This window comes from Lissotriton helveticus, chromosome 6 (assembly GCF_964261635.1).
Source record: "Lissotriton helveticus chromosome 6, aLisHel1.1, whole genome shotgun sequence".
NCBI lineage: Eukaryota > Metazoa > Chordata > Amphibia > Caudata > Salamandridae > Lissotriton > Lissotriton helveticus.
Genome location: NC_136067.1, coordinates 1,692,475,856 through 1,692,547,944, shown reverse-complemented (window position 1 = coordinate 1,692,547,944; position 72,089 = coordinate 1,692,475,856).

The window sequence follows — 72,089 nt, the reverse complement described above, 5'->3', positions numbered from 1 at the left end:
GCTAATTACTATCCTTGAAAAGGAGACTCAGAGCACGCACTTTAAAAATGATGCTTGTATGTAATACTTTTAAAGAATGGTAAACCCAATATACCCTTGTAGGCTTGGGAAGTAAATTGAATCAAAGTGAAAGTGTCTACAAGGGATTTCACTGCCTGTCTAACATTGTTTAGGTGATTTTAACAAAAATCAAGAGTCAGTTAAGGTAATCAGACTCAAATGTGTCCAACTGGATAAACACAAGTAATTCAATTACAGTAGATAGAAAAGGGGAAAAAGGGGGAAGAAAAAAGAAGAGAGTACACAAAACACAGAGAGTGTTTAGGTTTAAAAATAAATTTTATATGATTTTGATCAACAGTTAAAAAATTGAGAAGGGTACAGTTTAAACACAGTTGATACCAGCAACAGTAGTTATGACAAAGATGTACATCTGAATTTAGGCATACAGTGTATAACTAAAATATCACCTCCAGAAATTTAGTAAGCAGATATTATCTTCAAAGTCAATAATTATTGCTTAAAGAAGGTGACTTTTTCATGGAGTTAACGAGATTGTCGACGTTTCGGTCTCTTCGTTTCAATCTATGAGACCATCTTCAGGACAGTCGATTTTATGCAGGATATAGAACCCTAGACAAATATAACAATATGTTTATCACATCACATATCGGTATAATAAAATTAATTAAAACACTAAGTTAACACTAGACCAAACCAAGACACACAGGGGACAGAGAAAGAGAGAGGGGGAGAAAGATACTTAATTTGGGTGTATTTATTTGTGCATCATATTGGGCCCGTGCCTCACATTAATTAGCAGTAATCACATTATTTTGGATTTAACAAAATCATATGGACAACAACTGTCAAACTTATTGGTGACTTACTTCTGTGAACAACACAAGGGGCAAAAAGTCCAATCCTTGACAAAATGTGACGGTATGTACAAGTAGCAGATCTGTCACTGTCAACATAAGTGGAGGAGAAAACTGCATTTATTACATGTTTCTACTGTGTCTTAAATGGAAAGGGACATCATTTTCAGCTTCATACCTCATTTAATTGAGTGGACAATCGCAGAAGGGTAAAGCCAACATCAGGTCTTCTTCTATCCTTAGAAGGTATGTAATAATGTCGCCTCTGAAACTGAAAGTGTTATTTTTGCACTACACACCGTACCTTATATTTTTTCTCCGTGGTGTTTTAATATCTCTTCCTGTTTTTCCATCAACAAGTACAGGACGGCTTTTACCATGTGCGATGGGAAAAACATTAACTCAGGCTTACCATTAGCAATCCGCAATTCCGCATCCACCAGGCAGGCAGTGGACAGTGTCTCTGGTCACCAAGATTGATCGACGGAGCGTCAGATGGAATGGAGGAGTACCGCGAATGGCTGGATGCAAGCAACTTCCCAAATTGAATAGGACAACTACAACATACAGTTACAGTATCCTCTTCACTTCTCCTTTTCTTTTAAATAATGTTATTGTTGTGAACTTCTATGAGTGCGACTCTGTGTGTTTGCTCTCTGCTTCAAATTCATCCCTACAGCTATTTGATGAGTTTCTTTGCTATTTCTAAAACTAATTTAATGTACTAATAAGTGTTTATTCTCTCTGAGGGCAGATAGGTAAGTGAAATTGCGTAATTACTGCAGCCCTGTACTGTCAAATTGTTCCTTCATAGTTAGTAAGTTGTAGTAAGTACTACTTTTCAGTAACCTAACCGTCCATTTAGCGAACAACGTCATGCATGCAGTGCTCTCCCTTTATGTCTTTTCGTATCCAAAGATTTGTTTTTCTTCTTTTGTTGTTTGTCCATGCTGTGGTTTTTTTTCCTCTCTCCACAAAACTTTCCCAAAAAACCCCCATTCCCATCCAATTTTCAAATCCTAACCCTCTTCCCCTGGGCTGTGTGGTTTTCATTGAGGTGTGACTAAATGACAACAATAATTCCACACACTTGCTGGGGAGGATAAGGTCAAAGCAACAGAAAATCAATTTCAAGGCTGGTGAAGGAATCCGAGGATATATTCTTATTCTTATTCTGCTTGACACACACCCATGAGTATTTGCAAATCAAATCAAATTTCATGTGCCATCAAGTGGATTGATCATCAACAACATCCTTATCTTATGCGTGACGAATGCTTACACTGCTGTGTCTTTCACATTCCGTACTATTTCTTGTAGTAGCCATACTCCACGCAACTAGTACTTATAAATACTTTAGCATTGCTTAGGCTACAATGTATGGCACTGTTCTTGTGTACTGTACTATCTATTGTACTGTTCTAATGCTTCGCTCAGGCCACTCAATGTTTCATTTCCTTCTTTTTCATATGCTACTCCTGCCAGTGTGTACCACTACTACTATCACCACAACAATGACATTTCATCCGTCCAGGATTCCATAGCCAACCTTAATCGCCATTTGCCATGCAGCCAGCCCTGTGCCTAGCCCTATTCTCAAACACGAATCACAGGTAAGATAAGCATTTTGGGGATGGAAGAATAATGGAGTAGGATGAGAGGAGAGACTGACGATAGTACTAGTAAAGTAGTAGGACATTTGAATTCACTAAGTCTGTCAGTGGCAGTTTTGTAAAAATTTGGGCGATTAGACAATTTGAATCAACCAGCCAGTTAAGTTTCAGGAAAACAAACGTACAGTTAACCCCCCCCCGCCTCCCCCACAAAACAGTAAAAAAACGCGGATGCTATGTTTAAGTTGAAATAAATATTTATTTGAGCCCTAACAAAAATAAACTATCCCATAAGAAGACCCGAACCGACCCACCCCCTCCCTAACCCCAACCAATGTCCATGAAATCAATGTCCCCAGTCCAAAAACCCCAACGCCCAATTGCCACCCCCCAAAAGTCTTTAAAAAAGGGGCAATGGACAGTCTCTCTACTTCCGCCGGTGGTGTCCTTTGGCCAGGTGGTCACGCTGCTCTCTCCGGAGGTCCTTGAGCAGGGCTTCCCTGCTCAAGGTTGGACACTCGCAGGGTCAATCGGTGCACATGAGCCTTGCACTTGCAGGTACTGTGGGGGGCAGCTGTTGTTTTTGCTGTTCGGCGGCGGCGGATGGCTGCAGGACCACGGCTCCGTACCGCTGGAGGTTTGCGCTGACTGTATAACCCAGGGGCAGCGGAGGAGGATGCAGCTGTCGTAGATGTTGTTAACTGCGACTGCGAGTCATACTCCTCCTCCTGGGCCACCAGCCGCTGATATTCGGCGACAATTGCCTCCAGCTTCCGTTGCCGGGCCCATCTAGCCAACTCCTTCCTTGTCAGTTTAGAATGAGTATCTATATGAAGAAAGAAAAACATACTGTAACCAATGCTCTTTAAGATTAACACAAAATAATTCAGCAGAAAGTTGTGTCACAGTAGCACTAGCAACTTGCAAGCACAGCACATAACATTTGTGGCATGTATCTATCTAACCTCCTACTTCGTCGGCCTCTGCTCTAACATTAGTGAGAGTTTCAGAAATTCTACCAGCACTATATGGACTCACTACATTAGACTCAGACAGTACACCAGTCTTCCTCTTCTCTCTCGTTTAGCGAAATTGGTACGTAAACTTGTGGAAGCCGGCATAATGCCAGTGCAGTCAACTTGCACCCGAGAAAAACAGACTTAAGCCATGATGACACAGACTTGTGTTACTGTTACCAGTCCAGTACATGCAAGTGGTGAAGCTCTTACTTTTCTATTACGGGTGGAACTGGCCATACTCTGTTACAAGGGCTACTGCTTAATTAATTTTACTTTCACCCTGCCCTGCCCCTGACTACTACAAAAGGAAAATGAAGAAGATAAATATTATGATCATCTATACCTACACAGGATATTTGCTTACATATGGGATGACTTTAGGTGCTTTGTTTTTGATTGAGTGAACACCGATAGGCCACACATGAATGACAGAGTTCTAAAGAAAATATTAGCAGAGGTAGTGAGTGGTCCCCGTAATCGCCGGATATATGCTGTGCTTGCAAACTACTGTTACTAGTCATGGTAGTATTCTGAAAAATTACAACTTCTTTACTCGGCTTTGCTACTCTGGCACGGACGTGCGGTGTTACATGCTCTTCAAAGTAACACCCTTCATCCATTGACCGTCTACTCCGTCTACATACCCCTATGCTGTCTATGAGGAAGATACCATCCAGGCATCCATCCATTCAAAGTAAATGTCAATCATTCTTCTTAATGTCTGACTCTCAACTGGACAAACCTTACTTTTTCTCCCCGAAAAACACCCTTTTTATTTTATTTTCTAAACCGCCAGCCATGCATCCGTGCTTGAGTTGCATTTGAATTTGAACCAAAGGCTATATTGCGCACACATACAGTTTCTGTTTCACCCACCCAGGCAGTCCTCTTTTCTTTCTCCTTTCACCCATCCTTGCTTCAGCCTTCAACCGGCCATCCATCAGATTCCCAGCCACCTCGGGCAGCATTCAAAAACACGTATCATTCTTTGCCAGTCATTAATTTTAACTTGCTCGTCCTTCCTTACACCCTTATTTCCCTTTTCGTTCATCCCATCCATCAAGTTCATCTCTGATCTGACTTGGCTTCTCGATAAAACTTTCACAGCTGAGTTGAAGTCAAATTTAGAGGAGGCCATTGGTTACTTGTCAACTCCCGCCGCTAATGCTATTGCTAATGAGAAGTCAAGGGTGACTGTCTTCTACCTGGTTGACAAAAACTTAGTTCTAAATTTGTAAGTCTTCTTAACAGTAAAGTGTACTTGTACTGTACAACATATACACCCCTGTAGAGAGCCCACTCTGCAATCTCAATAAGTAAGGAATATAGTGACATATGTAGGTAGGCGTTTGCGATTCTCAAACGCCATAATTCGGCGAATTTCAGCGTTTGCGAATCGCAAACGGTGCTTTGGTATGTCAATCAATCAATCAATCACAGACATTTATAGAGCGCACTACTTACCCGGAGGGTCTCAAGGCGCTTGGGGGGGGGCGTGCTGCTACTGCTCGAAAAGCCAGGTCTTGAGCTTCTTCCTGAAGGAGAGGTGGTCTTGAGTCATGCGCAGGTCGGTCGGGAGGGAGTTCCAGGTCTTGGCGGCCAGGTAGGAGAAGGACCTTCCTCCTGTTGTCCTTCTTCGGATGCGGGGGACGGCGGCGAGGGCGTGACTGGCTGATCGGAGGTGGCGTTTGGGAGCGTAGAAGTTGATGCGGTTGTTGAGGTAGATCGGGCCTTGATCGTGTAAGGCTTTGTGTGCGTGGGTGAGGAGACGGAAGGTGATTCTTTTGTTGACGGGGAGCCAATGCAGGTCTCTCAGGTGTCCGGAGATGTGGCTGTGTCGTGGGATGTCGAGGATGAGTCTGGCAGAGTCGTTCTGGATCCGCTGGAGTCTCTTCTGGAGCTTCGCGGTGGTTCCGGCGTAGAGGGCGTTGCCGTAGTCCAGTCGGCTGGTGACGAGGGCCTGGGTGACCGTCTTCCTGGTCTCGGTGGGGATCCACCGGAAGATCTTCCGTAGCATGCGCAGGATGTTGAAGCATGACGAGGAGACGGCGTTGACTTGTCTGGTCATGGTGAGGGAGGAGTCCAAGATGAAGCCCAGGTTGCGTGCGTGGTCTGTCGGTTTGGGTGCGTTGCCCAGGGCGGGGGCCCACCAGGAGTCGTCCCAGGCGGAGGGCGAGGACCCCAGGATGAGGACTTCCGTCTTGTCTGAGTTCAGTTTCAGGCGGCTGGTCGTCATCCACTTGGCTACGTCTTTCATCCCTTCGTGAAGGTTGGCTCTGGCGGCGGCGGGGTCGTTGGTCAGGGAGAGGATCAGCTGGGTGTCGTCAGCGTAGGAGATGATGTTGAGGTTGTGTTGGCGTGCGATGGCCGCGAGGGGGCTCATGTAGACGTTGAAGAGGGTGGGGCTCAGCGAGGATCCTTGAGGGACGCCGCAGATGACTTCGGTGGCCTCTGACTTGTACGGTGGTAGGCGGACTCTCTGAGTTCTTCCGTCGAGGAAGGAGATGATCCATTCCAGAGCCTTCTCCTGGATTCCGACGTTGCTGAGGCGCTGCACTAGGGTGCGGTGGCAGACAGTGTCGAATGCAGCGGAGAGGTCTAGGAGGATGAGGGCCGCTGTTTCTCCGTTGTCCATCAGGGCTCGGATGTCATCGGTGGCAGCGATGAGGGCGGTCTCGGTGCTGTGGTTGGCTCGGAAGCCAGACTGTGAGGGGTCGAGGGATCCATTCGTCTCGAGGAAGGCGGCCAGCTGTTTGTTGACGGTCTTCTCGATGACTTTGGCTGGGAACGGGAGGAGCGAGATGGGGCGGTAATTCTTGAGTTCGGTGGGGTCCGCTGTAGGTTTCTTTAGCAGGGCGTTGAGTTCGGCGTGCTTCCAGCACTCTGGGAAGGTGGCGGTGTCGAAGGAGGTGTTGATGATGTCCCGCAGGTGGGGTGCGATGACAGCGTTGGCCTTGTTGAAGACGTGGTGAGGGCAGGGGTCGGTTGGAGATCCGGAGTGGATGGAGTTCATCATGCGGACGGTGTCTTCGGTGCTGATCGGAGTCCAGGCGTGGATGGTGGTGGTGGGCGGTGGTTCGGTCGTGGCGTGCGTCGGTTGAGCGCCGAAGCTGTTGTGAATGTCCGCGATCTTGTTGTGGAAGTAGGAGGCGAGGGAGTTGCAGAGGTCTTGTGATGGGGTGCACATTAGCAAAATAAGGAATCGCAAAAATTGCGATTCCTTATTTTGCTCAAGCATTTTGATTCAAGCAAGCCGGGCCGAAGACGGCTGTAATGCCAGAAACCGGTCCCCGGAAGCTTGTTTCCTTCCCAGTGTAAGAATTGGCTTTTGTAGTCTGGTCTGCCCTGTTCCCATGATGCACTGGGCCAGGGACAGACTAATTTGCATACAGCCAGGTTCTGAAACTGGGATGGTGCAATGAGCTAAAAAACGGTGTTGGATGTAGCCCTGATCTTTTGACTGGGTGAGAGTACTCTTCTTAATTCAGAGACTCTGTCCATCACCACCCCTTGTTGTAAATAATTTTGTCCACCCTAAGCGTGGAAGGGTATACTCAGATGTGAGTCCCTTGCTCATTGCACCATCAGGATTCAAGCAAGCCGGGCCGAAGACGGCTGAAATGCCAGAAACCGGTCCCCGGAAGCTTGTTTCCTTCCCAGTGTAAGAATTGGCTTTTGTAGTCTGGTCTGCCCTGTTCCCATGATGCACTGGGCCAGGGACAGACTAATTTGCATACAGCCAGGTTCTGAAACTGGGATGGTGCAATGAGCTAAAAAACGGTGTTGGATCTAGCCCTGATCTTTTGACTGGGTGAGAGTACTCTGCTTAATTCAGAGACTCTGTCCATCACCACCCCTTGTTGTAAATAATTTTGTCCACCCTAAGCGTGGAAGGGTATACTCAGATGTGAGTCCCTTGCTCATTGCACCATCAGGATTCAAGCAAGTCGGGCCGAAGACGGCTGAAATGCCAGAAACCGGTCCCCGGAAGCTTGTTTCCTTCCCAGTGTAAGAATTGGCTTTTGTAGTCTGGTCTGCCCTGTTCCCATGATGCACTGGGCCAGGGACAGACTAATTTGCATACAGCCAGGTTCTGAAACTGGGATGGTGCAATGAGCTAAAAAACGGTGTTGGATCTAGCCCTGATCTTTTGACTGGGTGAGAGTACTCTGCTTAATTCAGAGACTCTGTCCATCACCACCCCTTGTTGTAAATAATTTTGTCCACCCTAAGCGTGGAAGGGTATACTCAGATGTGAGTCCCTTGCTCATTGCACCATCAGGATTCAAGCAAGCCGGGCCGAAGACGGCTGAAATGCCAGAAACCGGTCCCCGGAAGCTTGTTTCCTTCCCAGTGTAAGAATTGGCTTTTGTAGTCTGGTCTGCCCTGTTCCCATGATGCACTGGGCCAGGGACAGACTAATTTGCATACAGCCAGGTTCTGAAACTGGGATGGTGCAATGAGCTAAAAAACGGTGTTGGATCTAGCCCTGATCTTTTGACTGGGTGAGAGTACTCTGCTTAATTCAGAGACTCTGTCCATCACCACCCCTTGTTGTAAATAATTTTGTCCACCCTAAGCGTGGAAGGGTATACTCAGATGTGAGTCCCTTGCTCATTGCACCATCAGGATTCAAGCAAGCCGGGCCGAAGACGGCTGAAATGCCAGAAACCGGTCCCCGGAAGCTTGTTTCCTTCCCAGTGTAAGAATTGGCTTTTGTAGTCTGGTCTGCCCTGTTCCCATGATGCACTGGGCCAGGGACAGACTAATTTGCATACAGCCAGGTTCTGAAACTGGGATGGTGCAATGAGCTAAAAAACGGTGTTGGATCTAGCCCTGATCTTTTGACTGGGTGAGAGTACTCTGCTTAATTCAGAGACTCTGTCCATCACCACCCCTTGTTGTAAATAATTTTGTCCACCCTAAGCGTGGAAGGGTATACTCAGATGTGAGTCCCTTGCTCATTGCACCATCAGGATTCAAGCAAGCCGGGCCGAAGACGGCTGAAATGCCAGAAACCGGTCCCCGGAAGCTTGTTTCCTTCCCAGTGTAAGAATTGGCTTTTGTAGTCTGGTCTGCCCTGTTCCCATGATGCACTGGGCCAGGGACAGACTAATTTGCATACAGCCAGGTTCTGAAACTGGGATGGTGCAATGAGCTAAAAAACGGTGTTGGATCTAGCCCTGATCTTTTGACTGGGTGAGAGTACTCTGCTTAATTCAGAGACTCTGTCCATCACCACCCCTTGTTGTAAATAATTTTGTCCACCCTAAGCGTGGAAGGGTATACTCAGTTGTGAGTCCCTTGCTCATTGCACCATCAGGATTCAAGCAAGCCGGGCCGAAGACGGCTGAAATGCCAGAAACCGGTCCCCGGAAGCTTGTTTCCTTCCCAGTGTAAGAATTGGCTTTTGTAGTCTGGTCTGCCCTGTTCCCATGATGCACTGGGCCAGGGACAGACTAATTTGCATACAGCCAGGTTCTGAAACTGGGATGGTGCAATGAGCTAAAAAACGGTGTTGGATCTAGCCCTGATCTTTTGACTGGGTGAGAGTACTCTGCTTAATTCAGAGACTCTGTCCATCACCACCCCTTGTTGTAAATAATTTTGTCCACCCTAAGCGTGGAAGGGTATACTCAGATGTGAGTCCCTTGCTCATTGCACCATCAGGATTCAAGCAAGCCGGGCCGAAGACGGCTGAAATGCCAGAAACCGGTCCCCGGAAGCTTGTTTCCTTCCCAGTGTAAGAATTGGCTTTTGTAGTCTGGTCTGCCCTGTTCCCATGATGCACTGGGCCAAGGACAGACTAATTTGCGTACAGCCAGGTTCTGAAACTGGGATGGTGCAATGAGCTAAAAAACGGTGTTGGATCTAGCCCTGATCTTTTGACTGGGTGAGAGTACTCTGCTTAATTCAGAGACTCTGTCCATCACCACCCCTTGTTGTAAATAATTTTGTCCACCCTAAGCGTGGAAGGGTATACTCAGATGTGAGTCCCTTGCTCATTGCACCATCAGGATTCAAGCAAGCCGGGCCGAAGACGGCTGAAATGCCAGAAACCGGTCCCCGGAAGCTTGTTTCCTTCCCAGTGTAAGAATTGGCTTTTGTAGTCTGGTCTGCCCTGTTCCCATGATGCACTGGGCCAGGGACAGACTAATTTGCATACAGCCAGGTTCTGAAACTGGGATGGTGCAATGAGCTAAAAAACGGTGTTGGATCTAGCCCTGATCTTTTGACTGGGTGAGAGTACTCTGCTTAATTCAGAGACTCTGTCCATCACCACCCCTTGTTGTAAATAATTTTGTCCACCCTAAGCCTGGAAGGGTATACTCAGATGTGAGTCCCTTGCTCATTGCACCATCAGGATTCAAGCAAGCCGGGCCGAAGACGGCTGAAATGCCAGAAACCGGTCCCCGGAAGCTTGTTTCCTTCCCAGTGTAAGAATTGGCTTTTGTAGTCTGGTCTGCCCTGTTCCCATGATGCACTGGGCCAGGGACAGACTAATTTGCATACAGCCAGGTTCTGAAACTGGGATGGTGCAATGAGCTAAAAAACGGTGTTGGATGTAGCCCTGATCTTTTGACTGGGTGAGAGTACTCTGCTTAATTCAGAGACTCTGTCCATCACCACCCCTTGTTGTAAATAATTTTGTCCACCCTAAGCGTGGAAGGGTATACTCAGATGTGAGTCCCTTGCTCATTGCACCATCAGGATTCAAGCAAGCCGGGCCGAAGACGGCTGAAATGCCAGAAACCGGTCCCCGGAAGCTTGTTTCCTTCCCAGTGTAAGAATTGGCTTTTGTAGTCTGGTCTGCCCTGTTCCCATGATGCACTGGGCCAGGGACAGACTAATTTGCATACAGCCAGGTTCTGAAACTGGGATGGTGCAATGAGCTAAAAAACGGTGTTGGATCTAGCCCTGATCTTTTGACTGGGTGAGAGTACTCTGCTTAATTCAGAGACTCTGTCCATCACCACCCCTTGTTGTAAATAATTTTGTCCACCCTAAGCGTGGAAGGGTATACTCAGATGTGAGTCCCTTGCTCATTGCACCATCAGGATTCAAGCAAGCCGGGCCGAAGACGGCTGAAATGCCAGAAACCGGTCCCCGGAAGCTTGTTTCCTTCCCAGTGTAAGAATTGGCTTTTGTAGTCTGGTCTGCCCTGTTCCCATGATGCACTGGGCCAGGGACAGACTAATTTGCATACAGCCAGGTTCTGAAACTGGGATGGTGCAATGAGCTAAAAAACGGTGTTGGATCTAGCCCTGATCTTTTGACTGGGTGAGAGTACTCTGCTTAATTCAGAGACTCTGTCCATCACCACCCCTTGTTGTAAATAATTTTGTCCACCCTAAGCGTGGAAGGGTATACTCAGATGTGAGTCCCTTGCTCATTGCACCATCAGGATTCAAGCAAGCCGGGCCGAAGACGGCTGAAATGCCAGAAACCGGTCCCCGGAAGCTTGTTTCCTTCCCAGTGTAAGAATTGGCTTTTGTAGTCTGGTCTGCCCTGTTCCCGTGATGCACTGGGCCAGGGACAGACTAATTTGCATACAGCCAGGTTCTGAAACTGGGATGGTGCAATGAGCTAAAAAACGGTGTTGGATCTATCCCTGATCTTTTGACTGGGTGAGAGTACTCTGCTTAATTCAGAGACTCTGTCCATCACCACCCCTTGTTGTAAATTACATGTACTTAGAGGCACATCCCAGGGGTGCAACAGATGTCCTTTGGACACCCTGGCACCCTTAGAATTGCGATTCTCAAATTGCGATTTTCTCAATTTGAGAATGTTTCCCCATTCATTCCTATGGGCCTCTTAGCCCATAGGAATGAAATAATTGCGATTAAGGAACATTCCTTAATCGCAATTAAGGAATGTTAGAGATTCACAAAAAAATTGTACATTTGTACCTACATTCCATATTGCTATTCTCAAATAGCGATTTCTTAAAAATCGCTATTTGGGAATCGCAAAATGGAAATTACCTACATATGCCCCATAATAGCTTACCACTGCCCACCACTACTGTGGCATCCCCCACAGCAGTTCCAGCTGGTTGTGGCTCCGCATCCGCCCTTGGAGTGACCAGTTCCGCGCTGGCCCCGGCACTGGTGGTTGGCTGTGCTGATGGTGTTATGCCTAGAAAATACATTTAATATTTTTGGATGCCATATACACCACTCCCTTTTTTGTCTAGGAATGAAAAAATGTTTCTAGTACTATATAAACAAATTTAATAATTTGTGACTCTCTAGTCTAAACTAAAAATTTCCCTTTCTTCAGGGAAGGGTGTTTTTTATTTATGCTTAGCCATAACATGTGAGGCTACACTTTTTGGCACAACTGATGAATGCTTGCTTTTTAACACACACCATTTTTCTAATAACAGACAGAAGCTTCCCTTCTGTGAACAAGAGCAAGATAAATGATCATATGAATGTTAGTCGGAGTCGTCAACGATTCATCCCCACCAAGACTTTAAGTTCCAACCAGGTGAGGGCTCTCCCACAATTAATGTGTGAAATCAGCCACTTTTCAGTCGTTCACCGTGTATCCTATATGAATGAAGTTGATTTAAATAAATATTTTTATATAATGCACAATTTAAATTTTTACAGAGTACACACAGAGCTAGTTGTTTTACTTTTAATAACGCTTAGAAACTTACATAGACTATGTGGTTTTTGGTCATGAGTGAGTGAGCGAAAGGGTTTGCAATTTGCAAGCATGAGTCCGTGACTCTGAGAGGTCGGGACTCTGACTCTGTAGCCTTATGTTCTGAGTTGTATAATCATTGAGGATCATCGCTGCATTCGGGAGCTAAATAATGACTCTGACACACTAGCTAGTCAGTAAGGGGGTTCAACTTCTGTTATGACTGAGGTATGTGGAAAGTCTAACTGCGCCTATTATCACCAATACCCTATTTCTTGTCCATAGTTCTGTACGTGCAGAATAGTCCCTGCAACAGTAGTAGTATGTCCTCCTATCCAATCAAAAAGTAAACAAATATCTTATTCTTGGTGGCCATTGATATTTTATTGTTGGGAATTGTCAAAGCATAAACATTTAGAAGACTTCAATTGACATTATGGACAACCCAGAGGACTGCATTCAGTGCCTAGAGCTATTGCTGAATAGGAGTTTTGTTTAACACCTTTTTCCAACTGTGCAAGCTTAGCTAGCTACACAGACAGGCTAATAATAATCTAGTAGTAGCACACAGTGTCATAGTAGAGGCAGGATAAGAATTTAGAAACAGTCTACTAGAAGATCAAAGATGATTTAGGAAAAAATAGAATTATGAGGAACGTTTGGAATAAATAGGTGCTGTAAAAGATAGGGAAGTATAATTATTAATATTAACAGGAAAACGTACTGGGGCCAGCAGAGGAGCCCTCGGCGGACCTATCCTGGCCTTCCTATTCCTGATCCACCTGTGCCGCTACCTCCTCTGTCCTCTTGCCCCTGGGGGGAACTGATGCACAACTTGAAAGAATGACACAAACATGGATGATTGTTATCAACGAAATCAAACATTTCAAAGAAACAATAACACATTTTTTCGGGGAAATAGACAACAATTGCACTACATTTATTGACCTATCTTATGTTGTCTACTAGGATATTAGTATTGCTGGATTCGCAGACCATCTACTTGGAAAGTTATGTAACTCACTAAACCAACTACAAAAAGGTTCTGCTCGGACTGGCAGGCAACACTCCGCAGCACGCGAAGTGACAGATACAGTCCGTCATGATTGCAGACCACTAAAAAGTTTCCTACTAAATAACCAGTCATAATATACTCAAACTATCAATCCACCACCACTATCTCTTCTTAGTGGCAGGAGTACAAAGGAAGGACTGGGCTTGAGTCTCTAGTGTCTAGCATTACGCAGTTCTGTAAAGTACACTCATACATAATCACTCAGGCCAAATGAGCACAAATTGGAAACCAGTAAGCATAGTAGCACCGCCAGTGAGCAGGTGAGCACCTGCAATCACAGAAGCTTTTGAAACATAATTTACCTGCAATGTAATCTCTAGTGTCTAGCATTACGCACTTCTGTAAAGTACACTCATACATAATCACCCAGGCCAAATGAGCACAAAATTGAAAACAAGTAAGCATAGTAGCACCGCCAGTGAGCAGGTGAGCACCTGCAATCACAGAAGCTTTTGAAACATAATTTACCTGCAATCTAATCTGCAGCATTCTTGCTCATCGGATAAAACAAATATTTGCAATATAATAACATAGAGCATGAGAAAACAAAGTAGTGATTAACTAGCTACTACTACTCACCAAGTCCAGGGATCTCGAGCCAAGCAGTCGAGCAGGTCTTGTTCCCGGTCCAGGATGTCGGACCACCGGTGCGTCGCCTGGTTGTAGGTGCGCCGGACCCCAGACTCCCGATACATGGCCCGGCACACCTTCCACCATAGATGGCGACGCTCCAGGAGCCCATACCCGGTACCGGGCCTGCCGCGATGGTCTTGGGGAGGTGGCGCTGGACAAAGAAAACCAGGGCGGCCACCTCCACCGCGCTGAAGATCTCCCGGGCAGTTACTGTCTCCCCCCCTTAAGCTCCCTTTGCCATGGTCCTGGACAGTTAAAGGAAAATAAAATAGGAAAGAGTAGGGAAAGTAAGTAAAAGAAAAGAGAGATAAAAAAAGTAGTTTTAAAGTAACCAAAAGTAGAAAAAAACACAAAATATAGATGTACAAAAATAAAGAGATAGATAATGAGTAAAAAAGATTTTAAAAAAGTTCAAACAAACAAAGGATTACAAAGATTATAGGAGGATTGAAAAAGAATGCCCAGAACCATAGCAATGAATGAAAAACAAGATGGCTGCGCCCATTGCGACCACGTGGGTAAATTCACGCGATATTTCCCCCTCGAGCACGCAAAAACGGACACGAACACGCAATTACGCAAAACGCGAGCATGCAAGTAGCGCCCAGAAACAGAAATACGCAACGCGAACAAGATGGCCACGCCCATGTACGACTGCATGGGTAACTTCGTAGTAGCTGCGCTAAAAAAAAACAGCGAACACGCAAAAATAGAAAAATCCTCAAGTTCGCAATAAATTCACAGATTTTGCGGTCCGCAAATTCGCTTTTGCGTGAATTCGCGTATCGCGAATTCGCAAATTTCACCCATACTTAATACAGACGCTCCCGACCACATCCTGGACCTGGACCAAACTACAACACTACCTGGGGTTCGATCTCCTGTACTCTCCATACACTCTGCTCCCTAACAATCCCTGGCTTCCAATGACGACAGGAACACTGGCTAAGCAGACTTTGGCTACGTGCCAGCTCCATAGACTGGGCGACCTCTTTATGGGCGCCACGCTGCTAATAGTAACCTCTCTGTCAAATGGGCGTGATGTGTCACATATGGACAGATTTCTTTCACACAAACTTTACAATATCATTCGCTCCACACTCCCATCTTCTTCCACGGAGCCGTTGGACTTTCCATCACTCATGATGGTCATTATGGCCCCAAGAAGTGACCACTTTATTTCCCGACTATATCACTCATCGCTATTGCTGGGACCTGCTGTGGGAGGGAGTGCCCAGGTGGCTTGGGAGAGGGATCTCAATTAGCCACTACCGGATGCTACCTAGCTCTACTGTTTTTAACAGATACATTTTGCATCCAACAATCACCGACATAAATTACTACACTTAAAATACTTACACATGGCATACACTACCCATCACTTCATAGCCTTTTTTGAGCTCTCCCTGTGTGAGCACTAGGGCTGCAAGCTACCTGGAATTAGTTATATGTACTGCTGCATTTTTTTAACCTGTTGTACTTCGTTTTTAAAGCATTTTATATATCGTACTGACAATTCTGTTTGGGGGCATTTTATTCTTGTAGTGTAATTGGGAATTTATTTGAGGCACTCTAACACCCCTCCTCACGCTATTTCAGTTTTCTTTCGCCTCGCCTAGCCGCTTTGGTCGACTGTAGGCGGCGGCGGGCGCCATCTTGGGTGTGGGCTGGGGCTGCGCTCTAGTCGCGCTGGCCTCCCACCCTCCTCACGGCCAATAAATGAGCACTATGTTCAGACGGCGCAGCGGGCTGGCGCAGCAGGCGCGCGCCGAAGCCGCGCCAAAGCCAAGCCCGTCTGCGCCCGTCAGCGGCCGGACACGGCCCAGGGCCATAACCCCTGGTCCTCGATTGTTGTACTCATCCCATTATTTAAAAGAGCTGAATCCTGGTAAGACACATCAGGATTGCACTACTGCCTCTCTTACTACTGTGATGGGCACTCGCCCCCCCTCGTGTCCAGGTTGTAGCTACCAACTCCCCCTATCTCATTTACTAGCCAATCTAGATCTTAATTATGTCCCTCAACATGCTCCGGATACCACTCCTCTGCATGGCTGTCGAGCTGCGCTCATTAATACGCGCTCACTCCCATGTCATAGTCTCCAGATTAATGAGTTTATTCTTGCCCATGACCTGGATCTATTATTTGCCACTGAGACCTGGGCAGATGCCGGGTCAGGGCCGGACTTTTGCGACGCTACCCCGGATGGATATAGCGTCGCCAGACACGACAGGCCTATAGGAAGAGGTGGTGGCCTTGCAATTATTTACAAGGACAAATATCGTACCACACTCGACCCCATAAACTCTGCCAATTGTGAATCAGCTGCTTTTGCTATTAGCATTAGCCCTAAGCAAGCTCTAAAGGGTATAATACTATACCGACCCCCTGGCCCCCGTAACCCTTTTCTCTCCACTTTCTCTGACCTGAATGATAACGTTATAGGTTCAGAAAAATATACGATACTGGGAGATTTTAACTTCCATTTGGAAGAGCAGGACAACTCTGATACTATTCAACTCATTACCGACCTTTCTAACCTAGGACTGCACCAATTAGTTAAGGGCATTACACATCAAGCTGGACACACCCTTGATGGTCTGTTCACTAATGATCCTGACATTTCTGTGCTGGACATTATTCCCATCACGTGGTCAGACCACAGGGCTATTATATTCCAGCTAGATATAAGGACCGCATACCCTTCACTTCCCAGGCCCAGAACTAGGGTGGGAACTCGTGCTTGGAAAAACGCAGACATCCCTCAGATGCTAGATTCCCTGGTCTCCTCCTGTCCTCAGGAAGGAAATACTCCTGCACTATCAGTCTCAGATTTCCAGGATTGGATCCGTAGTGCCGCCGATCTAGTGGCCCCAGAAAAACTCACGAGACCTAACAGAGCATCTCCTTCGGCTGCCTGGTATAATGAAGATCTTAGACTTCATCGCCAACACTGTAGGAATCTAGAAAGGCCTACTGCCCCATAGCCAGACAAACTTATAAAGAGGCCCTTATGATTTATAAAAAGGCGGTTATGGCTCGAAAAACGTTTTTTTTCTCGGCGCAAATTGAGACTGCTGCCAACTCTGCCAGAGAGCTGTTCTCTGTTGTCACGACTCTGTCCACCCCCCCTCTGGCCCTGGAGTCGAGCCCTCACAGACCTTCTGCAATGAATTATCCACTTTCTTTACCACAGAGGTGGCAGATATATATGCCTCATTTGAAGGGGATATCAAAACTGAACACAGAGGTGGTACTGTGGAAGAAGTACTTTTCCATCACAACCATGATTCCTTTTCATGCTTCTCACCTGCCTCACATGATGATGTTATCAAACTCATTTCTACCATCAAATCGGGCTCCCCTCTGGACCCGTGCCCTCCTTCTGTGATGTTAAAACTCACAGAAGTGATCTCACGCCCCCTCATGGAGATCTGCAACACCGCATTTCAGACAGGCCAATTTCCCAGTATATGGAAGAAGGCTGTTATAAAACCCCTTTTAAAAAAACCTTCCCTAGACCCTACAGCTGTCGCCAGTTATAGGCCCATTGCGTGTCTGCCCTTTCCTGCCAAAGTATGCGAATTCCTGATGAATAGACAGCTCTCAGAGTTCGTCGAGACCCACCAACTTCTCGACGAAACGCAATTTGGTTTTAGGAAAGGGCATGGAACAGAGACCGCCTTGATAAAGGCCTCTGATGAGATCAGGGCGATCATGGATCAGGGAGGGGCGGCTGTCCTCATCCTTTTGGATTTGTCAGCGGCCTTTGACACGGTCGACCATGTCACTCTAGTCGACCGTGTCACAGCCCTGGGGATAAACGGTTCGGCCAGGGATCTCATTTCATCTTTCCTGGCAAACCGTACCCAGACAGTGAGGCTGGGAGATTTTTATTCACCTATCTCTGCACTCCCTTGTGGAGTCCCACAAGGCTCCTCGCTAAGTCCTATGCTATTCAACATCTATGTAGCGGACTTAGCGAGGGTAATAAAGGCCTATGGGGTACGGCTCACATCTTACGCAGATGATACCCAGCTGGTCCTGGGTATCCACAGGGATGGCCTTGCTGTGGCAGCCAACTTCCAGAGAGCTATGCTTGAGGTCAGTACCTGGATGGCCTCGAATTGTCTTAGGCTCAACTCGGACAAGACCGAGATTATGACCTTCGGAAAACTCTCCCCTGAATGGTCCTCTAGTTGGTGGCCGGAAAAGCTCGGCCATCCACCTGTCCCAGTGGAAAAAGCCAGAAATCTGGGAGTGATTTTTGACAGCAAGCTGGCTTTTGACCTCCACACTAACAAGGTTGTCTCGTCATCATTCTTTATTTTGAAAAAAATAAAGAAATTACTACCTTATCTCCCCCCCTCAGCTGGGAAGACTCTGGTCTCCACCTTAGTCGTCTCAAAAATAGATTATGGGAACGCTCTCTTTCTTCACACCCAGAAGCGTGTCATAACTAAGCTGCAATCCATCCAGAATGCGGCTGCCAGGATCCTCCTAAACATTCCTCGCCGCAAATCCACCACTCTTGGCATTCGTCAGCTCCACTGGCTGAGAGTTGAGAGCCGCATAAAATTTAAGGCCCTCTGTATTGCATATAAGGCAGTACTTGGCATAGGACCCAGGTTCCTGACCGAAGCTTTTCAGCTTTATACTCCCAGAAGGCAATTAACATCGGCCAACACCAGTCTCCTCCCTGTGCCACGTACAAGAAAGGCCACCTGGGGAGACAGGCGTTTTCTTGTGGCCACTCCAAAACTCTGGAATCTTTTGCCACTTGCCATCAAAACTGCCCCGAACCTGATGAGCTTCCGCAGGCTCTTAAAAACATGGTTGTTTAACCAGTAAGAGGATGGCTGACTCCAGTAGCTCCACAGCGCCGAGACACCCCAGGGTATTTGTTGCGCTATAAAAATTACGTAAATAAATAAATAAAATAAATAAAATCAACTCCACCATATACCACTGCTGCTCTAGATATGCAACGGAACATGCCGCCTTCTCACATCTGCAGCTCCTTATATGGAGAAAAAAAAATGTGACTCCTAAATTAAATTGAGTTAGTCACTAAATTGTTCAAACATAATAATTTGTTTATGCAAGAGAAAGAGAATTATTCTCTACTTACCAGAGAAGAAGACATAAAAACTTATTTTGTAGAGAAACGTATCTCCTTTATATACTTTTAGTTCATGAAATATCAAGTTAGATAGTAAATACAATCAATGATTGCTCTAAAGAAAGGGAAAGGGTGCTCGTGCGCAAAGTGAATAAGAAGAGGGAAGTTTCAAAGAAAAGTTTGTTAAGATCATTATTCAATTGTGTTATACAAATTACAGTAGCTGGAGTATTATTAAGAACAGTAAACTAGTGTACGTAGGCCTATCTTCAAAACAGCTTTATCTTATTCTTCCATGTCCACTTCGAGGAATGATGCTGGAATGATGCTAGTCTACTCAAAATGCACCATCAAAACAAAGGAGGACTAACAAATTATAATCAAGGCCATGGGATAAGTGGTGTCGACGTTTCAACCCGACTTAGGGATAGAGGGTAAATTCAGACCTCAGCATGGGGGTCTTCTTCAGGATAAAGGGATATGTGTAAGGCAACATTACTAAAATGAAAGGTTCAATTAGTCTTACTATCCCTGGGGTGGAATGCTCTAGAAAAAACTAAAAAGAAAATTATGAGCTAAAGTGACCATAAGTAGCATCCAAAGTGGTAAAACAGGCCAGTCCACTCCTCACATTAATTTGTCTTCTGTAACATTAGTATACAACTATTGCGTTCTGTCCTCATTAAATGCAATGAATGCAGAGAACGTAACGAAGCGTGAGTGTAAAAAATAAAGAAACTTAACACTGCATGGGTGTGGAGTACTCTGTGTCACTAGATTGTTCCTTATATAGAGGATATATCAAGCTGATGACCGGGTTTATAATTCCAACCGGAAAACCAAGTCAATCGCCATGATTATCTAAATGAGTATGAATAAAAGGAAATCTACTAGAATCCAATAGAACCGAACTACCTCTTAAGGAGGCCACATTCACCCTTCGTTCACGCTGGAAGAAACAATAGAACTTACTGTCTAACTGCTTGTCACTGACAGAAGCAGTGTTATCTGGACGGCATCTGTCCGAGACTAATGAGCGTGCAAGGATGGCTGAAAGTTAAACACCTCTGTGTGCATAAATCACGTGCACGTGGAGGGAACTGACAGGGATAGTAAGACTAATTGAACATTTCATTTTATTGAGGTTGCCTTACACATATCCCTCTGTCCTGATGAAGACCTGCATGCAGAGGTCGGAATTTACCCTCCACGTATAAGTTGGGTCAAAATGTTGACTCCATTTATCCCATGGCCTGGATTATGTTTAGTTAGTCCTCCTTTGTTGTGGATGGTGCAATTTGAGGAAACTAGCATCCTTCCTTGAAGAGGACATGGAAGAATCAGATAAAGCTGTTTTGAAGACAGTCCTAGGTGCACTGGTTTACTGTTCTTAATAATACTCCAGCCAGTGTAATTTGCATAATTGAATTATGATTTTCATATACTTTTCTTTGAAAAGTCCCTCTTCTTATTCACTTTGCACACAAGCACCCGTTCTCTGCACCCGTCTTTAGAGCAACCGTTTCTTTGATGTTTGTATGTGGAGAAGTGTGGCTCACTGGTTAGAGCGGCAGACTCTGAAGCAGAGATCGAGCCCGGGACCAGGGACCAGGGTTCAAGTCCCGACGCGGCAGGGTCTTGAGCTCAATGTCCGCGGACTTGATAATTCTTGCCTCGGCGCCTACTCTAATCATGGGTCCCACGCTGCAACTCTGGGCAATAGCTTGCTTAATCTCCACAACGGCCCCTACAACACTGGGATGCCTGGCTTCACCTTGGGGGTGCCCAGGAGGGGCTTCTCATAGGGAGAGCCAGGAAGGGTTCCACAGTGTTATACAGCGCCGGGACGCCCCGTTGGGGCAGCTGTGGGCTTTACAAAATACACTACATTTACATTTACATATGTCCTATCTACTTTGATATTTCGTTGAATAAGAGAATATAAATGAGATCTTTCACTCTACAAAATACGTTTTTGTGTCTTTTCCTCTGGTGTGTACAGAATAATTCTGTTTTCTCTTGCATAAACAAATCATGTTTAAACAATTTAGTGACTAACTCAATTTAATTTAGAAGTCATATTTTTTTCTCAAAGAAGGAATGTCAGAACCACCTTGTGTCTTTACCATGTTGTACCCAGGTCCTTTGGCGTTTCATAGGTTACCCCATTAGTTTGTAATGGTGACTTCTCACATCTGGCATGGAACTGTGCCTCAGTACTAGTATATTGGACTGATGTATTTCTGCAACTATCATGGATGATTGAATTTGAACTTGTCCCAACCCCACTGTTGGTGTTGTTGGGCTATGTTAAGCAAAAAAGGCTCTGGAAGAAGACGACATTTTCAGTGAGGAATACGAATTTCTAAATAAAGACAACCCAGTAATCCCTTCTCTTTATGGAGTGACAAAGACACACAAAGACATTAACAATCCACCTTTGTGCCCCATGATCTCCTCCATTAACTCGAGTACAGAACCCATGTCAAAATATGTGGATGCTTTCTTGTGTCATTTAACTTTTACCTATCAATCGTACATTAAGGACACAGGAGACATTATTAATAAGACAGAGAACATGCCTTTTGAACCAAACAGAGAATTCATAGTAACACTAGATATAGAGGCACTCTATACCAACATACCCCAACAAAGAGTCATAGAAGCGGTGGCATCGTTACCCAGTAGAACTGCAGGGGAAAGACCGGATATATATTTTTTTAGAGTGTCTCGAACTAGTGTTATGTAACAACTATTTTGAGTTTAATAATGACCTGCACCAGCAAATAAAGGGAACCGCATGGGAGCTTCATGCGCTCCCAGCATTGCTAACATCTTTATGGGGAAGTTTGAGCAAAAACACATTTTCAATGAAGTTGCACCATATTTTGAAAATGTAAAAGTATGGCGCAGATTTATAGATGACATTTATCTGATATGGGCGGGGGAAGAACAGACTCTCCTTGATTTTGTATCTTGGCTGAACTTGAGTGATGCAAACCTTAATTTCACAGCGAATTACAGTAATCAGTAAGTGGAATTTTTAGATATAGTCATCTCAGGCGGTAATGGCTCCTTAGAAGTCAGCTTCTATAGGAAGCCTACAGCTAAGAACACAATTCTGAAACATGACAGCTTCCACCCTAACTGCCAAAAGGACTCTATCCCTTTTGGAGAGTTTTGGAGAGTCAGACATAATTGCTCTAACATCTCAGAATATAATATCCATGGAGGGCACTTAAAACTAAGATTGATAGACAGAGGGTATCCAAAATGGTTGGTAAGGACAGCTTTCAAGAGAGCTAGATTTTATAATCGGGAGGCACTGCTATCAGGATCACAACATAAGAAAACAGCTAAATTAGTATGTGTGATTAACCATTCTTCACTTAACTTTAAAGTCAAAAAGATATTGGAGAAAAACTGGAATATTCTCAATGCCACTGAGGATCATGACATCTTGGAGAAACCCATACTAGCGTATCACAGAAATGCCAATTTAAAAGATAAGCTAGTTCACACTAGGGATTATCCATCTAAGACCCTTGGAGACAGGTCATAAAAGGCAAATATAGATGCGGTACGAGCACAGCCTGTGACACAGCGATTGTTACAGACCAATGGGAATATCAAGGTCGGTCTTGTAAGCTACAGGATATGACAAATTGCAGGAGCTACAATGTAATTTATCTCATCATTACATGCCCCTGCAAGCAAGCGTATGTTGGAGTAACAGGCAAAGAGTTCAGAGTATGTTACTCTGTACACAAGTCTGCTATTAGGAACAAACAATGTACAACACCCATGGTACAATATTGTCATGAACATGCGCACACAGCGAAAGATCTGCGCTGGCTGATCCTGGGAAAAGGAAAAACCAAGCCAGGGTACAATGAGACAGACACACGCAAAGGCAGAGAAACATACTGGATATTTACCCTTAATACTGTCAAGGAGGGACTTAATGAGTAAATAGTCTGGAAAATTACTTGAGTGGACACTGTATCCTGGTATTTACAGAGCATTCTACAGCTATTACTTCTAGCACTAGACCGCACTATCTGTACCTACAGCGGCCTTTGCATCTATTTCTCAATCCTATAAACTTACCTGCGAAGATATAAGACTCTTAGCAATCATGGAAATGTTTGCAAAATTAATCAGTAGGAGATTTGCACACTACCCATTTCCATCACATGGTGAGTCATGAGATATAGCTTAGAAGCATAGAAGGATATTAATGGCCTTCACATATATAGTACTTAGGCAGAAGTAACAACATACAAGACAACATGGATGATTTCTAGTTAGGTCATCCCGAGCGGGATCCATAAATACCTTCCAGGACCTCTACACAATATATTTACTAATATATTGCATAAATGGCATAAAAACACATTTTAAACAAGCTTCTTTGGACACTTTGGATATAACATGTTATGGTATAGTAATCTTTATAATTAGGCCATGTACAAAAATACTTATGAGTACTAGTATATATATCAGGAACCAACTTAACATGACACACGATAACCATTGTATCTTTTGCATGCCTACGTCACAATCTTTATAAATAGCCTTCAAACAATGAATGCAGTTAATTCCCTTTCAAAACACAAACCTTTCTGACCCCCAGACTATGATTTAGATATTTATCAATAAGCACACCTCTGTGACTTGTGTACGCTTATTTTATAATCATTATGAATACTTTCCAACCTAAGCATATAGACTACTGCTTTTCTCCAATCAGTTTTTCTAACAAGTAGATTATGCATTAGGCTTTTAGCGTCATTAACACATATCGTCAAGTAGGCAAATATAATTTAAATACATATACTGCCTTTATAACCATCATTATAATTGGAAACCTTACAAAACAATCAAGTAAGTAGCCATACAAAGATGGCGCTACCTTTAGGATAGAAACAAATATAGTGATCTAATTTAGATCACGTGGACGGTGTACGCCACGTATTTCTAACGGCTTTGCCTCCATGTCTCAGCGTCCGTTTGCATAGCAGGACGGGAAGGATCCGAGCCGTTGGCGGGAAGCACGCGCATCTACACCGAGGTAAGGGAGGGTGGAAAGGCCTAAGGCATCGTTAATAGGGGAAGAAAAGGGACTCTATTTAGTATTTTGCTATTTTCTCAAATGCGAGCCACATCGCTTTGCATACATGTATATGTATATATATATATATATATATATAAGACGCGCCTATGCCGGGTGTAAGAGCCGCTTTGAATTGGTCTTTTGAGAGGGCATTTTCAAGTTTCACCACATTGGTCATATTTGCATTAGAAGGGCATCGAATATGAATATAATCCGGACCAATGCAGGCATTAGGATTTTTGACTAAATCTTTCACAAAAACGACTATCGTGCATTGGAGACATTTTATTAAAGTTTAACATCAGTTAATCAATGTAAAGCTAATCCCAACCACGTATTATACATTCTCATATAATTTTTCTTCCTTTTGAAGATATTGATTTTAAAAATATCCATGAGCAGATACTGAAAGTAATAAAGACTCTGCCATGTTGGAGTGTGGTATAACAAACTAACACCCCTGGAACCAGTCATCTTTCTTGTCACTTACCCTAACGTAGTAGAGGTAATAGCAATAAGATAAGTAGTAAATATAAACATACATTATGACTTCCTTACTGCGGTGACAAATAACCAGATCGCCGCTGACGGGACGACGAAGTTCCATCCTGGCTTGAAAGGTTTCTCTTGAATAACGTACCGGCCCAGATTTGTGATCATGAATACAGTTTAACTATTCTAGGTCAGAATGCATATACGTTATTTAGACTCCTTGGACCTAGCATGAGGTCCCCACATCTCACCATGAGAAGGAGGGATATAAGGTGCAAATCCATCTATCACCTTTTTTTGGCATGTCGTATATCAACTACATTTTTCTTTAAAGTTAATTAACAGTGGGGTGTTTTTTACTGCTTTTTCATTCCTTTTTAAAAGCAAACTCTCCTTCAAAATGTTCCTATCGCACCGCGTGGCATGGTGAAGGAATTGTTTTTTCACTTTTTTCCAACTAGGAGTAGTAGTTATCTCCACTTTAAAATTATATGGGCGTCTTTTCTTAAATTATTCCCTTTGCTTACAGATTCCCCATCACCTTCCAGTTTAAATTCAATTTATAGGGAGAGGTGCTGAAGAAAGTGGATACAAATAATTTTTACCCACCGATACGTAAGTCGACCTAATGGATCCCCAGCTGGCAACATAACCATGGACACTAAATGAATGGTTCTTTCCATGATTTGAGTTGGGTATGCCTTTCGAAGCTGGGTTTGGGATGCATGTGAGATGTGAATGTGTGAGTATGATATGAAAGGCTGTCGTGATGTGAGACAGGTGTGATGTGAGGTTGATCACAGTATGGGGTTGTCTATAAATTATTTTTATAATGTATATTAATATAAAATGTTGAATCACATATAACAAATATTATACATAAAAGACAAAAGAAATGTTTCATATATTTAAAAAACCTTTTTACCTTTTGAAGAAATGAATTTAATAAACAAGAATGCATATGAATAAAACACTGTTGTCTTTACTATATTAACACAGCAAACGGCAGCCCAGTGAGCTTTTGTAGCCATTGGAAAATAGATGCAGGTCAAGTGGGAGTGCTTTTGCAGTCTATATTGTTGTATTTTCCTCCTTCTCCCAGAACTAAAAATTACCTCCAGGGGGTACCTTTTCGATATTGTCTGATCTATGTTAAGCTATTACCTGAAGGAGTTCGGCGATTTGCAGCTATTGCCCTATTATTGGCCAAACGTTTGGCATGTTTACATTGTGGCCGCATCACTGTTCCAACAGCGAGGGCATGGATCCAGGACTTACTATACTGGGACACCACAAGCGATACATATGGTACACTACAACCACCAACCTCCAGACCTAAAAAATATATGGCTGCCGTTGCTTTACCCTGAGGAGGGAGAGGGGCCCCGCCATGGCTGAATCTCATCCCGCAGGGTCCCATGTGACTGTAACCATGCAAGCATTCATTTCCTTGGCCCCCTGGTGATCCCTTAGTTGGATTCCTCTTGGAAAGTTCTTCCCATTGGGGCACCTTGCCTGCTGCTTATTACTGTTGCATCTCTGTCAGTGGCGCCCCCACAAACAAAGGGTGGTAGAGTGAGTGGAGGGAACGCAGAAAGGAGAGTGCGGGGAGGTCACGTGGGGTGTTAGAAATACTATATTTTAAAATGACGTACCTTTAGCAGCTGGCCACCTCCAGCATCTTGTCACGCTGCCTCTCCTATTCCTGATCCCAGAAGTCTCTGGGACAGACTCCTATCCAATCCCTCTGCTGCAGAGCAGCATGGGGATTGGCCTCAGCAGGCTAGAACGATGCTCCACTCAGGCCAGGAGTCTGTGGGGGGCTTTCCAGCCAAGCTATTCAAGCTAAACCTAAGTGAGAATGTGTGTTTTGGTCATCTTGAGATGCACCTAGCCCTCCTCCCTCTCCCATACCTCGGCCAGCCCCTCCCTACAGCACTGATTCACAGCCGGCAAATACAAAATGAAATGATGCAAGAACATTGTTTTATTTTTCATTTGATGGCTCTGAGTCAGGCAGTGGGGTGATGCTTCTCCGCCATTGTGGAGAAGCTGCCGCTGATCTCTGTCCTACTCTCCATTTCTTCCCATTGCTCTGTCTTTTTCATTTGGTGTTGCTTAAATTTTTCCTTTCATAGATATTATCCTTAAGGTACACTGTATTTTTTGATACACATGTTGGTGACTACTTTGTGTATTTGCTAACCCTGTATTTTTTCTCTTATTCTTTTCTCTTTCTTTATGTCTTAATTTACAGTTATAAAACTCTATGAATAAAGTTTTGTTTTAAAAAGATTTGTAATTAGTGCACTCATTTTTAGATGTTACTGCAGGCCTACGTAGAATTTTCTTTGTAAAAAGAATTGTAAAAAAATGAAAATACACTTAGTACACTATATTTTAAAAATATAGTGTAGCACAATGTATATTTAATTTACACATTTATTTATTTTCAGTTTATTTTAAGTACCACAGTACTTCCTAGGAAGTACTGCGGTACTCTATACATTTTTTAAAAATACATAGAAGCATATAAATACTTTTTCCTAACTATCCCCACTTTAATAAAGTGGTAATTGTAATAAGGCAGGTTGCTGGGCCTGCCTGGTGGACTGGTCGCTGCGCAGGGGTGGTAGCGCGCAGCGAGAGCCAGTGAAGCACACACTTGGTACCAGTCGGAAGTCACGTGCCCGAGCGCACGCCTTCCATTTATTCAGCCCCGCAGGCCACGCCTGGCCTGCGGATGTGGGGATGCGCGCACCGTGCATCCACTAGAGTGCTAACAGCACTACATCTCTATCCAACTACATAAACTTTTGTAAAACGTCCAGACCGTAAATGTTCATCACATTACAATAACTTTAATCAATGGCTCTGTACTTGCGTGTCCCTTGGATGACGACTTCAGGGTCTCAGTTGACAGGCATAGTCTTTTAGTCTCTGACTTGGGGGTGGATTAGGCCTTAGGTTGTACCGCGGGGTGTGATCCGGCCCTTGCTCTCGGCTGCGGGATGAACTTCTGAGGGGTGTGGACGTGGTTGAGAGTCCGCCTTCAGGCTCCGACACTGGCCCTCGGATGTCAGCTGATGAGTTGTCTCCTCCCTCTGGTGTCGCGGCTCGGGGTGACTCATTGACTCCATCCGCATCTTCTGTGTTCGCCCTCGGCCCAGGGGGAACCACTTTAAACCACGATGTGTTCCTTGATACTTCCTCCCTCTCTCTTCTAGCGGTTACCATGGTCCCTTTTGTGGCCGTTACAGTCCACGGGCCTGGTTCGTAGAACGTCTGGAACTTTCCTCCAGGGCGCCTGTTCCTGATGACTACCCGATCCCCTCTGCATAGTCGTCGTGGTGTTGCTCTACGTCGCTGGCTCGCCCGCTGATTGTTTTTGCGTCGCCGTTCCTGAATCTCCCTCATGTTACCCGTAAGCGGCGCTGGCTCCGGGGCTGTAGGAAGGAGGTCTCGGCGTCGGCCCTGGAACATGAGGGACCACTGGGCTCTTCTGGGTGGTGCAGTGGGGAGTTCCTCGATATTCCCTTAGGAATTCATGTAGCCTTTGTTCAGGGTCGGCCTCTTCTACCACCGCTATCCTGAACATCTTGTTTAGGGTCCGCATAAATCTTTCTGCCTCCCCGTTGGCTTGCGGCCATTGGGGTGTGATGCGTCGGTGGGTGATGCCTCTGACCTTCAAAAATGTGGCGAATTCCGCTCCCTGGAACGGTGGGCCATTGTCGCTTTTTATCTCCTCAGGGTAACCAAACATGGAGAATAGTCTTTCTAGCGCCGGCCCCACGTGTGTGAAGGCCGTGGATTGCACCCTCTCAACTCGGGGGTACTTGGAGTACGAGTCAATAGCTACCAATGTGTGTCCCTCTCCCGGGAAGCTCCCGAAATCCAAGCTGACTTTGGTCCAGGGGGTCGTGCAGGCTTCCTCCGTAATTATCGGTGCCGGCCTTTCAGGATCGCTCGTCAGTTGGCAAGACATGCAGTTTTTCACGTAGTCCTCCACCATTGTTTCCAATTCAGGGAACCACACCTTTTCACGCATGCGTGCCTTCATTTTTGTGGAGCCCTGGTGGCCGCCATGAGCAAGTTGGGTGGCTCGGTGTCTGAGGCGTTTTGGTATCACCAGGCGTGTCCCTCTCAACAGCACCCCTTCTTCCGTGGCGCTGAGTTCGTGTCGGACGTGCCAGAACTTCGTGAGGGCTTCCTTGTCTGATGCTGTCCAAGTGTCCGGCGGGTGTAGGTAGTTGGTCCAGGATCCTTCCTGTACGGCTTGTAACGACCTCATGTACGGGTTGTCATATACTGTCGCCTCCTTGATCTCCTCAATGGTCATGCATTGAGGGCAGGACGTGAGTGCTACCCACTGGGCAAATTCCTCGCAGTCATCATCAACAGGTATTGGTTCTTGAGGTAGTGGGTGGCGCGACAGGTAGTCAGCCGGATTTTTGGCTCCCGGTCTGTACACCACTTCCATGCCATATGTCTGAAGCTGAATCACCCACCTCTCAATGCGTGGTGGCGGATGGGGGGCGGTGCCCTTGAAGAGAGGCACCAGGGGCTGATGATCGGTTACCATCACAAATGAATGTCCTTGCAGGTAAAGATGAAAATGACTGCAGGCCCACTTGATTGCCAGGGCCTCCCGCTCGATTTGAGCGTATCTAGTTTCGGTCGGGGTCAGCGCCTTACTAGCAAAAGCCAAGGCCGTCCATTGTCCAGGCTCGTGTTCTTGGGTCAGAACAGCCCCTAGGCCTACCGGGCTGGCGTCGACAATCACTTCGGTCCGCTTGGCGGGGTCAAAGTATGATAATGTTGCATTTTCAAGGAGGGCATCCTTTATCCCCTGGAAGGCTTCATTTTCTTTCGTGCCCCATTGCCACTTGGCGTCCGTTCTCGTCAGTGCTCGGAGGGGTTCACTGCGGGTTGCCAGGCCGGGTATGAACCGGCCACAGTACGTAGCCATCCCGAGGAAACTCCTCACCTCCGTTGGTGACTTCGGTGCTGGGGCATCCTTTATGGACTTGGATTTTCTGGGGTCGATTTGAACTCCTTCTTGGTTAAAAACGTAACCAAAAAACTCAATTGAGGATTGAAAGAACTGACATTTGTCTCGGTGGAGCGTTGCTCCGTGTGTGCTCAGTCTTTTCAAGACATCTCGCAGGTGCTTGTAATGTTCGGATGCGGTGGCAGAGTGAATTAAAATGTCGTCGCTGACATTAATTACCCCCGGCAACCCTGACAATAGCTCCCTGATGGTATTCTGGAATACCTCCGCTGCCGATGATATTCCGAAATTGAGGCGTTTATATCGCCGGAGGCCAAGGTGAGTACTGAATGTCGTGATGAAACGGCTCTCCTCGGCAAGGGGCAGTTGATGGTAGCCCGCATTGAGATCAATTTTAGAGAACCATCTCGAGCCATTCACGTCTGCCACTATGTCGTCCATGGTGGGCGTTAAGTGTCTTTCTCTTTTGATAGCGGTGTTTGGCAGCCGCATATCGATACATAAGCGGATCTCGCCTGGTTGCTTGGGCTTCTCAACTATGACCATGGGGGAAACCCATGGGGTAGGTCCTGTTACTTTTTCGATAACTCCCAGGTTCTCGAGTTTCTCAAGTTCTTTTTCTACTAACGGCCGAAGGTGGAACGGTATCCTCCTGTGGCGCAGGGCAGTGGGAGAGATGGACTTGTCGATATGGAGCTTGATGGGGTCGCACTTGATGCAGCCGAGTCCTTTGAACAGTTCAGGGAATCGCTCCAACAGCTCATCCACTTGATGGGCTCTGATGCGGTTGGCAAACGCGATCAGTTTTAGGTCCTCCGCAGTGTGGCTGCTTAGCAAGGTGATTCAGAAAAGGGGGGGTGGTGATGAACAGAGTGCCTGAATTAAGCAGACCACTCTTACCCAGTCCAAAGATCAGGGCTTGATCCATCACCGTTTTTTAGCTCACTGCACCATCCCAGCTCAGAACTTGGCTATATGCAAATTAGTCTGTTCCTGTCCCAGTGCATGATGGGAACAGGGCAAACCAAACTACCAAGCCAATTCTTGTACTGGGAAGGAAACAAGCTTCCGGGGACTGGTTTCTGCCATTTCAGGCGTCTTCGGCCCGGCTTGCTTGAATCCTGATGGTGCAATGAGCAAGGGACTCACATCTGAGTATACCCTTCCACGCTTATGGTGGACAAAATGATTCAGAAAAGGGGGTGGTGATGAACAGAGTGCCTGAATTAAGCAGACCACTCTTACCCAGTCCAAAGATCAGGGCTTGATCCATCACCGTTTTTTAGCTCACTGCACCATCCCAGCTCAGAACTTGGCTATATGCAAATTAGTCTGTTCCTGTCCCAGTGCATGATGGGAACAGGGCAAACCAAACTACCAAGCCAATTCTTGTACTGGGAAGGAAACAAGCTTCCGGGGACCGGTTTCTGCCATTTCAGGCGTCTTCGGCCCGGCTTGCTTGAATCCTGATGGTGCAATGAGCAAGGGACTCACATCTGAGTATACCCTTCCACGCTTATGGTGGACAAAATGATTCAGAAAAGGGGGTGGTGATGAACAGAGTGCCTGAATTAAGCAGACCACTCTTACCCAGTCCAAAGATCAGGGCTTGATCCATCACCACCCCCCTTTTTGAATTGCTTAGCAAGGTGTCTGCTTCCCGGTCAATAATGTGTACGGTCGCTGTTTCTTCTGTCTCATCTGCCCGGATGGGTATCACAATCTTCCCTTTTAGAGGTAGTGGGGAGTCTGCCCCATAGGCGAAAATTCTTGTCTTTGAATGTAGGACTTCAGGCCGTGGGCGTAGCTTGTTAAATTGTTGCAGCCCCATGACGTTGACAGTGGCGCCTGTGTCGATGATAGCTTTTACCTCATTCTCCCCCATGCGTACCACACAGGTCGGTTGTGGCCGTCGCCTCTGCTTCAGTTCCCGGGCAAATGAGATCACGTATGCTTCCTCGTCTTCCGAGTCCGAATCATCATAGATTGTGGGCAGGTGTGTTTCAGCCCTCTCCGTGGGTGGGTCCGTTAGCGATAGCTGGCGAACAGCTTTCGTGGGCGTCCATGGCTTCTTGGAACTCCTGGGTTGGTTCTTCCTGCGACAAACTGACGCGAAATGATTTGGGATTCCGCAATTCCCGCAGGTTTGTCCTTGAGCTGGGCAGTCCTTGGCCGCATGGGGTTCGTGCCCACAGTATCCACAGCGGGCTTGAGGCGGGTCCCTCCGGTATCCCTTTGGTGCCTGGCCGCGTGTCCGCGGTCGTACCGCGTCGGCGCGTTCTACTTTGATGGTCTCGGTTTTGGCGGGAGTTTTGTGTAGGGCCTGTTCCATGGCCATCGCTCTGGCATCCGAGAGTTCGTGGGCTCTGGCTAGGATGAGGATGTCTTCCAGGGAGATCCCCGGTTTTCGCAGGATGTGGCCCCTTAGTGTTTTATCTCGGCACCCCTAAATTGGTTGGCGTCGTATGGCCCTTGGCTGGTCCTCATCCGTGGAGCTGGCCAGCTCCCTCACTCGTGTGTGGAATTGGTCCATGGATTCCCCATCCCGCTGGCGGGCTTGTCCTAACTCGAAGACTTCAAAGTCTACGTTTAACTGGGGGTCGAAGTGACTGCGGCAGCGTAGGTGGTCGCTGCACCCGGGTTGGGGAGGTTTTTTTTTTTTTTTTTTTTTGTCAGTCAAATTAACTTTATTCGATTTGTTAAAATCATACAAAGTACATAAAAACAGTATTATTTACAATTTAAGAAAGAATTAAACAATTTCATTTACGAGCAAGTTAATTTGGATAAAAAACACATTATGTACATCAAATTTCCAAATTCATGCCCCTTCTGGCTCTGGATGCTGCCACAAGAAAATTGGCCATGGCGAATGTGATACAGATGTTACCCAGTGATTTTAAATATAACATGGCTGGTCTCACCTGGGAGAAGCCCGCTTCTCTTAAGACTGGTAGCAGGTATTTTTTCCTTTGGTCGGAAAAGAAATCGCAAAACATAACAAAATGTAAACTGTCCTGAACAGAAAAATTGTCACAAGTGCAAGGGGGAGCTAACTCAGGTTTCATCCAGGTATTAAAATGGCCCAAATAAAAATGAATAGTGTTAAATCTGAATTTTGTTAACAAGAATCTATGAAACGGATTAGTAACAAAACATAAATAGGGTTCAATTGCAAGTGACTGGAGTGACAAAAAATGCATTCGAACAGAAGGTTTTGACAATTCGACTTCTTCACGCAACATGTATGCCCTAACCATAAACTGTTTTTTTATAAGACTCACATCCTGCTTAGTGATACACGAAGGGGAGGTAAATAAATCTGGACGACCTAGTTCAGTAAAAGATTTGTGCAAATACGCCATCCATGGTATCTTGTGACTATACTCTAAACTCATCACATCCCTCATGATCGTGTGATTTAACACAAGTTCAGGATTTAACCACGTCTTAAGCCAGTATATTAATGGGGCCAGTCTCAGTTTGTCCTGGATGTAGTCCAAACCAAGTTCTGTATGGATTGAGAACACCGGGGAGGATTGGGGGAGGGACAGGACAGAGCGTAAAAAACTATTTTCAGCTACCTGGATTTCTTCTAGTCGTGCATAACCCCATAAAGAGGCACCATACAGGGCCACGGGAAGGGATTTACTGTTATAAACCTTGATGATGGCCTTCATGGGTCTATGTCCCAGCCTTTTAGCGAAACTTAAAATCGCCCTAGATGTTCTTGTAACCGCTAAGCTTTTTGCGCGTATCTGTGGGCCCCAGGTACCCCTGCAATCAAAAAGCACGCCCAGGTATGAAAACACGGGAACTCCCGACACAATCTCTCCTTTGCAAAAGAAGGATTTAATTCCTCTCTTGCCGCTTTTCCCTTGTGTCCCTACAACCATGGTGTGCGATTTGGAGGCATTGACCTTCAAGTCCAGCCGGTCCATAAAAGTCCCAAAAGCGTCCAACAACCCCTGTGCGTGCAATGAGTACAGCATCGTCCGCATATAGGAGAGCAGGAATCTTAGCTTCTCCTACATGCAGTACGTCACATGCTGCCTCAAGTAGATGCTTACCTAGGTCATTTATATAGATGGTAAACAACAGGGGGGCCAATATGCATCCCTGCCTAACGCCCCGTACAGATCGAAAACTTGACGTACATCTTCCCTCTTTGGTTACTCTTACAGCAGCGAATAAATCCTGATGCATAGAAGCTATAAAAGCCACCAAATCGGCGTCAATTCCCATATTCGTTAGGATTTCCCAAAGTTTTGATCTGTTTACCAGGTCGAAGGCCGAGGAGAGGTCCATAAATGCTAAATACAAGGTCCCCTCCTTGGCCACCGTATACTTGGAAATCAGAAGGTGCAGGTTTGAGCACTGTTCTAACGTGCCCCTTTTTTCCCTAAAGCCGTACTGTATGTCAGCCAGGCCACCACGCTCCTCCAGGCTATCTCTTAATCTCACTAAAAGGACTCTGCCCAGGATCTTAATGGCAGAGTCCAGGAGAGAAATGGGCCGGTAACACCCTGGGTCATCCCTTCTGCCCTTTTTAAATATTGGGACGATGGTAGACGTAGCCCATGTATTTGGAGGGGGCGAGGTGTTTGCGGCTGTGAACACATTGGCTAGGATACCAGCCCAGAATTTGGGGGAATGTAAATAAAAATCAGCTGGTACCCCGTCTGGTCCGGGGGCTTTATTCTTTGTTGTAGCACAAATTGCTTTTTCCACTTCCCCACTATTAAATTGTATAGGTGTGGCCACCAAACCTACATTGTTTTGTGGCAACGAACAGGCACCAGACTCGCCATAAACAGAGCTGAAGTGGGCCAGCCACTTCTCATCGGGTATTACACAATCGGTATCTAGATTTGGAGAATCAGAAAAATAAGGGTGATTTACTACAGCCCAGAATTGCCTGCTGTCTCTCAAGATGTTAATGTCGTTTAGTTGGTCCCATGCCTCATGCTTAATACTATCCCTTCTAGACTTTGTTGCGGCCCTGTACTCTTTTCTCAAGGCTGAAACCAAAACCCTATCCCTAGGTTGTGCTTTAAGGGCCATTTTTAAGGCTCTAAGGGCCCTGGTGCAGTCAGAATCGAACCATTTATGCGGCTTTTGTTCACCCCTACCCCTTAATACCGTAAGGTTCTCGGCCACTACATGGCATATTGATTGAAAGGCGGACATGGTGTCATTACCTGGCACAGTCGGATCTTGGCAAATTTTGATGTGCTCTTCGATCTGCTGACCGATATTAGTGTAGAACTCCTCTGCCACCACGTTCCCCCATTTCAAACGCCTGCCTTGATCTGTTGTGCGAAGGGTGAGGCCCTGTTTGGAATGCCCTGGCATTGGACCTAAGGCACCCCCCCAGCAGATGGACAGGAAAACAGGATTATGGTCGCTAAACGGCGAAAACACAGTACAATAGGTAATAATGCATTTACAAATGGCAGAAGTCACAAAAATATAGTCAATAACAGAGCCCATGGGGGAGCCCTTAAACGTTGATGCTCTAGGAGCCCCCTCTCCTGCTGTGAATTCAAGAAGGTTATATTTGGCCAGAAAATCCTCCAGTTCCTCTCCTCGCCTAGTATGTTCGAAGTGTGGGCCCTCCTGATCCCAAGCCTCCGTCACTCCTAGGGCGGGGCAACCCAGATTGCAGGGGTGAATGTTAAAATCACCCATTAACACCAGTTCATAGCTAGAGGGGGAATTTTGAGTAAAAGCGGTTAAAAATGCATCCAGTTGGGTGATGTTATTACCCCCGAGTTCCTTATTGACAGAATTGTAGAAATTAATGAACAGAATGCTCTTTGATGGGCAGATTTGCCTTTCCACAATTAGGCAATTTGGGGAATCACACTCAATTTTTTTCAGCGTGCCAGCAAAGTCTAGAGAAAAAAAGGTCGAGAGGCCTCCCCTCGCTCTACCTGCGGCACTTGGGCGAGCCGCGACTGAGAAGCCAGCAAAGCCATCCAGCCATTGATTGGAAGACAAGTCCCAAGTTTCTTGTAGGGCGATAACGTCGTGGCTTGCGACAAAGGTGACCCACTCGTTGTCGCTCCATTTTGTACTGATTCCGGCAATGTTCCAACTAATAATTTTACATCCTGTTTCTTCCTTCAAGATAGGTATAGTAGGAGAACAGGGGTGAGTAGTGGACTTGTGTGATGCCCTGTCACCATTGGCCAAATTAATGGTAATTACATTTGATGGGCCTGGGGGGTCATTGAACAGATGCCCCTGGGTACAGCCTGTTGTTAAATTGCTGATTGCGTCCGAAGTTCTTTTGTCAGAGCAGGGCAGGGTGATGGGATTACCGATATGTGGTTGTCAATCGCAGTCATCTAAATTAGAGAATGCAGAAAAGCGATTTTCCATCCCCAAGCCCCAATCCACCGACGCAACATCCTTCCTCCCTCTTTTGGTCACAATGTTCCATTTGGTTCTCAAGATGTTTGAGTTAGGGCCACTGCCCTTTCTGGGATAGAAAAAATCCAGAGTCAATGGAACTATAGAGGTTGATCTCCTTTGTGGTGGTAGGATGTTAGGAAGGATATTAGGCAGAACCCCAGGGTCAGAGAAGTGTAAAACGACACACTCCCCTTGAAACTTTTTCACCCTCTCCCCGATCCACTGGACCCTTCTAGCTTTGACGAGCTCTTGGGAGAGTTGTTGTTTTCCCCAAGGAGTGATTACCATATTGTTGGATAGCCAGGATAAGGATTTGTTAATTAGAGAAGATGTTGTTTCCCGCTCATCTTGAGCCAAAGGAGGAACATTGGCGAGGACAAGTACCAATGGGGAAGCTTCAACCACAAGCTCGAAGGTCCCTTTTTCTGTAGATGGGTCATCAGCAACAGCAGCAGAGGTCGGTGCGAACAGGGGGGCACCAGGAGGAGTGCTATTGGTGATATGGTTTATTGGCGGAGGGTTTGAAGCAGGGGTAGGTATAAGACCGCTGATGGCTGTGGATACCGATTTGTTTAAAGATTCCTCTATCTTAGCAGAGACGTTATCAGGGAGTTTTCCTATCTCAGCCATAGTCTGTTGTAATAGGCCTTCCAGTCGGTTGACTTCCGATGTTAGCTTGTCTATTTTGCTGACCAGAGGCTTAACCACGCCTTTGATTTTAGTGTCCATCATAGCCAATAATTTGTTGAATTGGGCGTTTGTAAAATAAGCTTCACTGGTCAAGTCTAACTCGTCTTCCTCAGAATGCTTCCTCGGGAGGTTAGCCACTTTATTTCTAGCTGATCTTAGGCATTCCCGTTTTCCCGGAACAGGTACTAGTGGGGAAATTGGGGTTGGGGAGGTGCTTGAAAAGTCTTAAAACCTCGTCTCCCGCGTAGTGGAGGAGTAGCGATCTTTTTACTGCGTCATCCGTTTCCCTCGTAACCACAAAATAGTTCTCTAGTCTTTCCAGCCAAATTTTCCATCGGGGCGAGGCTGTGGACGGGTCACTTGCCTCACTGAATGGTGGTAGCACCCCAGCAGCAGCATGCTGGAATGGAATGTTAATAACGGGCGCCACGGCATCAGCATCCACCATGGCGGCAACTCCCAAGAGTAGTTAGGGCAAAGGTACCTGTGCAAGGCTGAGGCAGTGTGCATACTTTAGTAGGCAGGAGCTCTGTCTGTCCTCCTGACGCCGTGTTTGCCGCCAAAAACTGCTTGCACCGTGGCTGGCAGATGATGATCTTCTTCCAGGTTCTCAGCGTCAGCTGTGTCCTCTCCGGGTGATACTAGGCCTCCCCAGGCCTCAGCAGGCCAAAAGGAACTGCACAGGGCAGAACAGAGCAGTCTAGGCGATTTCTTTCCGCTTCTCACCCCAGATGCGTGAGGAATAGCAGGGTTCGGCGGTCCCGCGTACCACGCGAGATGCGTGGCGAATGGCACTTGGTCGCAGCGGGAATCACAGCAATACGGCGGCAGGTTGCAGCGGCATACGCCCTCACCACAGGGCAGCAGGGAGACTGGCAGGCACTGTCCAGCAGGTGGGAGGCTGGCAAGGAAGGAGCACGCCGGCTCCTGGGAAGCCGTCGGGACCGTCGGGTCACACGCGGTGTGCACCGCGGGAGCGAGCAGACCGCTCCGCTTAGGCAGAGGTGTACGGGCGAGGGTTGGGCCCCCTCCGCTCGTCGCCAATGTAATAAGGCAGGTTGCTGGGCCTGCCTGGTGGACTGGTCGCTGCGCAGGGGTGGTAGCGCGCAGCGAGAGCCAGTGAAGCACACACTTGGTACCAGTCGGAAGTCACGTGCCCGAGCGCACGCCTTCCATTTATTCAGCCCCGCAGGCCACGCCTGGCCTGCGGATGTGGGGATGCGTGCACCGTGCATCCACTAGAGTGCTAACAGCACTACAGTAATAGGTATGGAAAAATATCAAACCTAATAAATAGCTATATCTAAGTGTGTAACACAGAACACAGCCAAAGTGTTCCTCAAAACAACATTTGTAGCTATAAATGTTGTAAAAGCAGTATTAAGCCAATCACATAATGCCTTGTGATTACTATATACCACTGTACTTCTGCATAATATTGTGAAAGAACATGAAATTCCTGAAAGGTACCACAACTAAGGGTGGGCAGTTAACTCCGCTCCACAGGCAGAGTTAGCAGCCTACCCTGAAACAAATATAAAAGCTCTTTGGCATCCTTTCCTCCGAGCCAAAACATTTGGCAACAATGTGTAAGGTAACCTCTAGACTTACAGACTCTTACAGTTGCACTAAAGGTGCTACCAAGAGCGTAATTTGGAAATAATTGAACACACAAAAGCAGGCAGCAGGTATGACTGCCTTTGTGACTCTCTAGAGCTCAAAGCATGCCCGAGGCCGGTTAGTGGTATTGCAGCTTTGGGAGTACTGTGAAATAATTGAGCACATGGAAGCAGGAAGCAGGTAGTAGCATGCCTGTCCCAGACATGGCTGCCTTTGATACTCTAGAACATAACGCAGGTACGAGGCTGGTTAGTGGTATTCCGCCTTTGGGAGTACGGCATGCCGGAGCTGTTGCAGCTGCACGGGCAAACTTTATATTCTGTGCACGACGTCATAGAGGCATTATAGTAAACCCAAGATGAGAGGTATTATGGTTTAATGTGTGCGTTGGAAATATGATTATGGTAATTGTTTCAGAAATTGGAAATGCACTTGTACACTGCTAGCATTTCTTTTCAACAGTAATGGTTTAATTTAAATTACGACTGTTTGCTATTCAAAACTTTATTTAACGCATTGCATGTACCTGTTTACACACATCTCTCGCGCACCTTGTTGTGCCGTTTTCAGTGTTTATTTTTTCCACACAGACGTGGTCCTTTTTCTATGTTCACATACGGGGTTTTAATAGAGCATGAGCACTATGTACGGCGTCTTCCGGGTTCGCCTTCACATGAACCGGGTACTAACTTTGTCTATGGGATATTCTCCTCTTCGTAGTTGGTAAGTGTCACTGTCCCGTATATATATATATTTTTAAATATGTAGCCTGATATAATGTCGGCACGTACAAATTACTGCGCACCGTTCAGCCAGGTTGATATTCGGGGTTACTACCTGGGCACAATTATGACCCGTGTTACCCGTACACTTCTTACGACCTTGGGCAACGAGCTTCTTTACATTTTTCACTGCTATTCGAGCACCTTAACTTACATTTTTACCTTTTTACTCTCTGTTTGTCACCCGCATCGCGTTACTTCACTCGGTATATTCACAACTAGTGTTCTCACCCACTCTATTCACTCGCCTTTTCCTACTTTCAGTTCAGTAGTGCACCTCTTTTTGATTCCACCTATTCTCACGGTACTCTATTCTTTTCTTCGTGCTTTATTTTTAACCACCGGCCTATTCATACTCACTTAACAACATGTGTTCCGTCTCATTTTTTAGCCACGTTGTCCACATGATGGGGGTTTACGTTTTGTTACTATAATACCTTTTGTAGTTGTTTTTCTGCTTCCCTTGACACAGCGATACAAATATATTTTCTCAAATTTTGGTTTAATAAATTCCCCCTGATGAAGTTCTGTGCACGAAATGCATTGGGGATAACGACATCACTGAGGTTTTTGAATTATTCACACGTTGGATCTTTGGTTAACTCCATTTAATAGTACTCACGTGACGTAATATGATGAACTGGTATAACCAATACCACAAATTAAAAAATGAAAAAATGAATCAATGAACTACAAATAAAAGATGATCTTCTGATTTACTACATTTCGAGCAATTTCATACACGTACTTTACGCGCTCTGGCACTTTAAGAGTGCTCAGTGGTTGTCCTTGCTCGCAGTAAGGCCTCGCATCAGTACTGTTTTAGCACCTCACGGACCAGGAGGTGATCACTCTGAGCACCTATAAGGATATTACTACCACACACCTTCCTGCTACTTAACAATTTGAATACTTTTAGTGAGTGCAGCGGCCTCTTCTAAGTTACTATTAATTTAAGTGGGCCCAGTAAATTTGTATCATAATAAATGCATGGAGAATTAACACTGCAGGTTTCAGTTTGCCCAGGCCTGCACAATTACGTTTTCGGCTGGCTTGGAAGAAAAATAATGTGGTAATAATTCATGCTTTCCCCCTCTTCTCAGCTACACAATGTAGAATATTGTGTTTTTCATAATGCCAAAATTTTACCTTTCAAAACATATGCAGAAAAAACATTCGGAGGAGTGTGAAGTTTACTCGTGAGTCATGACTCGTATTGGGCAAACACTCCTATTTTGCACTTGAATCGGGATTAGCATGGGACTTGGAAAAGGGCATAGTTGAACATTTTAAAAACAAATGTTCAGAATTACCAATAATCAGGATTTTAATACAATGAGGATTGGGTGTGGTGGTGTGCAAATCTGGGCATCACACTGTGAAGTGGTGCCATGCCCATAATAACTGACCCTGAGCGAAGTACTACGCTACGCTCGCGTAGTTTGCGAAGTTTGCGCTACTTTGCACTACGCGAATTGCACGTAGCACAGTGCAAACACGCGTAGCATAGCGGTAATTTTTGCTTGCTCGTGGTCCTCAACGTCAAGTTGGCGACCACAAGCGAGCAAAATGACATCCCGGCGAGACTTTTTCCTCGTTCGTGATCAGCAACATCAAGTTGCCGATCACAAGCGTGGAAAATAAGCCTCCAGGCGAGAATCTCAACGTGGGGAGGTCAGGTTTCTAATTGCGAGTGGTCGCATATGCTCGCAATGAGAAACTACCAGTCTGCGTTGAGAAACCTGCTGCTCGAGTAGAAATCTACTCGAGCGGCAGAAAACGACCGCTTGCACTGTACAAGATGTGGTTTGCACTGATTGCACAGTGCGGACAAGCATCCAGCACTGTGCAATCAGTGTGAACAGCATTTTTGCACAGTGCACTATGCAGTTCGCGTAGCTACGCATAGTTCACATAGTGCGAAGTGCACTTTGCGTAGCTATGCTTAGCGCTACTACGCGAACTATGCCTAGGGTTAATAACAACCTACACTTCATCAAGAAAAAAGCAAGATGTCTAGTGCATTGGTAAGCGCATCTCCAGGATTGGCTCGGGCTTGGAAGCTGGTTTTGTTATGTCCCAATCTTTTTTGGTAGCCTAATGGTAAATCTCAAATCTGCAGTTCATTGTCTGCTGTTTTGGTCTTCCTGCACTACTGCAGACTACGCCATATTAGTGGCTTGGGCCAGTGCTACAAGCATAAACTTGGAGCGGGAAATAAGCGGCAGAATTTCGAGAAAGTTATAATGACACGCCATAAGCTTAAGAAAGACTGATTTACATGCTTGACAGATGTACTTGCCCACTAGCGGAACTCTGCGGAATTTGGCATTTTTTTGGTACCACTGTGGAATTCTGCAGAGTAAAACTCCGCAAGCTATGCCCAGGCTTAACCACAACAAAAAATGTCATTAAGTTAAAGTGCCTTAGAAAAAGTATTGGTGTTGACCAGCATTTTGAGACCCCCTTTAATCTTTGCACCCCCTTGGCCAACCATTGCGAATCTTTCCATCCTCCCCCAATGTATAAAAAGCTATATGTCTGGAAAGTTTAATGGAGATTTGCCAAATGGGGGCAAAGTTATTAGCGACATAAATTCCTATACCTGGCTGCTGCCACTCAATACCTTTAACTTTTGCAAAGGCATTCATTAGCCAATATCATAATGCCTTGTCATTGCTTTGTACTGTGATACTTCCATGAAATACCGCAACATTTTGCGAGTACAGCAACAACAGATATTGCTAAGTAAAAATGCCTTATAACTTAAAACATTGTTACCCTAATTACCTATAGTGCCCAAAAGGATTATCTGCACAGCCTAAAGTCTAATCCTGTAAGATGTCATGCAAATTTGTGCAACCATTTTCATGCTACATGAGATTCAAAAATGCATAAGGTGGAAAAACATGTTTGAGACCCACCTTTTATCTTTGCACTGCCTTGACCAATCATCACAAAACTTTGTGTCCTCAACCAATGTAGGAAAATCTATAGGTCCTAAAAGTTTTGGGGTGATCCGTCAAGCGGGAAAAAAAGGAGAGGGCCCAAAATGCAAAATACCCATGCATTTTCCGTAGACTTCTTTAAGAAGGTCTACTGTAAAATCTACTGAATGGAATTACACATAATTTGAAAGGAAGCTAGATCTAGTCAAGGTAAGTCCACTCATTAGTTTTTGAGAAATTAAGGCTAAAAAATAATTGTATGTCTCGACAGTTGGATTGGCAAGAGGCTCGAGAGAGTGTCACGGGAGAGCCAATTCTAAAATGGAGCATGCTTATTGGCACATGGAGCTTTATTTGCCTTGGGCCATCTCGCTCCAGCGGGAGTCAGAATCCCGTGGGAGTGAGCATTCGAATTGGCTGCCGGCACCATGAATTTTTTTTTACTGGCAGCCATTACGGGATTCATGGATTTAGTCCTCTGTCCTGAACATGATTAAAAAGAAAAACAATAAGGCAGCAGGGTAGGAATACCTTGATCTCCTAGGGGGGACCTAATGGGACCCCTTCGCCCAGGCCAAAACCCCTCAAAATCTGCAAAAAATGCTGCTAACCCACAGGACTCCCATGGGATGGTAAACAAAATAACAGAACAAGCCTATGGGAAAACTCCTCCAGGACTGAAATTAATCAATATGATGAGGGTGTTATGCAGCCCATCATGCAGCCCACCTCCCCAAGCCATGAGAGGCTGTAGGGATCCCATCCCCAAGGTAAAAACTAATCATTATGGAGAGGGGAGCTATGCAGCCCAGGGGAACCCACCAGAGACCAAAATGAATCAATATAGGGAGGGAGGCCACTCCCCACACTTCCAGTAACCCTGTGGATCCCACCGCTAGAGCTGAAACCACTCAAAATGGGGAGGCGTCTCACAGTTTCCGGCCCCAAGCTGCTAAAGGCTCCGGTAACCCCATTCCCGGGGCCAGCTCATGAGCCTTGTCTCCAGGAGCCCACTCCAGGCGACAGGACTTTTGATCTGTTTCAGATCAAAATATTGCTCTCATCTGTAGGGAGTAGTATTAGTAGCAGCTCCCTCTGAGAGGGAGAAATGCCAGCTCCTACTACATGCGGAGAGCTAGCTGGGGCTGTAGGAACCCTGATCCTCCACCATGGCCTGCAAAAAATGTATGGTGGGTTTCCCAGGTGGGAATCAGTGCATCCACCTTTAACCCCTTGGCTGCCTCGAACGTTCAGCTCCAGTGCTGAACGTTCAAAAAACGGGTGGGGCACCGTTGGCCAACGGACGTTTGCAGCACTACCAAGGTAGTGCACGCGACGACCGCTGGCTGACCGCAGCAGCCAAGGGGTTAATAGTGAGGGCTCCTGGGGATTGGGTCCCTGGGGCGGGAAGGGGTTTAGGGAGGGGGACCCACACAACCCCCTCCTCCTTCATATAAAAAGGCCCAGGGTCCAATAAAGTTCAGGGAGTAGTGCCACTCCCCTCTCCCCTTTAATTAAAGCAAAACAGCCCTGGGAGATGGGATCTAAAGAGCATAATAAAGGTGGGAGAAAAGGCCTTGAGGAATGGGGTCAAAAGGGCTCAATAAGGCTTGGGGAGGGGGACCGAGCGGTCCACCTCCCATTTCATACAAAATAGTCCTCAGATCTGGGGTCCCCAGACCTAATAAGGCTTGGAGTGGGGCATCAGTGCCCCTCTTCCCTTTAAAAAGATGACCTGGGGGTAGTGTTCACAGGGCCTTATAAGGCTCAGGGAGGGGGACATGTGCCCCCTTCCCCTTTAAAAAACATAAGGCCAAGTGGACAATCCCTGACACGCAAGCCCGAAGGCTGTGCATGCCGGGGGTGGCTCTACTTATGGTAATGTTAGAAATTGGGTCTCTAGTTGGCAGAGGTTTGCACCTTGTCCAAGTAGGGACCACAAGCCTAGTCAAGGTAAGCTAGATACACACTTCAAATTCATCTGTGCTCACCCTCTGCCAGGTTGCAAAAACAACACTTGATGGACAGAATGCACAACAATGTCAGACATTCACCTTAGTACAGAGATCTGGGCCTAAATCCATCGTTTTTTTTGCTCCCCGTGCCAATCCAGTTTGAACCCAGCCATATGCAAATCAGTCTTGACCCTCCGCCCAATGGTAACAGTCCATCCCAAACTGCCAGGCTAGGTTCTCCCTGGACTGGAAATAAGCATCCTAGGACTGGTTTCGGGGTTTCATCCTTCATCAACCAGGATAGCTTGACTCCAGTGGCATGTAGAGCACAGGATGCACGTCTGAGCATACCCATCCCACTCTGGATGACAAATGCACAAAGAACAATTGATGGACAGAATGAAGAACAATGTAATACAGTCATCCCAGTACAGATATCTGGGCCTAAATCCATTGTTATTTTGCTCTACATGCCATTCCAGTTTGAACACAGCCATATCGAAATCAATCTTGACCCTGCGCCCAATGGGAACAGTCCAGCGTGAACTGCCAGGCTAGGAAATAAGCATCCTGGGACCGGTTTCGGGGTTTCATCCTTCATCAACCAGGATAGCTTGATTCCAGTGGCATGTAGAGCACGGGATCCACGTCTGAGCCCACCAATCCCACTCTGGGTAACAAATGCACAAAGAACAATTGATGGACAGAATGCAGAACAATGTAATACATTCATCCCAGTACAGAGATCTGGGCCTAAATCTATCATTCTTTTCCTCCCCATGCTATTCCAGTTTGATCCCAGTCATATGCAATTCAGTCTTAACCATGCGCCCAATGGGAACAGTCCAGAATGAACTGCCAGGCCAGGTTCTCCCTGAACTGAAAACAAGCATCCTAGGACCGGTTTCGGGGTTTCACCCTTCATCAACCTGGATAGCTTGACTCCAGTGGCATGGAGAGCACGGGACCCACGTCTGGGCATACACGTCCCACTCAGGTGACAAATACAAAAACAACAATTGATGGACAGGCCAGGTTCTCCCTGAACTGAAAACAAGCATCCTAGGACCGGTTTCGGGGTTTCACCCTTCATCAACCTGGATAGCTTGACTCCAGTGGCATGGAGAGCACGGGACCCACGTCTGGGCATACACGTCCCACTCAGGTGACAAATACAAAAACAACAATTGATGGACAGAATACAGAACAATGTCATACATTTCACCCCAGTACAGAGATCTGGGCCTAAATCCATCGGTTTTCTGCACCCCATGCTATTCCAGTTTGAACCCAGCCATATACAAATCAGTCTTGACCTTGTGCCCAATGGGAACCTCTGACAGGTTGGCACAGAGAAGTTAGGCTTAACTTAAGAGGCAATGTGTAAAGTATTTGTGCCATAGACACACACAGTAACACAATGAAAACACCATAAAAAGACTTCACGCAGGTTTGGAAAAATAGAGAATATGTATTTGAGTACAACAAGAGCAAAATGTCAAAAATCCAATCAGTAGAATACAAGATATGACATTTTTTAAAGAATGTATGCAAAAACAGTGCTTAGAAGTAATAGAACTTAAAGGGACTGGTGTAAATCCAAAGTTCCAGCCAACCTCGATGGAGGGCAGGCTAGCTATGAGACTCATGCAGGCCCCGCTGAAACAGTATCTTGGATGGAGCAAAGCGTTGATGCTAAGGGCACGATGTATCAATCTTTTCCACACAGCCGGGTCACTGCGTCGTCACCAAGCTCTATTGAAATGCAGGCAAGGTGTTGTTGTTGAGCCGCGTGGAGCGTCATTGCAGGGCCGCACAGGCTGTAGAACCATGTCATCGAACAGCCTCGTGTTGGCATCGAAGGGCATTGCGTTGGTTTCTGACCGGCGCATTGGTCACGATGCATTCATATTGGTGCAAAACTCTTGCAGAACCCACTTCTGAGGCCCAGGACTGGATGGAGTACCTCAGGCAGGGGTCACAGATGGCAGAGTACAGCAGCACCAGCAGGATTGTAAGCATTCTTTCGTGTCCCTCGGACTTAAGAAAACAGGATTCAAGCCAGCAAGCCCTTAGCGTCACTCTGGGTTCAAGTGAGATGTATCCAGTCTTTGTCCTCAGCAGGGCAGAGATCAGCAGGAAGCAGTACAGTTCAGCAAAGCAGAGAAGCAGTTGCTCTGAACAGTTAGTCAAGGCAAAGTGGCTGGCTGCCCAGGAAGGCCAGCATAATGCAGATGAATGCAGATGAGTGCTCTGTCAAATCTAACTTCACCACTAAAGAGGATTCACCATTACCATTTCTATTGAGAATTGCATCTTAAAAGTGTTTTAATTAATTCCAAATGGTAGCCTATGAGAGGAATAGGCCTCACAGTAGTGAAAAACAAATGTTGCTCTTTGTCGCAACCAGGGCATGTAAAACTCCACAGTACATGCCCTACCTTTTAGTTACATAGCACCCTGCCCATAGAGCTACCTAGGGCCTACCTTAGGGGTGACCAATGTGTAATAAAAGGGAAGTTCAAGGCTTGACAAGTGTTTTTTTAAATGGCTAGTCGAAGTGGCAGTAAACTGCACACACAAACCCTGCAATTGCAGGCCTGAGATAGGGTTGAAAAGCTACTTGTGTGGGTGGCACAACTAGTGCTGCATGCCAACTTGTAGCATTAAGATTACAGGCCCTGGGTATATGGTCTACCATTTTAAAAGGGAGTTACAGGTAAACTAAATATGCCCATCAGGTATATCACCATATTTTTGGAGAGAAGCACGTGCACTTTAGTACTAGTTATCAGTGGTAAAGTGCTCAGAGTCCTAGGGCCAACAAAAAGATACAGAAAAAAGTGTAGGTAAGCAGGTCAAAAGTTGGGGGAAGGCCACTCTAAGTATGACATGTCTAACAGGTAATAGTATATTTTATTTTGTTTTTAGAGTTTTATATAGCGCATGCAAGACCATTTAGGGTTACGGAGAGCTTTACAGGAAAGAACAAAAAGATATATGATACAAACGGTGACAATGTACAAACATCATGAAAAACAATATTTACAAACATAAATGATAAAAGTGGAGATGAGTACAAAAGGTCTGGACAGAGGTCCAGGTCCAGGTCCAGGTCGGGCCATAGAAGGATAGGTAACATAGTGGTGTGTAGATGGCAGCAAGATTCAGGAAAGAGAGTAGAGCTGAACTCAGGGGGATAGGCACTAATGTGACCAGAATCACCAACCAAACAGGCAGGGAAGAGTGGCTCATGAGGAGAGGGAGTTAAGACATCAGTGTGAGAGGATTTTGAGGTGGTTACGAGTCAGCCAATGTTGCGTTTTTGTCAGGGTGTTATTGGGGATATTGATGTCATCAGGAGAGGTGATTTTCACATACACAATATATAGGTTAAACAATGTCAAGAGAATAGAGCCTTGGGGTATGCCCTGCGACACTGGCGACTGATTGGAAAGAGTGTGGCCGATTATGAAGCGCTGTGATCTATTGGGGAGTAAAGAGAAGAACCATTTTAGCACGGTGCCGGAGAGATCCATCCTGTGTTCTAGAAGGTTCAAAAGGGTATTATGATTGACAGCGTTGAATGCCACTTGCAGGTTAGGTAGGATATGTAGGAAGGGCATCATCAACAACATGGGCAGTTTCAGTGCTGCTACCCAATCTAAAGCCAGTTTGACATTGGTCGAGGAGTTGGAATTGCTCAATGTGATCCTGAAGCTTTAATTGCACACGTTTCCTAAGAGTTTGACTGAGTTTAGGATGTTGGAGATAGGGGGTAGTAGTTGTTGTGATCAGACTGGTCAGAGTAGGGTTTTTTAGGATAGGGGTAACTTAACCACTTTTGAGGGAGTCGGGTAAAGAGCCTTGGGTGAGTGAGGCATTGATCATCATAGTCCATAGAGGGAGTAGGAGGTGGATAGGCTCATTGAGGAATTTTGAGGGAATGGGGTAGTTGAAGTGGTTGGAGTATTTAAGAGAGGTCAATAGATTTAGTATATCATTTTTATCCAAGGGTATAAAGCTAGACCAGGTGGTGTTATATTTAGGTGAGTGTTGGGTTTCAAAGGGGTGAAAAGTTTCAGCGCTCCGTCCATCATCACCTTGTGTTTGGTTTGTTCGCCCTAAGTTGGCAGGGTATGCCCAGACGTGTGTCCCTTGATCACTTTGCCACTGGATTCAAGCTAGCCTGATCATGGGTGTTACCACAAAACTGGTCCCAGGATGCTTGTTTCCGGTCTAGGGAAGACCTGCCTTGGCGTTCGGGCTGGACTGTTCCTATGAGGCACAGGGTCAAGACTGATTTGCATATAGGTTGGTCTGCACTGGAGTGGCATGGTGAGCAAAAGAATGATGGATTTAACCCAGATCTCTTGACTGGCGGTGAATGTTTTGATTTGTTCTCCATTCCTTCCATCAATTGTGTGTCTTTTTATTCCTTGAATTGTGCAGTCACGCACCACAAAAAAAATCAGATTTCTTACATTGCTTTTTAGCCAAGGGATCCACAGCTAATTAAGTTGACAAGCAAAAATTGACTTTTCAAAACAATCTTTTTTGGTTCTAATTGGGTCATTTTTGATTTGTTCCTAAATTCATACTTGCACTCATTTTATGCACATTAGTTTTTGGGAACATGGAAGTGGAGCTATCTAAGTAGCAAGCCTTAGCATGGCAGAGCTTAAGAGCATTTGCAATGGATGAGGGCTAAAGCTGGAGAAGCAATCCAAGATGGAGGATTGACTTGTTGTCCTCAGAGCCTGGAAGGAAGTCCATCAGCTGCAGTGAACCTCAGAGGAGACTGAAAGTGAAGTTTAGGAGGGAAATGAGGATAGCATTGAGGAAGCCCCAATGCTTGGGAGGGTTTCTCCCCAAGAAGCAGCATCACCTGCATTGTCCAGGGCAGAAAGCAGTGTGTCCTCTCACAGATTGTCCCATTAGAGCTGGAGGACATGCAGGTAGAAAGGTTCAAATTGTAGCTGGCTTCCCTTGCCCGTGAAGACATGACTATTGCCCTTGACTTCTGAGGAGAGAGACAGCTGCAGCCTCACAATTTTCACCGACTGAGAAAAGGCTGTCCTTGCCCTTAGATAATAAGATGGCCCTGCTGGCCCATGAGAAGAGAGAGCGCCAGATGGACTTGAGAACCCGAGTTGATTGATGATGGTGGCAGTGATTTAGAAGTATCTAGGAGAGCTAGACAAAGAGACCACATCCCAAAGCGACTATGGGTCTGATTCACAAAGATAACCTGCACTTTTGTGTAAGTTTACAATTTTTTTCGGTATTCACAAACTACAATTTTATTTTACTAATATTAATTTCATGGCTGTACAGAATCCACAGTCGGGCCAGAGAATTCTTCTCATTAAAAGATAAGACGGGCCTATCTCACCACGGGTACCCTGCTTTAGTCCTACCAGATTTGTGTCTCTGAGTTTTTAGTGGATGCAGTATTTGTCTCAAACTGAACTTTAGTATTAGATATAGGAGGACATTTGGATTACCAGAGTACACACCCCAAACACACGCCCATCCCTCGGAGCCCAAGTTTAGTGTGGCTGAAGACTTTTCCCACCTTGACAGATAGTACTTTGGGCCTGTTTGCAGTAAGGCAGACAGAGCTCATGAAAAAGTGGATAGGGTTGGCCCAGAGAACCTTTTCCTCATTGGTTAGGATGTGCCCCTAAGTCACCCCACCCACTAGCTCGAGCAAGGCATAAATGTGGCACCTTGAGGCACCCACTTGATAACACTTTCTAGCCTTGCTTTAGATCAGAAGAGGGCTGCTATTCGTTATCTGAGAGGAAGCTTGAAGGTCTGGACCTGCTCAGCACAAAAATGTGGACTCCAAGGGTCAGTTGGCTGACCCTCTGTGTGGCTGCAAGGAGGCAACTAGCTGTGCGAGGCCTTTCCTGTAAGTATCCAGCTGATCAGTGGCAATTGAACCTGGACTGGACCGAGCCACTGGCCTCCACCTGACACCCTGCAAGTCTCTAAGTGCCTCCTGTGACGTCCTGGGGGGCTTTTAAAGTGTACTCCTGTGGCTGATTGAGACTGAAAAGTCTTAGTCAAAAGGTAAAATCTTTGAATAGGAGGAACCTGGTTGGTATATTTGACCTTTGTTCCATTGTGGTCAGCCCGAAATTGCAGCTATGTCCCGGTCTATTGTACACATAGACTATTATTGACACCTGGCTCTTTTTTAAAGCTATTTCTACTTAAAACTTCACACATTATTATCCCTGTTTTTCCTTTCTAGAATTTTTTAATTTTGGAGCCATTTTGTTCATTACAATTTAACCCTTTTTCCTCATTTGATTTGGGATTTTGTTGTTTGGCATTTTTACTTTATTACAGGTTTGGTACAGCATACATACTTTACACATTGCTCCATGTTAGGCCTTTCTGGTCTGTGCCACAGCAACAAGGTAGCTCAGCTCAGATTAATTTAGTGAGTTGGAGGGTCCACCCTGCAAGGGATGTGATTATTTCTTGAAGTGTGCAGTGGCACAACCCAAAAAAATCAACTTTCTTACCTCTGAATATTATGTGATGCAGGTGTTATATTAAAAATGGCTCAATAACAAAACAGAATATAATGACAAACTATTATACGAACAATGTGAGACAATAACAGAAGTGTGTCGATATGCATATTTGTCAGAAATATGTAGGGATGGTATATGGTATGCTGGTGTGTGTGTGTGAGTGGGTGTGCGTGTGTATGTGTGTGTGTGTGGTTGTGCGTGTGTGTGTGTGGACATGCAAATCTATGTGTTTCGGGAAGAAATCAGTTAAAAATATTATAGATCTTTCTTAAATATTTTATGCTATGTATGGGTTTCGTAGAGAGCCTTAGCATGATTGGCTTGATTCTAAATTCAATGATTCACTTCTTTAAGGTAGCATCAGAGAGCAAAATAATTTGTTACCCCCCTGTTGCTACTTCATAATGGAATTCCAGGCTGCACTGATTGGGCTGTCTGAGAGTCTGCCAGAGCAGCACTGGAGATCAGGAAGCAAAGCTTTGGGCGGGAAATGAAGGCACAGAGTGGTAGGGTGGGTCATAGGTGTAGTGTCTTACTACAAGTAACACGCAGACACTGTGGTATTGATTCAAACCCCTTTATTCTCCTTGCGTCTACTCTGTTCCCCGTCCCTACTCTAACTGCCCTTTCCTATCCTGTCCCCTCCTCTTCCCCTCTGCCCACCTAGCTCCGCCCACCCCAGCTACTGGACTGCTAACTTCGTTACATCTCCCCCTTTCTTAATAAAGTAACAAATGAAAGAAATAGAGATTAGTCCATCTCTGCAATCAGTCTCTTGGGAGGCCGCACGTGACGGCGGGGTCTCGCTGGTGTGGACACGACATCTTCAGGCGAGTGTTCTTCTGTAGGTGAAGGTCCGGTGTCGGGTGCGACAGTCGCAGGGTTGTCCCTGCACTCAGGTGTGGGGACCATAGGTGTACTTTCGTGGACTTCAGGGGAGCACTTCTTAAAGTGAGAAGCGTTGCGGGTGACTCTTCGTGTCTCTGATTCTGCTTTCACCATGGTGCCCTTTTGTTGGGTAATTGTCAGGGGCTCATCTTTGAAACGACAATCAGTCTTTTGACGTTGTTCCTGCTTGACAACGACTCTGTCGCCTTCTTTCAGGGAGGGGGACCGGGCCCTTCGCTTGCGGTCTGCATACTCTTTCATCTTGTCCTTGCGGTGTCGATCTGTTATGACCATGTCTCTGTGTTGTTGATCCGACGGAGGTTTTCTCAGGGCTCCGTCCCATGTGGGGATCCGATTCCTCATTGTCCTCCCAAGCATGAGAGTCGCAGGGCATTGGCCCGTCGTAGAGTGAGGAGTGGTCCTGTAGGCACTAAGGACCTCGTTCAGTGCTGACTGAAGATCTTTCTTTTCGGCCGTGGCTTGCTGGAATGTTCTCTTAATGGTGGACATGAATCTTTCCACAGTGCCGTTAGCCTGAGGCCAGAGTGGCGTGACTTTGCGATGTTGGAAGTCCATGTGTTTCGCGAAGTCGCTGAACTCATGACTATTGAATGGGGGCCCGTTGTCCGTCTTGATGACCCTGGGGACACCCCAAGTAGCGAAGACTTCCTCAAGCACCTTGAGGGTGCAGGCAGCACTGGTGGATGATATAAACTGGGCCACTGGGAACCTGGAGTATACATCCAAGATGACGACTACATACTTCCCGGATTGCAAGGGGCCATAAAAGTCCATGGCAACTTCTTGCCATACCCCATCGGGCAATGGGGTCATCTGTAGGGGTGCAGGTGGATTACTGTGGCTGGTCAGTTGACATGGGTGGCAGTCTTTCAATGTGTCCTCGACCATCTGGTCGAGAGCTGGGAACCAGACACGTTCTCTCAGTGCTCTTTTGGAGGAGGTCGTCACCGGTTACAGAGAGTTCGTCGGAGACATGCCGGAAGGCTTGGAGTTCTTGACAGCAGGGCTTTCCTCTTCCTCCTGCGGGTGGTATCTCCATCTGTTGGCTCGGGTGCGCTTTATCACTTCTTGTAGGATGCTGTCTTGGTTGGTCGCTTCCCGAATGGCATGCATGGGGATGGCTGGTGGACGAGCATGATTGGCCACGAAGTGAATGTATTCCTCCGCAATGGAGGGTGCAGTCTCCGACGAGTCTCGGGGGTGGCGAGACATATAATCAGCTGGATTCTCATCCTTCCCCGGTTTGTGAATAATCGAGAACGTGTACTCTTGCAGCCGCAAGCCCCATCTCTCGATCCTGGGGGGCATCTTGCACTTGGGATTGCCATAGATCGTGACAAGTGCCTGATGGTCAGTTACGAGTGTGAAGTGTTTCCCGAATATGAAGATGTGAAAGTGTTCGCACGCCCACACGACGGCCAGGCTCTCCTTCTCCGGTTGGGAATATCGTTTCTCAGGGTCCGTTAGGCTCCGACTGGCATAGGCGATGATCCTCCTCTGATCCGACTCATGGTCGTACTGTGCCAGGATGGCCCCTAAGCCCACGGGGCTTGCGTCCACGGTGATTTCCGTTTTCCTCTTGGGATTGAAATAGGAGAGGCACTTGGCTGATTCCACGGCGTGTTTGATGTCTTTGAAGGCACGCTCACACTCCGGAGTCCACACAAATTGTGCGCCAGCTTTCGTGAGGAGCCTCAGGGGGTGACTTACGGTGGCGTAGTCACGAATGTAGCGGGCGCAGTAGCTTGCCATCCCAAGAAAGGAACGCAAGTCGTTGACATCTGCCGGACTCTTGGTGTTGTTGAGCGTTGCGATTTTGTCCGGGTCCGGTTTCATGCCACTCGCTGAGAAGATGTGTCCGAAAAATTTCAGGGTCGACTGATGGAATTCACATTTGTCCTTGTTAAGGGTCAACCCAGCTTCCATCAGAGCGAGGCAGACACGATCGAGGGCGGTGTCATGCTCCTGCGTGTCCGAACCGTAGACCAAGATATCATCGCTCTAATTAAGGGCGTTAGGTATGTGGTGGATGACAAGACGTATGGCCTCCTGGAAGATCTCGGCGGCTGATGAGACGCCAAAACTGACACATTTGTAGCGGAAAAGACCAAGATGGGTGGCAAACGTCGTGATGGGGCGAGAGCTGTCGTCTAGCTCGAGCTGATGGTAGCCCTTGTTCAGGTCCAATTTAGAGAACACGGTAGCCCCGTTGAGGGCCGTGATCATGTCGCTCAGGAGTGGGCCTGGGTGTCTCTCCCTCTCGATAGCAGTGTTCGGCAGACGCATGTCCACACAGAGACGGACCTTGATTTGGGAACCCTTCTTGGGGACAATAACCACCGGGGACACCCATGGAGTGGGGCCCGCAGTGCGCTCAATGATGTCGGCGTCCAGAAGTTCCTGCAGTTCACATTCAACCGCGGATTGCAGGTGAAATGGCACTCTTCGCGGGTGTTGAGCTACTGGATTGATTTGCGCGTTGATATGCAGGTGGATTTGACGGCCCTTCAGCTTCCCCAGACCTCGGAAGAGGGAAGGGAATTTTCCGGCGCAGTCCGAGATGTCATGGACGTTGAAGAGGATGTGCACCAACTGAAGACGTTCCGCCGTGGGGAGGCTCAGCAGACAGTCCGCCTCGGGTCCTTTAATTACATGGATAACTGCTGGGATAGAGAGCTTGCCATGCGTGAGGGTGGTGTCAAACTTGCCCAAGCATTGGAGAGGTTTCTTCGCCATCCAGGTGTAGACGCGGACGGGCGCGAAATGTAAGCGTGGTTTGGGGTCCATTCGGTCATGTTCGGCAACTGATATGTAGTTGAGCGATGCTCCGCTGTCCATCATGAACTTGGCGGCATGGTTGCCCACTTTGATGTTGAGGCGTGGATACCGTTTGAACTGATCATGGTCAGCAAAGTTGACATATTCGGTGGTGTAGGATGAATGTCTGGATGAGGACGATCTTGAGTCTCTTGATGGAGAACGACGGTCCCATCGGGAGCGCCGAGAGTCGCGACTGGAGTGGGAGGACGTGGGGGATCTAGGAGGCTCTTCTTGAACTGCTCTGATGTGATGACGCTTGGCCTCTGATCGTGAGGGCCGTTGCGACCCCTCCTGTCTGTCACCACCGTTGCGTTTTTCTTTGTGGTAATCCCCACACATGGCCTCAAAGTGGTTGGATCGTCCACATTTTCTGCACCGTTGGCCCATGGCAGGGCAGGAGTCGATGTGAGGGTAGTCGTATCCACACCTGAAACATCGCCTCGTGCGTTCAGGTCGGCGATCTCTCCTTTCGGATGTTTTCTGCCTGTAGTCTGGGCGTCGCCTGGGCGAGTACTTGGAGCGTCGCGATCTGTCCCGCGGGTGACGTCTTCCACTGTCGCGCCGATCCTGTCGTCCCTGCCGTCTCTCAGTGATACGGTTGGCGTGTTCACGGCTGGTACTGGGTCCTGTTTCAATCTCCGCCGCGTTTTCTTCAGCTTGGTCATATAGTCGGGAGTTTTCTTCGATCTCTGCTAGTTCCTGTGGTTTTCTCAGCAGTCGCCGTCTCAGTGACTCCGAGTGACACCCAGTGATTATCTGAGATTTGATGGCCGCATCCGGGGAGAAGTTGGTAAAGTCACAGTGTTGGGACTGCCGCCGCAGCCGATGTATGAAGGAACTCAGTGGTTCTTCCTTTCCTTGGCGCTGCTGGTGGAACTTGTGTCTCTCGTAGTCGACGTTTCTCTTATGCAGAAAACGGTTATTTAGAACAGTTCTTACTTTATCATAGGTGTCACCATCTGTGGCTGGGATCTCTCGTACGATCTTGCTTATTTCACGCCCCCCTAGATTGCGAAGGGCTATAATCTTGTCTTTGTCTGGCTCAATTTTGGACCCCTCAATATAGTCCTCGAAGTCCTCTAGCCATTCTTGCCATTTTAGTCCCATGCTGCTTCCTGTCGTGACTGACAATGGCTCCGGGGCTCGCAGGTGGGTGCCTCCCTTGACGTCCTTCTGCGCGGGAGGGTTAGACATCTTGGCGATGGGTTTTGGCGCTCACGTCCGCTTCTTGCGTCAGCGACTGGCGCGCGTTTCCAAGGATTGTTCTCTTGTGGCTATCAATGCTTATTTGTTTCGTTATACTAGCTGGCTTCGCCACCAATGCTTGTTTGTATAGCCCTTGCCTTTATCACTGCTTGTTTGTGTGTCCTTTTTCAGTTCCTGTCTTCAGACACTGCTTGCCTGACTTAAAGATGGCCGCTCCCGATTTTCACAGGGGTGTCCTTGTGGCTTGCCTGACTTAAAGATGGCCGCCGCTGTGGAGCCTCAGGTCACACAAGGTTTGGCTCTCTATCTCTCTCTCTGCCTCATCCACTCGGGTCCATTCACTGCACTCACCGGGCGAGGGGACTCCTTCCAGGGCACAGAGGCTGTCACCGCATCCACCGCCACAGCGAGGGGCACAGGCGTGACCGGGGTGAGCTTCCGACGTCGCGTCCTTCGTCTTCTCCCGGACTCACGCTCAGGGTGAGATTCAAATACTTTCTTGGCGCGCGATCGCGCTGGCTGCACTTTCCGCTGCGTTTACTCGCAGCGCGCCGCACTCCACAACCACGGAGCTTCAGGGGTGATGGGGGCAATATCGGGGTGAGCTCCCGCCCTTCACTTATGTCCTCGGTGGGTCTTCGCGCCCATGGGACTCTCGCGTCCAGCGCAACCGGCTCTCTCTCTGCTGGTGTTCTGGCGCTTTCACTCGGCACCTTGTCTTCTGGCGCTCCGGCGCTTTTACTTGGCGCTTTCTTCCTCTCACGGCTCTTCCCGCTTCCAGGGTCCGCCAGGTCGCTCTGGGTGGCCTCGCTTGGGGCACTGCGGGTCACGGTCACAGCGGAGCTCTGAACGCTCTACGCTGCGGGACGGGGTTCATTCAGGTGGGTTAGCTTCTGCATCCCGCCCTCGTCGCCAGCTGTAGTGTCTTACTACAAGTAACACGCAGACACTGTGGTATTGATTCAAACCCCTTTATTCTCCTTGCGTCTACTCTGTTCCCCGTCCCTACTCTAACTGCCCTTTCCTATCCTGTCCCCTCCTCTTCCCCTCTGCCCACCTAGCTCCGCCCACCCCAGCTACTGGACTGCTAACTTCGTTACAATAGGAGGTCAGGTATTTTTATGTTTGTCATAGGAAATAGAGGTCATGTTAAATGTGGCTGCCTATTACTTGTCTGCCCATGTGTATTAGCAGAAAGCAGGGCCATATGATTTTGAGTCCCTCACAAAACATACATGAGTGAAAAAGTAAATAACTGGGAAGTCTTTTCACCTCAGAACCATCCACTTTATTCACTGTTCTCCATCTATAATTCTATATATTATGATTAAAATAAACAGAGGAAGAACTGCCTTTTAGTAATTATTTATCAAGTATGAGCTCTCATTTTTCCAGAATCATAAAACTTAAACAAATGTGTGCAATAGTTGACAACTGTAGTAGGTTTGGGATTTCATGAATGGACTTTGCAGGCTGACTTAAAATGTGTTGGTGCAATGCTGGAATGTCATTGTCGTACCAGGGCCCCTCAAAGATTTTTCCCGGGTCCCCATAATTTTAACTATAAACTCACTGCTTGAGGCTCCCTGCTTTTGAAAACTCACACATTTGCACACTAGTAGTCCTTGCAATGGGCACACAATTGTGCTGATGTGTTGGAATATTGCACTGACTAGGGGTAGCACTACTCCTACACATATATTTCGAAATGGGGTGTTGTTAATTCAATGTTCATTTAGATTGCATAGGTTGATGGCATATACTGTGGGTAATTGTGAAATTAGGCTTTAGAAATGAGTCTCTGAGCGTCCATATGTATTTATTTTAAAACAGCCTTTTTGAGAACCTTTATGCTGTTTGCAGTATGTTTTTTTAAAATCTCTTTCGGTGACAGACGTGAAGGATTTAAAACCTGCAAATACAAAATAAGATTAAACGTTGGCCCCTAGGCAGAAGCGTACGAGTTAATTGGTACACACCTTCTGTGGCCAAAAATATTTTGTTTTTATGTGTACTATTGTGTTTTACACCCACACATCTTCTGTTTCTGTGAGAAGTGCTATTTTTTCAGAAGACTGCGAAGCGGAAAAGACACATGTTCAATCTGAATATTGAATACGTTACAGCTGGTGAGAGATATGAAAAAAATAAAGCATTCCTCGGACAAAATAATATTTACAAACGCTCAAGTGACTGTGTTGCAAGATCCTTCTGGCCAATGGTCATACACACCTTTGTTCACTCGACTAAATCCTAACCATTTAATTTGTCGTAAATGGTCTCATAACCAGTTGAAACACAAAAGAGGGCACATTGCATCACATCCTAGCACTCAGTTAGCTCAGATGCATCATGGTAAATGTAGTGTATGGTAACACTTACTTCAGTAAAAGTCTTTAGTTTTTACTAGCCGGCTCTAGACATATGTTTCAGAATTGTTGTAATTCAGTAGAAAGTAACAAGTTGTTTTAGAGGTGCTGAAAATGCTGCTCACTGTCTTCTCAGGTCTCTGTACCACTCCCTGAGTACAGGTTCTTGGACAAGAGCTTATTAGCTCATCAGCTCAATATAGCCTATCAAACAAAGGAGGAAGGGAGCATACTGCTTCACACAGGGCTGAGTGGGAACAGTAACCAGTCCTAGCATATTGCTGCCCGACCGGACTTGGGCTATGGGGGGAGGTGGTTCTAGCGAAAATCACTGCTCCCGCTTTTGTTACAGGGGCCCAAAGTTGCTGCAAAACTGGCACCCTGTAACAAAACCGCCCCCACGGGCACAAAACCGGGCCCCACACCGAAACCTGCTACGACCAGTCCGGCCCTGGCTTCACATCCCAAAACTATGGGAACTCAGATACATTATGGTAAACACAGTGCATGGGAACATTTAATTCAGTAAAAGCCTTTAGTTTTCACCATTGGTGGTGCAGCCAGTGCTGTGTATCTCTAGACACGTGTTTCAAGAATGTTCTTTCTTTAGCAGACAGTTACAAGTTTCTATAGAGGTGCTGGAAATGCTGCTCACATTTTTCTCAGGTCTCTGTACCACTCACTGATCGCAGGTGCATCAACAAGAAAGCATCAGCTCCAGGGAGCCTTATCAAACAAAGAAGGAAGGGAGCACGTTGCTTCACAGTTCTCAGTTCGCTCGGATGCATAATGGTAGCTGCAGTGCTTTGTAACACCTGTTAAAACTATCCTGGGTATCAATAGCAAGGACAAGAAAGCAGGGCTGCACATATTAATTTTTACCTCTAACGCTGTGTTGGGAAACATTGTTAAGGATGACGAATAAAGCAACCCTATTAAAGGAACATGTTTGCATAGACTCTGATTTTACATTTCAGCCATTGAAAATAAAAACATTACATTCCCCAATTTTGAATGTGCATTGTCCCTACCAATCATGACTTATGGCTACAGTACACATGCCTTGTTTCGTTGACATCATTGAAACTTCACAACTGAGTGAAGGTGCAAGTGGTTCAACAAATTAAAAAACCTACATGTATGACTGCCTAAGCGTTCAAAACACTATCAATATGATACTCTATCAACCAATCAGTCAATTAATATAAACTCCTCTAGCTACAATGAATGCCAGTAATACTGTTTTGTGAAATACAAAAATGCTAATCTAAAAATCGTACTTTTATAGCCAGTGGTTGCATAGATATATTATTATAAACATAATTACTTAAGGCCTTTTTAATAGTTTGGCAGTGCGTGAGCTGGGCTGCCATGCATTGCCAAACCCATGGTTGAACTGTCTCCCAGATTATGAGTTTTCTCCTGTCTGGCGGGTGGTTCTATAGCTTTCCCACAGGGGTGCCTATTAAATAGGCACAACAATGGTAACTCTACAATTCAGTGTCCAGGGATTTGTTCTGACGACTATAGCAAAGTTTAAATTGTCTTGAATTCCCATTTGGCATATTAAGTTTACTATAAGGCCAATATCTATGGTGTAAAAGCTACACCTATGGCATGTAAAATGAAATGTTACAAGTGGATTGTAGGACTATATTGTGCCATTCTCCTTGTGACCCTGAGAGCATGACATAGGCTTCAACAGAGGCCTTGTCCTCTGCAGGCTGCACGATCTCATGTTAGCGGACAGACCTTTAACAGTCCCAAAAACCTGAATCTAAGTGCTAAATAATTCACCCTAAAAACCACCTTATATGCCATACTGCCTAGATGTGGTACATACCTAAATTATGAACCTACAGTGAATACATTATCAAGAATAATGTCACTCTATTTGGGTTAGCTATTCCCTTATGAAATACCGGTAAAACATGTGAAGGGCCTGATTCAGAGTTTGGCAGATGGGTATTTACTCCATCAGGCAAGAGAGTACCCGCCCGCCAAATTTTGAGAAGTCCATCAGCCCAACAGATATTTCTTACATTTACAGGAATTGCTGACAAAACAGTTCCTGTAAAATAGTGCGCTATACAAGTATCAATTTACATTTACATTTACCTCGGTGGGTGATGGGATTCCGTCCTCTGTAAAGGATTCCCCCGTATTTGAGTAGGAGCCATATGCTTGTACTGTTTGCGTTCTAAAGCTGTTCTAGATTATTTGTGTGATATAGTATTCATCCAATAGCCACATGAATAGTACAATGTTGAATACCTCTCGCCATGGAACCCCGCCTTCAGAATTCAGCTGCAAGGACAATGCCAGAACAACTGAGAAATCTAAAAAGGCTTGGCACAATCCCGCCACCCTGATGGTTTAAAGAGTAAAGTTAGCCAGCAACGGTGTCCCCTGCATCATCGGAGGTGAGCTGCTTATACTATGGAAAACACTCTGTCAACGCAGATGAAAGATCAGCCAGCCCACACCTAAAGTGGGCGGGTTGGAATTTATCAGAACTGCAAAATCTAAAGCAGGCCCATAATACTGTGCATGCATGTTGGATCTTCACTACACAATCCTTCCATCCTTGTATCTTTTCTAGCCACGCTTACTTCCTTCCATCTTTGCTTTCATCTCCGAATTTCCTTCCATCTTCCTTTTGTTGCATTCACTCCATTTGCCTCACTCACTTTTTTCTATGCCTGTTTTATCATTTATCACTCACTGTGCTTATCTTCTCTGGCAACTCTCGGCCCACACCCAGATCTCTGCAGCTGTCTGATTTTTTTATTTATTATCCTCTGAATGAGACCTGGCATTCAAAGATCAAAGTCAAAAGCATCTATAAATAATATTTCAGTGGTCTCAGAGTCAACCCCCATTGTGTCTGGGGAACCTGGGGGTTGACAAGGCCCTTGCTCAAATGACAACATAATTAAAAAAACTCGGACTCAAACTTTGCTAACTTAAAAGTCATCACTAATTGCCCCTTCAATTCCCTCAACAGAGTCTTATACAATGATGTACTAATTGATTCTCCCAGGGTTGTACCTTGGAAGGTGGATGACCTTAAATCCAAACTGAATGATCCTGCATTAAGATCATTTGTGAAAATGTATGATATTTGCTTATTTCTTGAATCCCAGGCTACTAGCATTTAATCCATGTAAGGATTTGTGAACTACAGCATCGAAGATATCCCTAATAACAAACGATGTCCATCAGAAGAGTTAACAATGTCGTTAACATTCAACTTGCAACGATAACAAGGTTTTATTTGGAGTGTCTAGATTTCTTGTTAGTGTTTGTAAAATTCCCTACTGAAGTTGAAGCATCAATCTATAATGTCCACATTAGGGGAGCTCGTAAGAGCAGTGTCTAGTACCTTACTTATTCGTGATGCATTATTACTTAAATTTAACCAAGCAGATTGGTTTTAATACCACCTACAAACACCTACTCCTTATAGACATTCAGGCAGAGAATAATGAATCATTGAGGATTTCTAAGTTACTTAAGGTGCCAATAAAGAAAATAAGCACTTTAGCCCAGCAGCTATGACACTACCTTATGGTATTTGTGCTAGTAATGGCTGCACAGTCTCAGATGAGGATCTATGCCCCATTTTTTAGAAGGACAAGTGGACTCACGACATTGAATAAACAGGATGTGATTCACAAGATGCCTTTTTGAGTAAATTTACACTTTGGAATAGGTTTACTTCATTTCCTTATTAAAATAATTGCAATTTGTAGTAACTTACTCTTTTGTGGAAACTTACACTTTTGTAAATTGTCTAGCACTACACATGGCCAACCACTGGTACTGCAACACATTCCCATATAAAATAATATTAGCAGGGACTTGAAATAAAATCCCTCAAGAAGTAATGTTAAACTAAATTACATTATTTAAAATAGTTGAAAACACAACTAAATATAGATTAATGTTAAAAAATATATGAAAATAGTATGTATTTATTATTAAATTCTGAAATTGTTAATAACCTGTTTTGAAAGTAAAAATAATTAAACAGAAAATTAAAAAATAATTCAGCAATAAATTCTTAAATTATTTTTGAAATATGAAATAGGTTAATAAATACTTTATAATTAAGTAATCCATATGCACTATTTGTACATCGTTGTTAACAGTAATGTATATATATTGACATGTTTAACTATTTAAAATAAGTTATTGAATTTAACATTTTTTCTGATGGGGGTTCATTTTGTATTTATCAGATCAATTGACAAGCTACAATTTTTGTTTTAAAAAATAAAGGTGTGGATTATTAATAAGCCTCAAGCCTTTTCCACTTTCAAGCAAATATTAAAGTAAATGTTATCACTGTTGATCAGTGGGCAGAGATACAGTTCAACCAAGAGGGCTGCTTCCTGCTAGAGTTATATGATCCATTGTGGTAACCGATCCCTACTTTCAACCTGGAGGGCTTGTAGAGTTACTGGATAGGTAAAGGTGAAATCTAAGGACACCCTGCAATGACCAGGAATCAATGAATGGAGCCGAGGCTTGCAAAGAAAAGATTGTGGCTATAATATGTGCCCTGTACACAGCATAGTGGCTGCACGCAACAACTTAAAGATCACACTGCGGAGGAAGACAAGCTGGCCCAGGACTGAAGAGCTGCCTTTGACAGAACACAGATGGCTAAATTCCATGAATGGCTGCAGCACCATGATTGGAAAGCTGTACCACAGAGGGAAATGAACCTGTTTGGGTCCTACATGCTGCTGAGAAGGTGGTATGCAGTATCGGAGCCAGATAACCAACTGCCGACTATTCTTGTGAGGTCTGTGAGGATGGCAGTTGGAACAGTGAGGTGAGAAATGGAAAAAAAGGACAACAGAAATTGACAATGTTTACTGCCTGATCAATGGGACCTTACAGAATATCGATGTACCATTTGAGAGAATTACATGGTCCTCACTGCAGTACTTTGTAAGTGCTAAACCAATGTGCCATGAAGGTGGGAATCCCGAAGAAAACTGATAAAACTCCCTGTACATGTGAATTGACATTTAAGAATCAGGTTAAGGTTGAGATCATTGTACTGCAAGAGTTATAAGGATCAAGCGTGTGCCACCAATGCTGCATCACTATTTAAAGAAATGGTCTGCAAGACACCCAAGATGTGGCTGTAGTTACCTTGGGAAACACATCTGTATGAGTGAAATCCTGATATATAGATTATATAGCGAACCCCACATATATTTCCATGATCTATACTGAACGGGTGATCAGAAGACACAGGGGCATATGTACAAGAAACTGGCAGAGTATGGTGTTACCCCAAAATTGGTAACGCTGCGCTCTCAGTTTCAAAAGGCAGGGATGCGCTCTATTTGCAAAAATACGGCGCACCCCTGTGCTTGCTCTAGAGTTGGCACTAAAGAAGTTACCTAGCGCCAGCACAGGTACTCTAGTGCCATTTTGCTAAGGTGCCTGCACTGCAGGGGGGGATTGTTCATGTGCATATAGGGACACCTTCCTGCACTTAAACAATCTTAACAGCCAATTGGCTCTATCCATATGTGCTGCAGAATGCAGCACTCGTGGAAAGAGCAACATACGAAGAGAAATAAAAATTTCTCCTCGTATTACCTGTTTAAGACCAGGTATTTTCTGGTCTTAATTTTGGCACCGCCCCATACCTTGTAAATATGAGTCAGCATCAAAAAGCAATGTGTGTTGCACTGAAGCGCCCACTGCAACACCCATTGCCCACCCCTTACACGCTAAGTGCTGCGTGAATTGGGGCATTATTTACAAGGTGGCGTTGAGCCACTTGGCGTGGCTTAATGCGGCCTTGTAAATATGGTGAAGGACTTACTGACACCAGAACGTAGCAAAAAGTGACGCTCAGGTGGCTTTAACTCCTTGTGAACATGCCCCATAGAGTACCAAACAATAGACTGGAGCAAAGCATTTTCCCTGCCAATGGGGACTTCGTGAGCGATTTCAGATGCATCTTTAGATGAGACAATATCCATATTTAGAGAGTGACAGAAAGCAGAGAAAAAAAGGACAACATTTTTTTGGTCTAAATTCTTGCCTCGACTCCTCAATATCAGTTTCCAGTACTGTTTGAATTTCGGAGAGCCCAGTAACTTTGAACACACACTATGAATAGGAGCGCAAGACCTCAACCCATAATAGCATGACTCTTACTCCACCAACATGCGAGAGCCATGTTACAGGCAGTGAAGATACAGAAAGGACTCTTTTGACATGGGGGACACAATCTTTTGGCGGACTATTCTTCTGATACCAACATCAACGTGAAAAGCTCCTCGTGTTGCAAGCCAGTCTGAACCAATGGGATTGTAAACATGGCTTAACAGATTCTGCCTGCATGATTGCAGCATTAAATAATAATAATGATGAGTTTTTAGACCCTGAAGACTTGGAATCTTTCCTGGATTCAGTGGACGTGACTTCAACGGAAACTGGACCCTCACAATCCTCACCCACAAATCTCCTGATCTGGTCAGAGGAACTCTTAAACAAGAATTTTATCTGCCGGGTTGACGAGACCCAAATCAGATCGAGCTGACCATAGTAAAATACTAGACTCACTGCATAGAGATAGGAATAGTCCCTCTCGCTTTTGAACCCTGTGCCGGAAGATCAAGGAGAATAGCTTATACTTGATCTGTGCTGGAGACCAAGATTAATATTAGAAACGAGCAGCCTACCAATGTACAGTCTGAGAGTGCGACCTCATTCATGATGATCACTGGTTGAAATGAGCTCCCACACCAAAAGGATGAGAGGTTCCTACTTAAGAAGTAGACATTGTTTGTGGTGTTTGTCAACCTACAAGTGTCTTCTAATGTGTTTCTACGTTTTGATTTATAGAAAGTAGTGTTTGATATGGGTGTCCAACTCATTTGCAAGCACCGCTCTATGCACGCCGCTATTCCTATAATAATGCAAAAGTAAAGTGGGACCCCATGGAAAGATAACTGACCTAATAGGAGTCAATAGGGGGATCCTCCAAGGATGTATTCTGATCTCACTCTTTTTCCCTATAAATTAATGTTGAAATTGATCATCTCTCAAATTGTGTTAATGGTTACCTCATTTTGGCTGGTAAAAAATCTCCAGTCTACTCTTTGCAAATGATACATTGTTAATCTCTAAGACCCCAAGGGGTTTACAGGACATTTATGATTAAATGCTGATAAAGCCAAATATATGGCTTTTAATACACACAAATCATTTAAGTTTGTCCTTTCAGAGAGAAAGTGAGCATAGAAAAAATTAAGTGTTATCATAACCCCTTGGGTGCAAGCAGATTGAATAATGTACACTGGCACACAGAGCAAATGCCATTTAATTGTTTTTAAAGAATAATAGGCATGTGCGCTTTACATCCTTGTCAATTTGAGGCAAGTGGTGAAATGTGATGTCACAGTGTCAGAAATGTTCCAAGTTGTTATACCTGAAGTTCTGGCTGGGCATACTACCCCTAGCAGCATTTACTTATATATAGGCAGGGGAAATTCAACTATCTCTCATAGTTCTGCTGCCATTGCAACTGGTTTTGTAACATGAGGGGACAGACCTCATGTTACTCGTACATAACATATTATTTGGCATGATGTACAACTCCAAGAGCCAAAGGATACATTTTACAGAGAAATCAAACAATACACGTGACTGGAGGTGGGAAGTGCATGGCACAGTTACTTGAAACCATGTTTTTTTTAATAAATTGCTTTTTGTGTTTTCCCAGAGCTCACATACTCTCACAGCGTATCAACAGGCCTGTTGAATTCTGAATTGATTCAGAAAATAAACTCAAAGGCGACCGTTCATTCATTTTGGAGCGGCTTGTTGAACGCGGTTGTAAGCAAAGTAATTGGAACATTGTAAAGGGAATGAGCTTGGCGCGTGCCGTCACTGATAGATTCCACGCCGCCTTTGTGCAGGCGCAGCCCAGCGAGGAACGGGTGGAGTTCACACGTGGTGGAGCGGAAGCAAGCACACTGCTTTGCTTGACCGACCTTCGAGGTGATAGCAGTGGTTGTGTTTCGCAGGAAACTACATTAAGTGAGATGAAAAGGCACATCTGTACCCATTGTCCTCTAAATTGTACCAATGAATCAGGAAACAAAACAATAAATCGCAGTACTTAAAAATTATTAAAATGGATTGAGGTCTCGGTTCAACGTCGGACGTTCTGTTACTCGCTATCACAAAGTATTTCCTTCCTCTTGAGCATTCCAACGCTCTCTAATTAAGGGGATGGCAGCCTTCTTGTAAAGTGCAGACACATTCGCTATCAAGTGAACCATGGATCACTTCTTCCAGTTGAGGGCAGTTTCTGCCTGTTTTGCTTTACTTAGCCTAAAAGCTCCCAAACGGCCACTGCAAGGCAGGAATGCCTCCTGCAGGATGGTCTATGGGCAGCCAGGGCATTCTGTGGAAAGAAATCCTGTGTAGGGATAACCATCCCAGCAGGCGAGGTACCTGGTGCAGGTAGCGGTTGCATCGTTGGAGCCAGGAGGCAGTGGACGAGAGGGATAAGAGGGTACTGCTCCCATAGAAAAGGGGGATGGGGATTAGGTGGATCAGTATCATAAACGGGGCAGTGTGGCATGAGGGGTGGGGCCAGAGCACACAGGGGGCTCGTCCAGTAGCAATTGGCGTGGGAGAGGATGACTGGAAGTGCATAGTGTGGGAGGGGCATGGTGATGACGCACGGGGGAATATTTAGTAGGAAATACCGCTCTGTTATTGCAAAAACGCCTTATTCACAAGAATACAGTGCACCCCTGTGTTGTCCCTTGCGACTGTGCTGAAAATAGCTACCAACTGCCAGAGTAGACAACCGTACGCAATTTTGCAAGGGTGCCTGCATTGCAGGAATAATTGTTTATGAGCAGGAAGGCATACCTTCCTGCACATACATAATCAATAACAGCGATTTGCTACGTCTATGTCTTATGCATTCTACAGCACACATACAAGTAGCAAATCACTAATAATTAATGATTGTTGTTGTACAGGAAGGTACACCTTCCTGCACAAAAACAATCATTGATGGACTTAGAAAAAGCAAACAATGAGGAAAAGAAAAGTATTTCTCCTCATTGCACCACTTAACGCCTGCTTTTTACTGCCCTTAGTTTTTGGCCCTGCCTCATATTTACAGATTCTTGTAAATCTGAGGCAGCGTCAAAATGCAATAGGTGTTGCGAGGAAAGGCCCACAGCAACACTCATTGCATGCACCTTTCACACAAAGTGATATGTGGAAAGGGGCTGCATTTACTGTGCGGCGTTAAGCCACTTAATGTGGCTTAGTGCTGCTTCGTAAATATGGAGCAGGGCATAGTGCCACCTGAGCGTCAGTAAAAGTGACACTCCGATGGCACTATGTCCTCGTAAATATGCCCCAGGGTCTGCTTTGGTGGGGTGTTTAAGGGACTTGTAAGGCAACTGATCAGGGTGAGGCCACACATGGTGAGGACTCCAAACAGGGAATAGGGTATGGCTAATTAATTCACCGAAGTCAAGATCCCTTCATAGAAACAGAATAGTTTCCCACTGACAAAAGGAGATAAATCTGCCCCTCTTAAAAAAAAGATGTGACAGCTTGTAGTGGTGACTACATAAAAACAAAGCTGATAGTCATCCTACTTTACAAGTATACAACCCCCATCTGCAGCCAAGCATTTATGAATGATGGGCCTGGTTTACCGAAGTGGAGAATGAAAAGTCAAGTACATAGGGCCAGTCCATTGGACCGCCGTAATTGTGGTGGCATGGCGCGGACCGCTGCACTGAAGGTCAAACCGCCACATTTCGAGTGCAGGAGTCCCATCGTCAAAAAACCATCACTACTGTCAGGGATCTGTGATCTCTTGTGGGTGGCATTGTGGTCTGGATGGCCAAGCAATAAGCTCGCTGTGCCTCTGCACACTGCCAAGAATAATCTGAGTTTCCTCACCACAACACTTTTCAAGCCAGTGAGCCTGCCATGAAAAATGTGGTGGTGAGGAAACTACGAGGGCCGTACAGGGCCCCTGTTTCTTCAGGGTCATGGGATGCATGCAGGAGGGCACATGTTGTGCCCCCCGTTTGCAAGCACCCCAGTTCCTGCATTGCTTGGACTGCACCAGTCCATGCCATGCAGGAACGAGCTTTGGCGCTCCCTCTGCACTGCAGTGCTAAGGCTCACTTATGAGCGTTTGTATTGTACCACAGAGGGACCACCAAATGACCACTCACCTGACCACGAGGAAACTCGTAATCTGGCAGGCAGGTAGCAACAGTCAAGTTTGGCGGTGTGGTAGCGGGGCGGTGGCGTGCCGCCCTGCTTCCACACCGCCAAACTCAGACTTGGGCCCTTAGCTTCTACGTGTTACTGCTACATGTGGAAAAACTACGCTAGAAGAGCTGAAACTGAGATATGTGTGACTTTAAAGGTTTATGAATTGTACCGCTATAAGATTTTGCAACTACATAACCCCCATCTGCAGCCAGATATTCATGAATGCCCAGCCTGGTTTACTGGAGTGGGGGTAGAAAAGTCATGTACTTAGTTTATATGGTGTTACGTTTGGAGCAATTGAGCTAGACGAGCTGGAACTGAGGTAGTATGACTATAAAAGCTCCAATGAAAGACGTTAAACTTGTCTGAAACATTTTTAAAAGCCTTCCGTTAGACACCAACTGAGGAAGCATTCATGGTGTGAATGGTTCAGAAGGATGCTTGTATTTTGGCATTGGGATAGCTAGCCTCCAAGAAAAAGACAGACTCTTCTCAAGTAAAATATAATAAAAATATTACAGCATTATTTGTTCATGTTAATATAATTATTTAAAATCAGTTATTGTCGGGTCTCAGACCACACACTTGACATAAGAAAATCAAAGTGTCTACATTACCAAAAGAGAGTTACTTTATTTATAGACTGATCTTCTAGTTAGTGTAAAACTAATCGATCCTGGTAAAAATCAAGCTATTAATGTTGAAATATATATATTTTTTTGATTATTATTTTTATATACTGTATACAATCATCAATACTGTGGCAGGGTGCACCAAAATATTAACAGAAAGTATTGCATTGTTAATCTTTACCAATACTGATAGCTTCTCTTGAAACTCGGCCATCCTTTACTCTAGAATCTTTTGCAAAATTTTACGTTTTGTGGCCTGTGATCAAAACTTTTTTTTAAGGGTCTCGTTTATAAAGAAAAACATCTCGGATCTTAAATCATGTCTACTCCTCATCAAACTATGGATGGTATTCTCCCCTGCCCTCCTCTCATCGCATCCCCTCCCCCTTCACTCAACTCCTCTTCTCATCCTCCTCCTCTCCCTCTCCCCTTTCCTCCCATTTCCTTCGCTCCGCTCCCCTCCCTCTCCCCTTTCCTCCCATTTCGCTCCGCTCCTCTCCCCTCTCCTCCCATCTCCTTTGCTCCGCTCCCCTCCCCTCTGCTCCCCTCCCTTACCCTGCCCTCTCATCTCCTCTAATCTACTCTCCTCTCCTCTACTCCCCTCTCCTCTCCTCTCCTCTCTTTTCCTGTTCGCGGCTCTATCGAACTCCTCTTCTGTACCTGGGTCCATCAAAGGGCAGGTTTTACAGTTAAAGGAAACTTTCTAAAGATCAGAAGATAGGAATCCTTAAACACATTCACTATTTTCTCAGAAGCAGCTTGTATATCTTGTCTACAATCTTTAGCACTTCTAAGTATCTTGACTATCTTCAGCTCTGTAATTTTAACCCTCATAAGAATGACGCCCCTGGGGAAAGAAGAATGTAGACTAGTCTTTCCACAGGGGAATTCATGCCCCAAACAGGATATGGGTGGGGATAGGTAGTTCAGGTGGCAAGGGGTCAACTAATTAGCATTTAATGGTCCAGAGAGGCGCGACATATGCAAAAGAAACAATTGATGGACAATGCAAACATTCACCCCCAGTCACAAGAATCTCGATTAAATCCATCATTCTTTTGCTCACCACACCATCCAAGTTTGGACCCAGCCATATGCAAATTAGTCTTGACCCTGTTTATTGTGGGAACAGTCCAGGCCAAACTCCCAAGTCAGGTCCTCACTGGACCGGAAACAAGCATCCTGGGACCGGTTTTAGGGCATCACCCTTCATCAGCCAGGCTAGCTTCAATCCAGTGATGTAGTGAGCACGGAAACCATGTCTGGGCATACCGTTCCCACTTAGGGCGATATATGCAAAATAAAGATTTGATGGACAGAATTCTGGACAATGCAAACATTCACCCCCAGTCACAACGATCTTGGTTAAATCCATCATTCTTTTGCTCACCACACCACTCAAGTTTGGACCCAACCATATGCAAATCAGTCTTGACCTTGTTCCTTGTGGGAACAGTCCAGCCGAAACTGCCAAGCCAGGTCCTCCCTGGACCAGAAACAAGCACCCTGGGACTGGTTTCATGGTATCACCCTTCATCAGCCAGGCTACCTTGAATCCAGTGGTGTAGTGAACTCGGGACCCACGTCTGGGCATACCCTTCCCACTTAGTGCGACATATGCAAAAGAAACAATTGACAGACGGAATGGTGGACAATGCAAACATTCACCCCCAGTCACAAGGATCTCGGTTAAATTCATAATTTTTTCGCTCAGCACACCACCCCAGTTTTGACCCAGTCATAAGCAAATCAGTCTTGACCCTGTTCCTTGTGGGAACAGTCCAGACCGAACTGCCAAGCCAGGTCCTCCCTGGACCGGAAACAAGCCTCCTGGTACCAGTTTCAGGTCATCACCCTTCATCAGCCAGGTTAGCTTGAATCCAGTGGTGTAGTGAGCACGGGACCCACATGCCTCTTCTGGGCCCTGTGCATCACCAGGGTGGGGTTTCTTAGTCTGGGGAGGCTAGGTTTGTGTGGCCGACTTGCAGGAGGGGACGGTGTATGTTCTTTTCGCGACGGGAGAGAACATGTCTTCCCCCTCTGCCAATGACGTAAGAGCCGCGCTCCAGATGCTGGGCGCAGCGAGCCGTCACGACCTCCTGTGGCCCGGCGTCTTGGAGGATGCTTGGGTGGGCCTGGCTCGATGAATATAGCATGTTACATTTCATGCTATTACATTGCGTTCTATTACAATGCAGTTGTTACACAACTGCGTTGTTAGAACGCTAAACCTTTAACCCCTTCGACGCTCATGACGAGCTGGGCTCGTCATGAGGTAGCCTCCTCGCACGCTCATGACGAGCCCAGCTCGTCATGTAAAGTGCACTTTACAGATTCCCAGCGTACGGGCGGAATTCCGCCCGCACGCATGCGGTTAAATCGCCAGTCATAAGATCAAATTGCTGTAAGGGGCACGCTGGCCTTAGGAATAGTAATATTTACTATTCCAACTCCAGCCCACGCAACAGTAGGGAAGGTGTTGGAATAGTAAATTATACTGTTCCTTAGGTTAAAGCGCCCCCTACAGCAAGTCGATCAAATGACTTGCGATGTAAAGGCATCGTGTTCTAACAAGGCGGTCGTTGTAACAACCATCTTGTAAAAGGAACGCAATGTAATGGCAGCATTGTAAATGCGGTTTCCCTTCTCGACCTGCATGATTGGCGGGGAGCAGCGCCACAGCCGCTGTCACAACCTGCATCCCTGAGGTCAAGGGAGGCATAGCCAAGGTTAGTAAGCGCGGACGCGGGATGAGTGGGAGGCACAGGTGCGTCAGCGGGAGTAGAGGAGGGAGGCGCAATAGCCTCTCTGCTCACCTGCAGCACAAGGAGCTCCCCAATCCCGGGATCTCAAAGGAAGGCTCAGGTGGGGCCAGGTCCCAGCAGGAGCAAGACTCCGAGTGTACAAAGAGGACCCACCTTAATACAGGCGGGGGACAGCCCTTTCACCTGAGAGTTATGCACAGAGGGGAAGGGGACAGGGCATGAAACAAAAAGACTGCAAGGAGGACACAACAGGGCCGAGGGCTAAGGGGCACACCCTCAAAAATTTGAAAGGCATGGTTGGGGACAGGCAGGGCAGGAAGGGTAAGTCTAGTAAGTTTGGCGAGACAGAGGAGGGCCATGCCCTCATGGTACAAGGGCCACAGACACCAGGCAGAAAATGGGCAACAGTAGACATTGAGGTCCAAATTAGGGAACAGCCCCGCTTGGTCCAGGAGACCGAATCACGCTGGATAGCTATGTGTGAGGCCCATGAGAAGGA